The sequence below is a fragment of the Triticum dicoccoides genome, chromosome 3A (assembly GCF_002162155.2).
Source record: "Triticum dicoccoides isolate Atlit2015 ecotype Zavitan chromosome 3A, WEW_v2.0, whole genome shotgun sequence".
In the NCBI taxonomy this organism is placed as follows: domain Eukaryota; kingdom Viridiplantae; phylum Streptophyta; class Magnoliopsida; order Poales; family Poaceae; genus Triticum; species Triticum dicoccoides.
In genome coordinates this window covers 22,776,855-22,848,943 of record NC_041384.1, presented here as the reverse complement: position 1 = coordinate 22,848,943, position 72,089 = coordinate 22,776,855, and the positions used below count along the sequence as shown (strand labels likewise).

Genomic DNA, 72,089 nt, shown 5'->3' with positions numbered 1-72,089 from the left:
GCAGCTCTGACAGCAACTGGCGCAACCAAACCGTATCAGCAACCGCATGAGCCACAACGCGGTACTCAGCTTCAGCAGACGAGCGGGAGACCGTAACCTGCCTTTTTGAAGACCAAGAAACCAAATTATTACCAAGAAAAACACAAAATCCGGATGTGGACCTACGAGTATCTGGACAACTAGCCCAGTCTGCATCAGAGTAAGCTGTCAAGGAGGTGGGAGAGAATTTGTTGATATGAAGACCTAAGTCTAGTGTGCCTTTGAGATACCGAAGAATACGTTTGACATGATTGTAGTGTGGAATATGAGGATCGTGCATGTATAAACAAGCTTGTAGAACAGCAAAAGAAATTTCAGGACGAGTGAGAGTGAGATACTGAAGTGCACCGGTAAGACTACGATAAAGAGAAGGATCAGAGAAAGGATCACCATCGGTAGAGAGTTTGGAACCTGTATCAATAGGGGTACGGGAAGTTTGACAATCAAGCATACCAGCACAAGAAAGAAGATCCAGAGTGTACTAGCGTTGAGACAAGAAAAGACCAGAGGAGTCACGGATAACAGCAATACCTAAGAAGTGGTGAAGAAGACCTAAATCTGTCATAGAGAATTCATGGCGAAGAAGAGAGATAATATGATCTAAAAATTGTTGTGAGGAAGCTGTGAGGATAATATCACCAACATATAAAAGAAGGTAAGCAGTGTTGTTGTTGTGATGAAAGGTGAAGAGTGAAGTGTCAGAACGGGAAGGGGTAAAACCGATGATTTGAGCATAAGTAGAAAAGCGTTGGAACCAGGCACGTGGTGCTTGTTGAAGACCATAAAGAGATTTTTGAAGAAGACAAACATGATTAGGATAGGAGGAATGTTTGAAGCCAAGAGGTTATTGACAATAGACTGTTTCTTGAAGAGAGCCATGAAGAAAAGCATTTTTGACATCTAGTTGATGAATTGGCCATGAAGAAGAGACGGTGATGCTAAGGACAGTGTGAATAGTGCTGGGCTTGACAACTGGAGAGAAAGTCTCATCATAATCGATGTCGTGTTGCTGAGAGTAAGCACGACATACCCATCGAGCCTTATAACGTGCAAGACTCCCATCAGAACTAAATTTATGGTGAAAACCCCATTTGCCCGAAACGATATTTGTATTGGAAGGACGAGGAACTAACTGCCACGTGTTATTCTGCAGAAGGGCATCATATTCATCTTTCATAGCTGCAGCCCAATTAGGATCTAGGAGAGCTGATTTGTAAGATTTTGGTAGAGAGGCAGGAGATAGAGATGCATGAAGATTGAGATGATCTTTTGCAGGTAAACGAAACCCGGACTCGGCACATGTGCGCATGGTATGATCGTTAGTCGGAGCTGGAACGGGAATAGCATGAGCAGCAAGGGTGGGGGAAGATGCGGTGGACGCATCCAGCGCAGCGGAGGAAGCGGACGCGGGAGATGGCGGTGAAGACTGCGGCAGCATGAGGTCTGCCGCGACAGAGTGTAATGGGTTCTCCTCTGCCGAAGCAGAGGTGATGACAGAAGTGGTCGCGGAAGGATCCGCTGCCGCAGTAGAGGGTTCGGCTGGTTTTGCTGGATAGGTTGGCGGGTAAAAGAAGGGAAGATGATTGCGACGAGAGGGACTAGTGGACGGCGTGGGTGAGTTGGGATCTAATTGTTGACGCTCGGAAAAGGGGAAATGTTTTCAGCGAATGTTACATGACGAGACACATGAACACGACCACTAACAAGCTCTAGACAACGATAACCCTTGTGCTCGTCAGAAAAACCTAGATGGACACACGGGGTAGAGCGCGGGGAAAGTTTGTTAGCAGAAGTGGAGTAGGAGTTTGGGAAAGAAAGACAACTGAAGACATGAATGTCGGAGTATTTTGGATGAGGGAGAAATAAAGACAAGTAAGGAGTAGTTTGTGGGTTAACTTGGGATGGATGAATATTGAGTAAATATGTGGCCGTGTGGAGGGACTCAGCCTAGAACTTCGGAGGCATGGAAGATTGAACAAGCAGAGTGTGAATGATGTCATTAAGAGTACGAAGAGAATGCTCGGCTTTGCCGTTTTTAGGGGAGGTATAAGGACAGGAGAAGCGCAAGAGAATTCCATATTGTAAAAAGAAATTTTGATTTTTAAAGTTGTCAAATTCATGATATTATCACATTGGATGAATCTTATAGGGAGGAAAAGGTAGACGAGACATAGCGCTGAAAGTTAAGGAATATATTATGAACGTCGGATTTGTTGCATAAAGGAAAATTCCAAACATAATGAGTAAAATCATCAAGAATCACTTTCTATGGGTGATGTCTAGAGATCACAATGAAGTAATTCAAAAGAAAAAGTACTAGAGGATTGAGAGGAACTAAAGGGAAGGCGGACATGTTTGCCCAATTGACATGACTGACACATAGAAGAATTATAAGAGTCTCTATTACAAGGTATTGAAAATTCACTAAGAAGTGTGGATAACACATTTTTATTGGGATGGCCGAGACGTTGGTGCCACAGATCAACAGAGGCCACCATAGATGTTGGAGGAGCAGCGACCGGAGCACCATGGAGAGAATATAAATCACCGAGCTATTGAATCGAGCGATCTCGGCTTTGGTCGGGTAGTCCTTCACAAACAAACCAAATGGGTCAAACTCAATAGAAACATGATTATCAGTGGTGATCTGACGAACAGAAATCAGATTTTTAATAAGAGCAGGAGCTACAAGAACATCACGAAGAAGCAAAGGCTTAATTGGGGATTGGATTTGAGCCTGACCAACACAGTAAATAGGAATACAAGATCCATCACCGAGAGTAATAGAGGAAAAAGACGAAGGTGTGCAAGAAGAAAGCAAATTACTCGATGCAGACATATGACGAGAAACACCAGAATCAAAAATCCAATCCGTACCTGAGTTCCCTTGTGCAGCAAAGTTGTTCATGGCTTTTAGAAAAGCAGCTTGGTCCCAGCTCGGAGTCGAAGTAGAGGCCGGTGTAGTCATGGGAGCTTGCGAGTGTGGTGGCATCGGCAGTAGGGCCTGCATCGGCATAAAGAGAGAGACACAATCATTGTATTGCTGCATGTAGGGGGCGATGGAGAGCCATAGGATGGATAAGGACCGGTGTTGTACATCGGTGGCATGTAGGAGGGAGCAGTGTGGTACACGGCCGTCGGCTATCGGGGCGCGAGGACGGGCGCGCCGGTGTGAGGGCAAGCACCGGGCTGCCAGCCACCGGTATAGGCAGGTGGGGCACCATATGGCGTAGGGGCGGACCAGGGCATAGGCCACGCTTGGACTAGCCATGTCCATGGATCAGGAGATGGGCGCCATCCCGGCGGCGGTGGTGGTGCGGTTGATGAAGCCGGGGCGGTGGTGGTGCAGTTGGTGGAGCCGGGGGCGGAGCAGGAGCGAGCGCCGTGCGGAACTGCGGCGGCCTAGGGGTTTTGCCCCGGTAGTTGGGACTTGGACACCAGTCGGATGGTTGAGGAGGTGTTGGTGGTGGAGGTGGCGGTGGCGGCGTCGACGTAGGCGGGCGAGGAGAAGCAATGAAGACATGAGGACGGGAGTCCTTCGTAGTTAGGGCACGATCGGCCCATTGGAGCATCGAGCGAACCTCGGCGAAGGAGGGACGCGGACGCATCATGGGGATGAAGGAGACCTGCTTCTCGAACCGCTCGCTGAGGCCGACGAGGAGGACGTTGATGAGCTGACAATCATCGATCGGATCACCAAGTTCGCGGAGTTCATCCGCGATCGCCTTGAGGCGTTGGCAGTAGACGCCGACTGGTGAATCACCTTGCATCATATTCTGAAGCTCGGTGTGAAGATTGTTAGCGCGAGCGTCGACGTTGTCCTGGAAGAGCTGACGAAGGGCCGCCCATAGATCAGCGGCGGAGGCACCGTCACAGTGGACGAGATTGAAGATCTCTGTGGAGAGTCGCATGTAGATCCATTGAATAATGGCGAGATCATCCTTGATCCATTGTGGATCATGAAGTTGAGAAAGAGATTCGTCGGCAACGTGAGAGCGGAGATTGCATCGCCCAAGGTGGACGTCGGAGAGATGACGCCAATGGTAGTAGTTGTGAGCAGCGAGGTCTAGAGTTACGGGGATGTAGGGGCTAATATCGGAGATGGTGTAGGTGAAGGAGATGGAACGGGGTATTGGTGGAGGTAGAGCTAAAGTAGAGGTAGATGCGGAGGGGGCCGTGGCCACGGCGACCTTGGCGGCGACGATGGCGGCGCGCCGCTTGAAGTAGCCTGGCGGTGGCAGCGCTGGCGGGGCTGGCGGGTTAGCCATACCCTAGGATCAAAAGTCTAATATCATGTAGAATTGTATTGAATAATTGTTGATACAATATTGTGCCGGTACAAGAAGTATATATAAAAAGCTAAGCCGCACCTGACCTAGCCTTATTACAAACCGAGTAGGACTCATAATCCTAATACAAGTTGTATTCTAACATTTACTATCATTCTTCGTATAATATCATAATCTGAAAAAAGAATAAATCATCTATCCATATGTTAATTCTTAAATAATAGATTCCCTTTAGTCCTTACTTGGCCAGTGTTTTTTTATGAGATATCTATTTTTTACCTTTTTACTTTGTAAAAGCTATTGTAAATAACTTCCATGATAGATGACATAACTTTTAGCGTGGACCACACCGCAATGCCACGAGAAAAGCGATTCAAAGCCTTAATTTTTATATATACACATTTGCATCCTCTTTCTCATAATATAAGACGTATTTTCAAGCTAACATAGCTAGCAAAATCCTCTTATATTGTAGGGCAGAGGGAGTAACATATTAGGAATACATGATTAACATTTTTAAACACATATGTTTTATGTTTCCTATTCACATAAACATTGTATATATTTATACATCACAAAGATTTTTATGATACATGTTTAACATTCCAAATACATGATTAACACATGATTTTTGTACACTTAATTAACATAGTTTAAATATGATTACATTTTTATACACATGATTAACATTTTTTATATACATCAAAAAATTTTTTATGTACACCTTTAACTTTTTCAAATGCTAGATTTAGAATTTGGAAAATTCCATGTAAAGTTTTTTTTAATATATACTCCCTCTGTACCACAATACTTATCGCTGGGAACTTGCACTGGTTCTCTCCAACGATAAGTTTATGATACAGAGGGAGTATACTGTATTTCATGTTTATTAAAGAAGTGTGTTATATATAATATTTCCAATATAAATGAAGTAGAAAGGAGAAAATATAAATGTGAAAAAAAACATAAAACAAAAATAAAAGCACGCACAACGTCAGTCTGACATCAGCATGACGCTGCAAGTGGTTACTGGGCTGGCCCAGTTTGGGCTAGGCGTGGCTGCGAGCGGCACGTAGCGGGAGTTCCTATGTGACGCATTCTTCGTCAAAAATGCTGCACTTTCGCACAGGCACGTCCCCGCGGTGCACTGATTGGGCCGGCCCATTGCAGTGTGCTGCAAATACCAGGTGATATACCAAATCACTAGTTGAGGACTACTCATTATAAAGATTACTCCCGTCTCCCAGACTGCGACAAGTAACATGCTGCATATGCGTCACTTATCGCAACCTGCTAGTTTTTTTTTTGTAGATCAGTTTATTCAAAATGTTTTATCTTTTAAAGCGTGTGTCCAAATCTTGAACCATTTTCACCGTTGGATTCCTCGCGTCAAGATTTTCAAAACTAGATCTCATGTTGATAGATTTTGACGAACTTTTTTTACGAAAAAACCGAACGAAAAAAATTAGACGAAAAACCCGACCCGGGAGCACGGGTTTTTTCCCTTTCCGAAAGAGGCACGTCCGTGCATCTCGCGAAAGCACGCCCGTGTCTCTCGCGAAAGCACAACCGTGTCTCTAGCGGAAGAAAAAAACAGAAAACGCAAGAGGCCAGCCGTGACTCTCGCGAAAGCACAACCGTACATCTCGCGGAAGCAAAATCGTGCCTCTCGCGGAAGGAAAAAAACAGAAAACACATTTTTTCCGTTTCCGAGAGGCACGGGCGTGACTCTCGTGAAAGCACAACAGTGCCTCTCGTGAAAGCACAAACGTGCCTTTCGCGGAAGAAAAAAAACAAAAAATGCGTTTTTTCCCTTTCCGAAAGGCACGACCGTGACTCTCGCGAAAGCACAACCGTGCCTCTCGCGGAAGTAAAACTGTGCCTCTCGCAGAAGGAAAAAAAAACAGAAAATGTGTTTTTTTCCGTTGCCGGAAGGCACGGCCTGCCTCTCGCGAAAGCACAACCGTGCCTCTCGCAGAAAGAAAAAAACAAAAAAGGCGGGTTTTTTTCGTTGCCGGAAGACACGGCCGTGACTCTTGCGAAAGCACAACCGTGCCTCTCGCGGAAGCAAAACCATGCCTCCCGCGGAAGGAAAAAACAAAAATGCATTTTTTTTCCCCGTTTCCGAAAGGCCCGGCCATGACTCTCGCGAAAGCACAACCGTGCCTTTCGCGGAAGCAAAACCGTGACTCTCGTAAAAGAAAAAAACATGTTTTTTTCGCGCAAACTTTTTTTTCTGAATTTTTGTTTTGACCCAGAAGTTAAGGAAGACCGGTAGAAAACCGAAATGTCAAAAAAAACCGGAGAAAGCTGTTTAAAAAGCCGAAAATACGTGCGGAAAAATAAAAATCAAATCAGAGGGAGCACCCAGAGCGCGACATGTAGCAAATGACTGAGAGCGCGCCACCTGATCGTTGCGAGGCTCCGGAAGAAGCGCTCGTTAATTAGTTGTTCCAGGTGATAAATTGCAAAAAATAGTAGGACGTGATGACTGGGAATCAAACACAGCACTGCCGACTTGCACTCGCACGCTACTATAGCCACTAGGATCGAAGACCTCAGTTGACCAAACTACAGCGAAACCTACAAGAACTAAAGAAAATATAAGACTGTTTGAAAAACATACTTTACGATTTTTCAAATAACAAAAACAAAACGTGAATGTTTTGTCAAACGCGAACATTATTAGTTTTTTTTCCAAATTTTGAGAAAACTCAAACATTTTTCAACACACAAACGGATTTTGGAGACGCGAAAATATTTTTTAGAATGGAAACATTTTTAAACTACCCAAAAAACTGAACAGGAACAAGTTTTTAAATTTCAAAAACAAAATTTGGAAACACAAACAACTTTTGAATTTCCCAAACATTTTTTGAATTTGTGGCATTTCTCTAAAGCACAAACATTTTTTGAATCTTTGGAATAAATTTAGAAATGGAGAACAAATTTGGAAGCGTGAACAATTTTTAAAGCATGATCATTTTTTGAATCTTGAGAACAAATTTTGAAAACTCCCGAACAAATTTGGAGGCGCAGACAATTTTTGAAAGCACGAACATTTTTTGAATCTTGAGAACAAATTTTGAAATAGAGAACAATTATGAAAAATCCTGAACAAATTTGGAAGCGTGACAATTTATAAAGCACAAACATTTTTTTGAATCTTGAGAACAAATTTTGAAATAGAGAACAATTTTGAAAAATCCTGAAAAAATTTGGAAGCACGAACATTTCATGAAATCCGGTATATTTTCTGCATTTCGAAAGTTTTGAACTTTTTTGTGTAACAGGAACAAATGTTGAATTCGGAGAACATTTTTTCGAGAACTGGAAATTTTATAAAAATACGAACAAAATTTGAATATTTTTAATTTCTTTTGACAAAAGAGAAGAAATGAAAGAAAACAAAGAAAAAATCAGGAACATTTTTCGAAATTGTCAACAAAATTTTGAAAATGTGAACACTATTTCAGATATATGAACAAAGTTTGATAAAAAAGAACATTTTTTAAAATTCTGAACCATATTTGAACTTTTTGAAAAGCTTAAAAAGAAAAAGGAAAAAATATTTAAAAAGAAAAAATAAAGAAAACGTGAAAAAGGAAAGAACAGAATAAGACTATGAAGAAAAACCAGAAAGAACCAGTAGAAGGAACAAAAGATTTTTGGAATTACCGCAAACTGGTTTTATGTTTGTCGTTGCTTTTAGTTTCTTTATAAGTTTAGCATTGTTTTTCTTACACATCCAGGAGAGCGGTGGCTACCGCGGCGTGTACCTCTACAAGAGGTTGTTGGTTCGATCCCTAGAGAGACTATTTTTGCGGGTTTTTTATCTCGCGAAGCGAAACCACTCAAATGGGCCGGCCTAGGGTGAGTTGCGCCCTGTGCGAAACGGCGACTACTTGCCGCAGTTAGCGGCGAATAGGGAATTCCGCACGGTAGCCGCGTCTCGTGGATTATTTTAAGTTTTTTGCTACGACGGCCCGTGGAATTCTTTGTTCCAGCACAAAAGTACACAACGGCCGAATGATCCGGGCTCCAATCTCTGCCTCAGGAAAAAAAAAGAACTTAGAGCAACTTCAACAGGGTGATCCAAACAGACATCAATTTTGTTCGCTTTTCGTCCATTTATGTCGCCCGTCTGCTTGTCCGTGTTCACTTTTTCAAATGGGTCGGACGGTGTGTCCAACGGGGACAGACGCATTTTTTGTCATGTCTGCCTTGGCATTTCATCGAACACGTAGCAGGCAGGGAGGAGGACGAGCCCGCACGAGCCCACCACGGCGGAGCAGCGGCGCCGGTGGAGGACGAGCCTGTATGTCCTCTGCCGCTGTTTTGCGAGCACGGGCGCCGGAGGAGAACGAGTTTGCCCGTCCTCTGTTGCTGCTGTGCGCGGGAAGGCGAGGCACGAGAGCGGGCGCGGCCAGGAGCATGGACGGGCGGGCTGCAGGGCGAGCGCGAGGGAGGCGAGGCGCGGGGGGCAGGCCAGGCGCGCGAGCATAGCGGGGCCGGGCGCGGCGAGCTCCGACGTGAAGACGCGCGAGCGATGACAGCAGGCGGGGTGCGCGAGCATGGTGGGGCCAGCGCGCGGCGAGCTCCAATGAAGAGGTGCGTGGACAGGGACAGAAGGCGACGCCGTTGGACTGCAGGGTGGCGTGTGAGGACTTCGATTTGGCCGGCCATGAGCTCCCACGAGTTGCCATGAATGTGTGTGTGCTCCCGTGTTTTGTGTGCTGATGTGCATGCGCGCAGGCCGGTGAACAAAGCTGCAGTCGGGATCTCAGAGAACACGCATGCTATCGTTGAGGCCGCGGCGCTCGCCGGCCCGGCGCCGGCACCAAGGGGCAGAACGAGCTCGTGGTGCGTGTGCTCGCCATCGGGAGAAAGCGGGACGTCGGCGCTGCCCCGGCTCCGGCGATGCTCCGGCTCTCGAGTAGGGTGGGCGGGTGGGTGGGAGAGAGAGGAAAAGGAGGGGAGGGATGGGATGGGGCGGGTGGGTGGATGGCAAGTGGGCCAAGCGGGCACATGCAGCGGACAGACACGGACGGAGATAACATAAAAAACACTTACTTTGTGTCCGCCTTTGACCCAATTGTATCCCAAATTTAGGATGAAAATAGATCTGAGCAGACACAAAACGAACAACACGTTGAGTTAATTTTTGTGTCTGGATGATCCAAACAAACAAATGAGTTGCTCCATTAAAGTTGCTCTTAATATCAAAGACGCTCTTGTATTACGGGTCGAGGGCTTTTTCCGACACATCGATGGCCAGGAGACGTGAGCGGACCGCGACATATTTCATGCTCTTGCTCCCCCATCGTTTTCGAGTGGATTTTCAATCCATTATAAATCGCGTCAGTTTCATGCCAGATCTCTTCTACAGCGAACCTTCCATTAATCCACAATTACTAGAACATTGGCTCGACTTTTGTGGGGGCGCGAATATTCTGGTCTGGATGCTGTGTGCGTAGGGCGACGGTGCACCGCACATGCACGCGCGGAGTGTGAAATCCCAGGACGGGAAGGGTGTCATTTTCTTCTGAGACGACGACGACGACGGCACACGGAGAAATCACTGTTACCATCGCGCGCAGAGGAGGTTGAGCGGAGGTGATGAGGCTGTCGAGGCAGGGAGAGACAGGGCCAACGTCAAGCACTGTAGTTTTCTGGAAGGGCCCATATATACGCCGACAATACTTGCAAATATCTTTGATTCGAGACATTGTTTTTTTTGTATGTGAACAGGACCGATCTCAATTCAAAGCGACATGTAGCACGCGAGGTGTAGGCCTTCGCAGGTCATTCTTGTTGGATATATTAACAATTTTCTGATTAATATAATTTATAAATAGATCATGGAGGTGACATTAACAGTATTAAACGTATATTGATATTTGTTTAAGCATGTGAGCACGTACTACGAATAGAACATACATATCTACGTAAACAACTAGTACGGCTAACATAAAAACAGACAGAAGAGGGATAAACAGATTATACCCTCCAGTCCGCAAGTCACAGCCGCATTGGCGACAACAGCATCCCCGATAGCCTTCTTCTTGGTGGCTTCGGAGTTCTCACCCATGTCGAAGTCTGAGAGGTGTAGCGGACGAAGATAAATAGAACTAAGCAGTCGCGACGGAGACTATCCTTAAAAACCTAATCGCACTTCTCCTAGTGCAGGATCGCAAAGGAAGGGGTTTCGGAGGCCTGCTCTCCGGTACAGCCGTGTACGCGGTTGACGTGATGAAATCACCGGAAGTAGCAGCAGCGAGCGGGACGGGAGTGGGTTCCGCGCAAGGAGGTAGAGTAGATGCGATCTGATCTGGGCGAGGGCTAGTGTTGCCGGTGCCTTCAATATACAGGTGGTCGTGGAGGAAAACGTGTGGCTGGACCCATGCCCGAGTCGGCCCACCGTCTAACGTCTAGTGCGTCCGTTAATGACTCAATTATTCGTTCCTGGCCGGCAAAAATTAAGCGTACACATGACATAGGACTGAGCTCGACTCGGTTCGGCGAGGCTCATTCACGAAATACAACGCGTGTGCGAGACAGGCTGCCGAGGAGGAGCACACAGGAATCACTGCTTTTCTCAAGCTCCAATAACTTTTGTACTATGTCAATGTTACTGTATCATATGAACTTGTAAAAGTTTTGTACTATGGCTACAACAATGAAAGATATGTTGTCTTTGTACTTTTTTAATACAGTGTTTCATGCTATCATTAGCATGGTAGGTATTCAATAGGAAATAATTGCATCCCTGACATACCAAATGGAGGCGGTTATTGGTACGAGACCACATGTGCGATGTAAAGCATGGACGAGACTTGCCTGCTCCCCGCGCGTGCGCCCATCAGTACTCCTACGTACGTGGCTTGATTTGATTGGAACAAAATAAGGTTCGGCCCCACCCCCCTAAAATCAGGGGGGATGATTAGATTAGACAGGAAAATGAAAAAAAAACAGCCGTAGAATGAAGTGGAAGCACGGAGGGGAGCATGAGGAAGGAGCAGGCAAGCTGGATCCGTAAAGCATTGGAAGCTGCGTTCGAAACCGCCTACGCCGTCCACGACACTTGAGGCGGTTTCTACAACCATCACCGCCATGGGGAATATTTGTGTCGTGGTCTTTGAAGCAGATTTGGAAACTGCCGCTAGTCCATGTACCAAAACCATCTCCAACTCCCCATTTTGTGCCAGTGCCCGAGGATGTTGATACATCTCCAACGTATCTATAATTTTTGATTGTTCCATGCTATATTATATTCTGTTTTGGACATTATTGGGCTTTATTATACACTTCTATATTTTTTGGGACTAACCTATTAACCGGAGGCTCAGTCCAGAATTGTTGGTTTTTTTTGCCTATTTTAGGGTTTCATAGAAAAAGAATATCAAACAGAGTCCAAACGGAATGAAACCTTCAGAACGAACATAATCCAGAGGACTTGGACCCTACGTCAAGACATCAACCAGGAGGCCACGAGATAGGGGGCGCGCCTACCCCCTGGGCGCGCCCTCCACCCTCGTGGGCCCCCTGTTACTCCACCGACGTACTTTTTCCTCCTATATATACCTACGTACCCCCAAACTACCAGATACGGAGCCAAAACCCTAATTCCACCGCCGTAACTTTCTGTATCCACGAGAATCCATCTTGGGGCCTGTTCCGGAGCTCCGCCGGAGGGGGCATCGATCACGGAGGGCTTCTACATCAACACCATAGCCCTTCCGATGAAGTGTGAGTAGTTTACCTCAGACCTATGTGTCCATAGTTATTAGCTAGATGGCTTCTTCTCTCTTTTTGGATCTCAGTACAAAGCTATCCCCCTCTCTTGTGGAGATCTATTCGATGTAATCTTATTTTGCGGTGTGTTTGTTGAGACCGATGAATTGTGGGTTTATGATCAAGTTTATATATGAGCAATATTTGAATCTTCTCTGAATTCTTTTATGTGTGATTGGTTATCTTTGCAAGTCTCTTCGAATTATCAGTTTGGTTTGGCCTACTAGATTGATCTTTCTTGCAATGGGAGAAGTGCTTAGCTTTGGGTTCAATCTTGCGGTGTCATTTCCCAGTAACAGTAGGGGCAGCAAGGCACGTATTGTATTGTTGCCATCAAGGATAACAAGATGGGGTTTATTTCATATTGCATGAGTTTATCCCTCTACATCATGTCATCTTACTTAAAGCGTTACTCTGTTCTCTTGAACTTAATACTCTTGATGCATGCTGGATATCGGTCGATGTGTGGAGTAATAGTAGTAGATGCAGGCAGGAGTCGGTCTACTTGTTTCAGACGTGATGCCTATATACATGATCATACCTAGATATTCTCTTAACTATGCTCAATTCTGTCAATTGCTCAACAGTAATTTGTTTACCCGCCGTGAATACTTATGTTCTCGAGAGAAGCCACTAGTGAAACCTATGGCCCCCGGGTCTATCTTCCATCATATTAATCTTCCAATACTTAGTTATTTCCTTTGCCTTTTATTTTACTTTGCATCTTTATCATATAAAAAATCAAAAAAATTATCTTATCATATCTATCAGATCTCACTCTCGTAAGTGACCGTGTAGGGATTGACAAGCCCTTATCGCGTTGGTTGCGAGGATTTATTTGTTTGTGTAGGTACGAGGGACTCGTGCGTGGTCTCCTACTGGATTGATACATTGGTTCTCAAAAACTGAGGGAAATACTTACGCTACTCTGCTGCATCACCCTTTCCTCTTCAAGGAAAAACCAACACAAGTGCTCAAGAGGTAGCAGATGTTGAGTACGCGGATTTACTACCCTTGTCGTTTAGAAATTGCAGGAGGACGATGAATTATTCGGCCAGCTCGAGATGGAGCTCTCCGACGAGGAAGAGGAGAAGGAGGTGAAGCCGCAGAGTAGGTTTACGGCCAATGACCATGAGCAGGCCCCTCCGGTGGAGGGGAGATGGATATCAATTAGGACGATGATGACTTCGACGGATACCTCCAGTGTAATACCCCGTCAAAGAGCTAGGCCTATCGTAGTAGTGTTTAAAAGTTATGAAGCTTCATGTTTAACGTGTAACATTTCATACTAAATTCCAAAATGGGCAATGAATATATGTGTTCTTAGTTCATGTTTCAATTTTAAGGCACCAGCTTTAGGGTTGCTCGAAAAACAACAACTTTTCTCACATAAAACCTTCCTTTTCCTCACTTAAAACCATATTTAGGGCACCAAATTTCTGGGCAAATGTTGGAGATGCTCTAATGTGTCCTCATGGCGATCATATGCAAGATATTCATAGACATATTTGAGAAGGTAAACAACGTCTGACAACGTTACCGACACTAGCGTGGAGTCACGTTGATTAAGAAGTTGGGCCGAGAGCTACACACAACTGCTCCATCGAACTTGGGATAGGGTCTGGCCTAGCCAATGACCTCCAACGCCGCTTTCCCTCTAACCGGTCACGGCCTAGTAAGAAGAAGTACTCTGTGACTATGCCTCCATGGAGCATCACCAGAGACAGCCCCCATCGAGGAACAAGGCTTTTGCCCAGAGCCTTAATCCTCACCACTCAAATCCTGGGGAGGAGACAAGCCGTTGTGAACCGAATCCATTAGTGCCGAACAAGACCAAAACAATAAGAACGACGTCACGACCAACACACTGTCATGGTGGACCCAATTGTCAGGAATATTTTTCCTTTTGTTCTTTCTTCTACTCTTCTTCTCATGTTTGGCAGGTACATTTCGTTGGTAACGCAAAATATGTGTCCCCTGCGACGTATTTACCAAAACCACCACGGTGGGGCCTAGGGTAAAAACTTGGTACCACATTTGAGCTAGGACACAAGAAACCACCAACTTTGCGCCTAATGAATAACATATATTACTAATCGACTAATAAGCTTGCGAAAACAACATATCTGACCGATTGGTCCCTCCTGTTATGACATGGCATGTCTATGTATCAAAAATGTTGAGGTGGACAAGGGACCCATTTTTCATGACTAGAGTGGTTATTTTTTATAATTTTTTCTCTTTAATTTTTCCTCTATTTTTCGTAGGCATTTCAACAAGCAAGTTGTTGGCAGCGCGCCATCGAGGTTGGCTGGCACCGAGCCTGGTGTACCACCGCACCGCTACGTTCGCTTGTGAGCCTAGGTGTTCGTGCACTGCGCGCCATCGTGCCGCTGGCGGCCCTCACTAGTCGTCGGTCAGCCGTGCGGCCTTCCTGGGTCACCACGCGCCTCTGCGTGCTCCGAGCGCTCTTGAGCCGTTCGTGCGCGTTACATGCCCACCATGGGCCCGAGGCCTCCCTACCGTAGATGGACAAGGCCGGACGTGCCCTCCGCCGCACATGTCAGAACAGGCGTGGTCATGGCCTCCATGAGCACCGCCGCGGCGGCGTCGGCCACCGTGCACAGCAGCTCCAACGCACGCTCCGTTGTGGCGCCCGAGGCCCGACGCCGCCACTGCCTCCACTAGCCCGACCAAGAGGCAAGCATGCGTAGGAAATCTCACGCCAACCCGATGCTTCTCTGTTTCGCCCCGAGTCTCGAATCCACCTGTTGCAGGTTATGTGGGAGGAGCAGTGTGTCGTTCACTATCGTGTGCCCCTAGTACTACGGTCGTTGTCCAGCAGTGTGGCGGAATTGAGCTGGATGGCGGAGCTGCAAGCCCAGATAGAGTGGATGGTGTGGAGGAGCAGCTTGTCGTCCACGGCCGGAGCAGGGGCATGGCGGCGATCCTACAGAAGGCAGCATGGCTCGTGGGGCTAGAGGTTCGGCTAGAGGACCAGGTCATGGCATTAACATCGCACAGAGGAGGTCGTCGCCTGCACGAGCTGGAGGCGCAACTCCCGTGGTGTGGCAGGTCGACGGTGGACACTCGCCTCCGGATGGGCCGCCGCTGGAAGAGACGAGGAGGAAGAATAAAAAGGAAAAAAGAAGATGAGTGGCTGACAGGTAGGTCCGTTGTCCATATCAGCAGGTCAAATATTGACTTGGATTAGTCTTTGCCACATCGGCGTGTGCTTATCAGTCAAACAGTAGTGTGTGTTTCATTAGGCGTGGAATTGTTGTTTTCTTGTGGATGGCTCAAATATGGTACCAAATTATTACCTTAACCTGAACTGTGGTGATTTTGGGTAAATATCTCTTCCCGTGCAACAAGGGCTTATAACCTAGAGTTACAAATACTCCAATAAAAAATGGTTCCCGCCGGGAAAAAAATACTGGTTAGAGAAAGTAGCGTGTGATTTTTCTCGTGGGGAAAAAAAAAGTTGTTCTGAACTGTATTCAAGTCTCCAACTGTTAATGACTGCAAGTAGGCCTTCAAAAAACAATTGCCGAACCACCAATATGAGTTGCATTGTGCTGATGGCAACTCTCACTACTATGTTCATGCATCAATAGCCGTCCGTGAGTTGGGAGCTAGCGCCACAATTCTATTGCAAGTTGAGCAAAAGTGATTACGACCATGGAAACCATCGAGACATGCAACTTGTAACCTCCGATTTGTCATGGAATCACTTTAGTTGGCACAAAGGGAAAGTAGTTTTGTCCTTCTCATTGTACGAGCCGAAGATGCTCGAGATGCTCGTCATGCCATGTCAAAAGATCGCCATGAGTCCCACGTCAGCAGACCTTTGCTGATTTATGCAAAGCTAGAAACTTTGCTCCTTTTTTATGCTTGTTGATGGAGCAACAGTTTCTTGTTTATTTTCAAAATAAAACGCAGACACGTATGCATGTAGTGTCACACGCTCGTACATCGCCTACTGATGAATGGAGTCGTTGATCAATTATTACTAACTATAGCGTCACGGAACCCATCTCCAGTAATGTGGCGTTTGTTAGTTGTCGACTTTGCCATGTCGTATTCATGCACGAAGGAGAAAGAAGAGTCAAAAAGTTAACACGCACAATTATAATCCACTTATTGTTATCAAACGTAAATGAGACTTTGATATTTTCCCTTATTTATGGTAATTGTCATCGGCAGAGGCGGAACGGGCGACCCTAGGCCACATATAACGCGGCGGTAAGGACGGACGCTTATTCGGAAAAAGAATATTAGCACTCTAGTTGACAGTTATCTGGTTTTACGTGAGAGGATTAGCGTATCACCGTTGGAGAGCGAGGCTGTTACGCAAAACCTAGGCAACATTTTTAAATTTCAATCCTTAAGCTTCTACACAAGTGCCGTTGTGATGTGTTATTGTTTCTTCGGCAGCCCTTAAACTTTATTTCCTCAACCTTGCTTGTATGGGCGCTTGTTTGTATGAACCTTTATACGGTGCATGATGACTTTATCTATAAAGTCGGACGCATACTTTTTATCTAAAGATCAAGCGTCTATGCAATAGACATGGCTGTAGATGGGTTCGCGCCGGTAACATCGTAGCAACAAGATCCTACTCGTAGAAAACTCAAGAAAAGAAATCAAATACTACATCACAAGCCTTGTAAACAAGAAAGGAAAACACCAGAACATTTCTCACAAGTGATGTAGCTAATGCTTAGTCAGTTGTATCTACCAGTGAGAAGCTGTCTCTTAACACAACAAGGCCTTCCATTCCACTTAGCGATCGACAGCGCAAGGCAAGAAACAACAAAACATGGAGGAACGACCCATCAAGATAACTATCGTGTCCACTGCTCAAGATGCCCGAATCGCTGCACAGCTACAGTGTCATCAATCAAATTGTTACCCCCATATGCCGGATGCTGCAGAAAGAAAGATGCTGCCAGTAGTATTAAATAATGCTCAGCACTCTGAATAATAATGCTCCAAATCGGTCGACTGCTAACGCCGTGTCGTTAGTCAAGCCGCGGACCCATTGTTGTCAAAAGAATCCGTTCTTTTAGCTGTAAAAGGAGACCGACCTTCTTGACCTGGCTAACGAGTCAAGGTCACATGTTCATGCGCCAGCCGTGGGCCCGCCATTCCAGTGATGCCAGCGATGACTTGGGGCACGAAAGCTGTCTGACATCACGTATGGAGAGAGCGCGTGATGTCATACATGGCGAGCCTGGGTCTTGATTTTTGAACGTCTGACGCGTTCTCCTATTCGACTTGTGTGGCCTGGTCCTTGCTCTAGGTCTCACCCAGACCTCCACAGGCCTGTCTTCCTGTCACCCGCCCTTCTTTATCATCTCATATTCAGAATGTCAGGCTCCTGTGCAACTCCTCTTCTTTTTGAAATATGCTTTCATCTGGCTTTATAAAAAAAGGTACATGGTGGAATAAAACAAGATAGTTTGACAAAAGAAAAAGGAATAAAACAAGGTACTGTTAGTGAAGAATGTTTTGATAGATAGATGTGTGTGGAGTTTTCGCCAGTTTTCCTTAATCAATTATGCCATGTATGGTTATCGGGTCAGGTTTTGCTCATTAATTGGCCCAACTCTTTTCTTCTTTAATCATCCTTGGTCGGTGGGGTGATGCGTCCTCGTAGCAACTCACCCCACCTTCACTTGGCTATGACATTGATCCAACCATCTACATGGAATCGGCATATGATGTGTCCTCCTAGCAACTCACCCCACCTTCACTTGGCTATGACATTGATCCAACCATCTACATGGAATCGGCATATGATGTGTCCTCCTAGCAACTCACCCCACCTTCACTTGGCTATGACATTGATCCAACCATCTACATGGAATCGGCATATGATGTGTCCTCGTAGCAAATCACCCCATCTTCACTTGGCTATGACATTGATCCAACCATCTACATGGAATCGGCATATGCTCTGTCCTCGTAGCAAATCACCCCACCTTCACTTGGCTATGACATTGATCCTACCGTCTACATGGAATCGGCATAATCGTGAAACTTTGAATGGTCTCGCATGCCTCACCTCTTACTCTCTTTGAACTCCATCCTTCCAAGTGAGCACAGAGAAAGACACAGAGCGAGGAGATAGTGTAACTTTCTGTGGGGACGTTCAAGAATGTGTGGGGCCATAACCGGTTCATCAATGTTTTGGGGTAGTAACAAAATTCAGCTAATTTTCTTGAAACCGGGTATATGGAATATGCACACAACAAGTTTGAAAAAGCACCGAGCATATTTGTACATAAAATACACCATCCAAATCTGACCCATCAAATTAGGCGAGGCTTCTGTGTCACCTCTATCGCCCTTGCCTAGCAACATGTTGTGTATCTATTGTAAATTTCCTAACAATCATTGGGCATAATATCGATCCACCAACAGTTGAAACCCTTTGCCACAAACCTAGGAGCTTATATTACATGTCGCATCGTAAGCTCTGAAATGCCTCGCCTCCTAAAATGTTGCCACTCCCTCCCTGCAAGCTACCACTGAGAGAAGATGGCAGGGAGGGGAGTCATTCAAAGATGAATGGGATCATAATCCATGTCAATGCAATTGTGGAGCAGATTTTTAAAATTCATCTTCTTGACACGAAACATATGGAATATACGTACAAACAAAGTCAACAAAGCGCCGAGAAAATGTGTAGAAACATGATTTAACATGCATGCACCATGAACATGACATGTAGTCGTCAAGTTGTGTAAAAAGAGAGCATGATTTCGACACTTACCAAACTATAAAGTTCACTGAAAGAACTAACGACATTGACTTTAACCAATCTAGTGTATCTAAGATTTTGCTGGTTTATGCCTTTAAGCGATCTGGTTTTCTAACAATTTGCATGTTGATGCTTATGAAAATATATACAAGGAAGCTTTATTGAAACATATTGATGTTCCAACAAGACATAAAATTAAAATGATAATAATCATGTAAGCGGGTCCATCATCGTCAAAGATATCCCCTAAAAAAATCATTCGTAAAAGATATCCCCTAAAAAATCATCGTGAAAGATAAAAGCATGGGTAAGAAGGGGAAATGATTTGTGGCATGCAAGTGCAGGGGCACCGAGTCCTTCGCATGTCCTCTTTTCTTTTGGCTTCCGATTTTCAATCTTTCATAGCTTTTGAAGTAAAAGTCCAAATTACATTATGTTTTATATTTGTGTTTCTAGTGACAAGAGCTTTCAAATAAGATCCATTTTGAATACATTTTTAGGAGTTTTTAAAAAATCGTTAAGTTTCAACCTTTGAAACTTGGTACAAGGGACCGACAAAACCACTACTTTTGTAAAAAAAATCGCTTATAGTTTCAAGTTTGAAATTTGGTACGAGCGGCCAAGAAAATCGGAAGTTTCAATTGCAAAATCATAAGCTTCAAAGATTAAAACTTAAAAATTACTGTTTCCTCGTGCAAGATCCAACTATTTTGTGGATCGCGAGGCAATCAGGTGGACGGAAGGGCTGGACAGCTGCGTGCCCTGTGAATTCCAAGGTATGAAGTATACAATTTATCTAATGCGTCATTTGGTGAACAGATTTAACTTTTGGTTGTTTGGTGAACCGTTTACAGTTTAAGAGATGATCTCGATGTAACTCTTGGTCTTATCAAAATAATCATTTCGCCAGTGTTTGCCTGAGTTTCTTCTTTTATGTTGTGATGAGTGATGACTTTATTCGATCAATAAAGGCCGTCAACGACTAGACAAAAATGGAAATCACGAGATCGCCATTTCGTTTTCATAAGTGCAAGGCTCGCTGGGAATCATTGGGCAGATTTTTCTAACCTTTCTACATCACCCATGATGAGATATAGCCAGAAGGAAGATCGTGGGATTCCCGCAAACCAAGTGCCCCAACTTGAGCATCGTTGTTATCGTACCAAACGATCAACTTGTCCGTTGTTTAGTTGCTTCGTGGATTGTCACACTATCACGAGTGCGATCCATAAGAAAGTGGACGATGACCACCGTCTAAATTAACTAAGACGACCGTTTGCTGTGGGTCTCGGTTTTACAGCGCCGGGTAATGGAGAGTCTCCACCAGCTTAAGTTAATCCGTGATTTCCGTGGCATCATACATCAGCTTCATGACGTGAGCCCCTAATCAGGGGTTAAAAGGTAAAATGAATATATAATGACATAGTACATGAATGTGACAATTTTCTAGTACCCTTTTTCTGCGAGTGGGTGGGTGGGTGTACATTTTTGCAGTGTCCTTAGTAGTGCCGGCACTAACTACTGTGCTCTATTATTTACACTTTGGAAGGACTACTCGTGTAACACGCAGTTGGTGGTGAGATGAGCTTGTGTCGGTGGCTTGCTTCCCGTGATGTCTTGTCGTAGAGAACTCGCACATTGCAGACGACCGTGTGTGAGAGGGTTTAGCCAAGCCTGCGCGTGAATCTAGCAGGTAACTGTCGTCCTACATAGCGTGTTGATCAGATACCCAAACGGATGCCGATCAGGGTACGTTTCCCTGACGTTTGCTTCGAGATATTTTTCCTTCTAGTAGATGTGTTCAAGGTCTCGGAAAAATCTGTTGACACACACACATATCTTTTCCCGCCAAAAAACGCACGCACATATCTTGGCGTACCACCCCACTAGATGATGACTAGATTGGCAGTGAGCAGTGAGCAGAGCCCCCGCTGGCCTGACCCTTTCCCCCATTGTGAGGCAGACCAACACGAGCCGATGATCGACTCGATCGCCGTACAAGGTTACCCGTGCATCGCCACGCAATTTCATTTGGTCGCGGTGGTTTACACCTACAGTGGTCAGTGCACCTACACCAGTACAAATGCACTACTATAGCTACTCTTGCGAGCAGGATGGGTGGTGGAGTGGGTCACCGACACGTCATCTCGAAGAAGAGAAGTCCCTTTCCATCTCTCCCGACCAGCGGCATCTTGTCGGCAGCGTTCGTTTCACATTTTCGGTCTCTTCTCCGTGGTGTCGTGATTTTATTAATCACCAAGATAGCTCGAATCATTCGTTAGATGTCCCTTTTTCTTTTAGATTTTCTTAATCTTTCCATGTCATCCATGATGATGAAGATCCACGCGCCAAGGACGTGTTGCTGGACTTGTAAACATGTCGCAAAGGTGAAAGGTTCTGCCCGTTTCTATTTTTTGAAAATCACAATACAAACATAGACACTCGCACATACACATCACATTGATTCAGAGGACGGAGATGATCCTCCTTTTGTAAAAAAAAAAATCATAGACACACATACGTTCACCTCTCTATGTACACGTGTGTGCAGACACATTATATCCCTATGATCACCTTTGAATAACTGAGTTGGTATGTCGTGAGATTGATAAAGTCACCATGATCGTCTCGTAATCGACGGAAATGACATCTGCAACTGAACAATCATAACCAGAAATATTGAAATAAGTTGAAGAAAATGCGAGCACCTGGGAAAAATCTATAACTAGAATCCGGATGGACTGACTCCATCATAGGGAACCTAAGCATTTAAGCTACACTTATTCGCACCTTGTTCCTAATCTAATATGGTAAAGAGTAACCCTAGCTTCTTTTTTACCGAGAGTAAACTGGCGTCGGCACATTATCAAGATAAAGCAAGATGAGCACCTCCCGGTCCGGCTCCCGCCAGAGTTGTGACGACGTGCATGGGTGGTAGCTGGGATGTTGTGGCGGCATCTAAAATGACACGGGCACGACGAGCAGTACATTCGGGTTGACATGGCTGAAGCGGGCAACATGTTGTACTAACATGATGTTCGATAAATAGATCAAAAGTTTTTCCCACAAAAAAATCCATCAATTGGTTGCATTATTGATTATCATACTGCCATGAGTGCATTACATAAGAAATTGGGAGATGACCTGAGCATCCATAAAAAGAAATTAAGATGATCATCGTTGGGCCTCAGTGTTATAGGGCCCGGTGAAGGGACACAATGACGTAGTTAAATCCGGCAGATCACGGGTCGGAGGTCCCGAACTAAGGGCATTGGGACGATGATAACAAGGACATGAGTTTTTATCCAGGTTCGAGCTCTCTGGAGAGATAAAACCCCACATTATGCTTGTATTTTATTGTTTTTACTGGAGTAGAAAGTACAATCGATCTACCCTGAGATTGTTGTGTGTCCTCTGTGAGCCCTACCCCTCGGTTTATATAGATAACCAAGGAGGGCTAGGGTTACTTCCGAGTCAGCTATGTACAAAAAGAACGAGTTGTAGACGGCTTCAAATATCTTGAAGTATACGACAAGTCTTCGAAAACCTTCCTTTGATATGTCATGGGCCGTTTCGAAGTGGCTCACCGGTGAACCGACATTGGGCTCCTCATCCCGGCCTACCAAACCGAGAGACGACGTGGTGAGAGACCCCCAGCCGGGACACTGTCACACATAGTTTCTACTCGCGAGCTCAAATGCTCCCTCATGAACAGTAAAAATCAAACAAGAGGTGAAAGTAAATAAGTAAATCTATTTTTTAATAAACATTGGCAAATTGTCTATATACGCACAATTTTTTATGAAGAAAAAACGTTCCTAAATGCTCCGGGAAAGGAACAAAAGCGATGCTCCAAAAATAATTTTTTGAAGGTATGTGGAGCATTATTATTTTCAGAACATTAGGAAGGTTTTTTCACAGAAATTCGCACATATATAAAATTCATTATTTTTACTATTTTATTTTACTGTTCGTTTTAATATTACAAGTGTAAAGAGTAAAGAGTAAACCTAGGTTTGATTTTTTTTATGTATTTTACGGTGTCTGAAGAGTGCCGCGTACTCCTATCTTTTCTTTTCTTTTCTTTGGAACGACTGCTCGTGTCGTGTGTATGATTAAGATGCGCACGCGTGGGTTGCTTCTCATGGCGAAACTGCAGACGAGTGTGCACACGTAGGCACCATGACGAAGTTGGAGAGCCATTCGTCGGGAACCACTGGTGGGCACGAGGAACAAGCGTGTGTTGTCGACCCGACCATGAAGTTCTGCCAAGGCCCAGCTATGCCGTTGGCGTACCACCCCACTACACCATGACAAGACTGACAATTCCCAGCGCATCCGAATCGACCGGCTGATGTTTCGGGCATATCTTTGAAAGTTCAACACCTACAAACAAATCGAGCGGCAATGGCAATGGCAATGAGCAGTGCCAGTGCCAGGCAGTTCTCGCTGGGTCGCGGCGCTTCACACCTGCAGCACGTACGTACAACGGTACAAGGGACAGGTCTCGTGAGCAGGATGGGTGGTGGAGTCGGTCGCCGTCCCGTCTTGAAAAAAAGGCAGCGCCTTTTTCTAGCTCTCTCAATGGTTTTCCGGCCGCTGGCCATTCTTTCTGGGGATCATATAAGCGTCGGCTTCCGGGGCTTCTTTTCTTCCGAGGCACTCGTCCAGACCAGCCGCGGAAGCACCCACCGCTCACCCACCAAGCAAAGAAACACACGCGCAAGCGCGCAACGACTGCGTGCCCCGGGCGCTCGCGGTGGTGACCATGGACGCGCCGAGCGCCACCGCCAAGCGCAAGCGCTCCTCCCCCGCCGCCGCCGCGCCGGCCCCCGTCAGCGTGGACGACGTATCCGACGCAGAGGTCGAGGAGTTCTACGCCATCCTGCGCCGCATGCGCGACGCCTCGCGCCGGCTCGTCTCCGGTGGGGTCGCCGCGGCCACGGCCCGCGCCGCCCCGGCCCCGCGCGCGCCGGCCTGGTGCCCCAGCTTCTCCTGGGAGGACTTCGCGCCGCCCGCCCCGACACCGCCGCCTGCTCCTTCGCAGCAGGAGCAGCTGCTGCCCGCCGACGAGCGCGTGGCCGAGAACGCGTCCCCGCCGCGGCGGCCCGTCCCCCGCGGCCTGGACCTCAACGCCGAGCCGGAGCCGGAGGTGCAAGCCTAGAGTAGAGCCGCAACCCGCACGGACGACGAGGACCCCTGGCCTGGGCGCGCCCCCGCACGGACGGACGCGCGCGCGCGCTGGCCGGCGGCGACACTCTCCCCTCTGTACCACCACCCGCCGCCCGGCGGCCGGTGCTTTTTAGCAAACTGATCACCGTCATCATTTGTTAGTTACCTTACCAATGGTAACACGAAAATACATTGACGAAGACAAGTTTGGTGGTCATCTTTATTTATTGGTATGTCCATATCATTTCTATATAATGTGTGCTTGCTTCATTTGGACGGCTTTAACCACAGCCCTGCTAGCTACTGCCAGGTCTGAGATTGGTGTCTGCGTCCTCAAGGAATCATTTACGCGTTTTCCTTCTCTTTCCACAGTGATAATTTATTTTTCTGATGAGTAATTGACCAATACTCGGCGTAAGACTGGAATCGGTGCAGTGTTTTGTCACCAAAATAAAATAAATGCTCTGTCTGCAAGTTAAGGAAACTGTACAGTTAATTTGCAGTGTGAAAAGCGCAGCGCGGTAAATCAGAGTCAAAAAAGACTGCTAGGAGTACCATGTTCTCACCCTGTTTTCTGTAGGACAAGAAAGTGGAGTGCAGTCATGTTTTCCCTTTATATTTGTTGATTGATGGGTCGATCCCTATACACTATGAGTAAACAGGAGTAGAAATTTGCATGTCTAATCACGCGAGAAAGATCAAACCTCATAGTCTAACCTCTAAATATTGTACTGTACCACGATCTCTCTAAAAACAAAGAAGATTGTAGCACGATCCTTTCAGTTTGGTCTGCTGACCGTGGAGTCGCCTTCTGAATGCGTCACACGCACCATGACAGCATGACCTAATAACCACTCGGGCCATGCCATTATTCTACCCGGTCAGGAAAACTGCTCGCTTTATACGTTCCGCGACGACTACGTACAGTCCAGTAATAGTAATAATAAAGATACAGACACAAGGTATCAACTATGTACAGTCCAGTAATAGTAATAATAAAGATACAGACACAAGGTAACAACTATGTACAGTCCAGTAATAGTAATAATAAAGATACAGACACAAGGTGACAAAATTTTGTGTTTTGACTCTTTTTTGAAACTTATTCGAGAACTGACCCTAGGTTGAAATTTTTTCGAGATCTGACCCTTTTGCTACCGTCAGAGTGCATGGCGGTAGGGTCTAACAGCCTACCGCCAGGGACTTTGACGGTAGGAAATTTCTGTACCGCCAAACGGGCTGGCGGTAGCCTGCACAACCCTACCGCCAAGATGTTTGGCGGTAGGCACGAGCACGCACTGTATTCAATACTTAGGAGGTTTTTGACGGTAGGACATGCAACCCTGCCGCCAGGGTCCTTGGCCGTAGGCTGTTATACCCTACCGTCATGGTCCCTTGCGGTAGGAAAAAGGTCAGATCTCGATTTTTTTTCAAACTAGAATCAGATCTCAAATAGATTTGGAAAATGGGTCAAAACACGAAATTTAGCCACACAAGGTATCAATCATATACTGGTGACCCGACGCTAGTGCTGCAACTTTCATCCTTGGCCGCCCGTCCGTCGAGCGGCCAGCATCTCTCCGTCGTACTGCAAAATGAGGTGAGAATGTATTCCACTTGTCCCACTGTGAGGAGAAACCAGTTTCGTCAAAAGATAAAAAAGGGTTAAAGGTTAAAGGACCTAGCTAGCTTGCCCCTTGGGCTTGGGTGAAGGTTGCAAGCAACTTAATTAGGCCATAGCCTCGTAGATACTTTATATGTTAGAGTTAGGCCGAGAAATCAACTTTGTACAGTACTAGAGGAAATCAGTGGGGGGAAAGCTATCAAGAAGTTGAGCACATTTCCATGATAGAAGAATCTTGTTGTAGGCACGTAGGACCTAGTACTAGCATGCACTCCCTCCGTTTTCTAAATTTAAATCCTTTTAAAGATTCAATATGAAATACATACGAATCAAAATAAGTAAAGCTATACTCTAAAATATATAGATATATTGAAATATGAAGAAAGATTTATATTTATAAACAGAGAGTAGTAGCAGAGGATAGATCAAGACTTTGCACGGTGCCAAACACTCTACAGTCAAGTCAAGCTAAATACTTAGACCCTGTTTGATTCCAAATAAGTCACCAACTTATAAGTCAAAAAGTGCAAAAAATGACTTATTTTGTCAAACGGACCCAACTTATAAGTCACCCCAACTTATAAGTCATAAGTTGCTTCACCCCAACTTAAAACTTATAAGTCACCCCCTTTTGCATGGGTCCCACCACCTTTACATAAAAAAACAAGGTGGGAAGATGTGCTCAGATGTGGCCGGCGTACTAGCGGCGCATGTGGCGCCTGGCCTGGGCTGGCCGGACGGATGTACTCGTCCGGACTGGCGACGGAGCAGGCGAGATACACGCTCGACGGGTCCCCGTCGGTCGCGGACACGGAGAATGACGTTTTCGGTGCGGGGCTGGCGATTCTCGCGTTTGCGGATTTTGGGTTTTGGATTTTGGGGCATGGGCGTCAGCCTTGTCCCCGTGAGCGTCGTCACGCCACCGTCAGGCCCGCGACTGGCCTTTAGGCTGGTTATAGTGGGAGTAACTTAGACTAGCGTCATATGTATGACATTAGCCTAAGTTACTATTCCTATAGTGCAAAGTATCTTAGTAGTAGTGTCATAGTTTGTTTCATTTATTGTCTTATAGACTCATTTTACCTCGGGAAGCGCTATGTTACAGTAATATATTATGTTACTCCAAGCACCTCTCTTCTCATTAAATACTTGCCATATAAGCAAAATTGTCTTGGGATGTGTTAAGTTACTACCTAAGTTACCCCCACTATCGCTAGCCTTAGAAAAGGCGAACGATTTCCTCCGGGCGACCGGCCGCGTTTTGCGTCGGTCGCGTGATCTAATGCAATCCAGCATCCTGCTTCCACTAACGTTGCGCCTTATTATTATCTTCTTTTCCCCTCTCTCTCACTCATGACATCTACAGCCGCTAACAGCAAATCCAACCCCTCAAATGCCCACGGGTACGCTCGTTCGTGGACAGTGACCGGCCAGGCCATAAATTTGCTCATCTGCATTCAGATACTTCATACTAAAAACCTCAAATTGACACAAAGCATTCAAAACGATGAAATCCACACATTATGTAGATCAAATAACCTATACTACCCTAATCCTCGTTGGAGATGTCCACGATCTTCGTGCCAGGCTCCAGGTACATGGATGGTAGTCGCAACTCCGACTCCCCCGTGTCGGCCTACGCATCGATCTCCGCTTCGACCTCGTCGAAGAGTGCGTCGGTCGCTGCTTTGTTCCTGCTGGATGAACTAATGGTTGGCCTCCACATAGGCCTCATCCTGGATGGACTCAGGATGGCCTGTTGCTCTGCCATCTCGGCCACTTAGGCGACCGCAAACTCCGCCCTCAAGCCCTTCATGTTGAAGCCCGAAACCGGTGCCAGCTCCTACTCCGGCTGCTCTGCCTCGTCCTCTTTCAGATCTTCCACCTCCATCCATAGTTTAAAAAACTGAACCTGAAATTGAACCGGAAAGGTTGTCCGTTCAGGTTTTTACCGGTCGGACCGCCGGTTCACCGATTCAATTGTCGGTTTTTAAGGAAGAAAAAAAATATATGTTGAATAGTATATGTGCTGATATAGTGTGAAACAATGTTCAAATAAAACAATGTTCACCCAGATCTCTGATCTGGAACCGGCGCTCCGATGTGAGCATAGCATATGTAGTTGTCTTTTGCCGAACCATGGCGAAGCCGGAGGGCATGGGAAGAGCAACGAAGCGAGAGAGAGGTGGATGGGCTCGGGCTGGCGGCATGGAGAGGAAGGAGGTGGATATTGCTACGGTTCGGGGACACCGGCCGGCATAAATATCCGAATTTAGTCTCGGGCGGCGAGCCGGAGCAGTGCCACGCGGCATTCACACCCCCACCGGAGGAGATGTCCGTCAGACAGTCGGGTTTCCGGGCGATTCTACGTGGGACCACATCGTCAGTCCTACGTGGCGGACGCGCCCGGGAATCCCCATATTCACCTTATATTTGGGCTGGATATGAGGGGTGCCGACCAGCCTCTGCGTTTGAGGCCCGTTAGAGGAGCAGGTCTGGGTCGCATTTTCGTGGTCGGTCAGTTATGTTTGAGGCGGGTTTAGGGCACCCGGCCATAGATGCTCTCATAGCTTCTTGTTTTCTTCGACTTTTTTCTTTGTCCACCGTCTCAAACCGCAACGAGATCTTAGATCCCAATGGCCATGTTCCCTTGTCTGACGCCGTGTTGAGCCCGCAACCAACCGCTTCCTCCGGTAGCCTCCCACCCGCGTAAGGTGGTGAGAGCCTTCTCTCCCCGCAGAACATGATGATCTGCCCATCCCTCTTTTTCCCACAAGTTGTGATGTCGATGCTGCGAGCCTCCGCTGTCTGCCTTGTGACCGCGGGACCGACGTGAGAGCACGAACTGCAGTCCTACAATCGCCTCAATGAAGTTGGAGCCGGCGACATTAGTTGGAACCCGGTGCGGGAATACTGAAACCAGCCATTAGAAGTATTGGAGGCGGGATGCTCCATGGCACGCACGACAAGCTACAACCGGCGTCGACAGCGATGAAGATTTGCCGCGACCGTTGTGGCATTTTTGTTACGACCGATGAGAAAATTTGCTACAATCATTCATCGTGAAATTGCAACCCGTGAGGTGGCGATGATAATTCGCTGCAACCATCGTTGGCTTTTGCTACGGCGCGAGAATTTACTACAATCATTTTACGAGGAAGTTGCGACCCTTGACGACGGTAACAACAATTTGTTGTAATCGTCGTCGTCTTTTCCTACAACCGGCGACGGATTTCGCTAGAACGGCGATGACTGGTGGCAGTCGTTCACGGAAATTTGGGGAAGGCTGCAACAATGGGGCAGGCTTGGACGACAACAGCGGCGATGATCAACAGGACTGGCGTGATGCTACGACGGCCTGGTGCACAAAGCACGGATGACATCCACTGTGATGCAATCGATGGTGGCAAGCGAGAGGGGGCGCTACGAGCTGGTGCTGACGGGGCTGACGACGCCGACAAACACGACCGCTGCGTCTCACGAAGGAGCATTGATGGAGGCGACGTGCTGCACATGGTGACTCCTCTCCCTGCGCTCATTGCTGTGAATTGGGGCAGAAGGAAAGGATGCGGGGTTGGGAAGTTGAGTAGAAAGAGAGGGGCAGATCCGACGACGCGCACAACGACCCAAAGTTGGGCCGGTCGACCGAGGCGTGTTACCACCCTTTAGAGAAGACCCGTGTATTGTTGCACTTCTTCCAGTGAACTGCGAGTTGTTCAACAAAAAAGGTACAATTATGGCTCGATTTATTAGTCTCGTGCACATACATACACACATATAAATTCTTATGAATGTACACGCGTGCTTCCAACTTCTATCACTTTTAAGAGACTCAGCCGACAAAATCATAAGGTTGACAAAATCGTTATAAATGTCTCATAGTACACGAGCACGCCATACAACTTAAGGAATAGCGCCAACGAGCCCAAAATAAATCTCCGAAATATGTGAGCACCCATGTCATGTTTAGGACTTGAACCTGGGTGAGCTGGTTCCACCAAGGGAACCTAAAAATTTAAGCTATGCTTAGTTTGATAGCGGGCGTTGCAGTATGACGCCTAGAACGAGCAACATGCTCGTGTTGCACACGCGCTTGTGCAACATGGGTCTGGCCCAACAAGCTCATGCAGAGCTAGGGAGTGAAGCGCATGCTATTTATTTCTCGTTTTTCCCATTTGGGGAAGTTCAATTTTAATTTCAAATATCATGAAATAAAGGCTGCAAATGTAAAAGGGTCACAAATTTTAAAAAATGTTCAACAATTTTCAAAAAATAGTCATAATTTTTAGAATCATTTGTGAATTCAAAAACTATTTAAAAATTCAAAATTGTCTGCGAATCATTCACTATGGCTTACGTCGAGCAAATCCGTCTGGGCTGCTTCGTCTCATTTATAGCGACACAGAGGGTTCCCCTCGCGTAAGGATGGTCAAAATGGACCAGCCCATAACCACGCGGCTACCTGTACACCAATTATTGTTATTTTATTTTATTTCTGTTTACATTTCTTCAAAATATTATAACACATATCACGTTAACCATGAATTTGAATTTCTTTTAACGCAATGTACAACCTGTTTATTGTAATTTTTTTAAAAAAATTGATTGCATTCGAAAAAGTGTTCATGACAAGGAAAAAAAATGTTTTGTACCATTCAAAATAAATGTATGTTAGATTCTATAAAATGTTCATGCCTTTGAATAATATGTCTATGAGATTCTTAAAAGGTGATGATACAATGTAAATAAAAATGTCTGCATAGTTATATAATTTTTTTTTCATTCAAAAAATGTTTCAACGAGTATTTGGAAAATGTTTAACACATATAATAAAAATGTTAATCATGTATTTTAAAAATGTTAAACATGTATGTTTCATTTATATATACAAAAATGTGAATTTTGTTTGAAAATAACAGACATCAAAACATACTTTTTTTAAAAATATTTATGTATTTAAGAAATATGAAATGTGTACAAAAAATGTCTCGGATGTATACAAAATATGTGCAATATGTATTAAAAAATTTACACATGTATTGAAAAAATAACTTTTTGAAGGAAATCGGTGAAATTAGAACATACTAGAAACAAGGACAGTAAGCAAATTGAATAAAAATTAAAAAGCCATATAAAACGAAAGGATAACCAAAGGATAACCCAGAGAAAATATATGCAACCAAAGAAAACGAACAAAAACAAAACACACAGAGAAAGTCTCGCGCATAAGCAGCAACAGTACTTGGCCGGCCCACTAGCTTGAGACGAAAGGCAAGTCGAAGCTATGTATCGCACCAGGCAAGACATAGCTCCCGCGCATTATCGCATCCGTTATGAGATACACAACCGGGACGGGAACACTTAATTCTGACCACAGAGCTTAGGGAATTCTACATAAGGCGCACGCATGACAATCCTTCAACACAGGCACAATTTTCCTTTTTTTCTCTTATCAAATTTAAAAACTATATTTGTTCGAATACCTTTTAAAAACACTAATTATAAAAAAATATTAGTATTTTATTAAGTGATTGTTCATGTCTATAAAAATATTTGCATTTAAAAAAGTGTTTGTGTATATCAAAAGTGTTTCTATATTATAAAAAGATGTTCATGAGTCTAGATATAATTTTTTTATAGATTTAAAACAAATATTTATCTCTTATCTAAAACTTATTAAATGTACAAATATGTTTACACTATTTTTAAAGAAACAACATGTATTTTACAGAAGTTCTTCATACATGTTACGATATATGTTGATGTACAATTTTACAAATGTTCCTACAAACTTAAATAAAAGCTTTCATGTTTTTTCCTTAAAAGTAAAAAAGAATAAAGAGAGAGCACGGGAAAGTACAAGGAAAACAAGAAATGTCAAGAAAAAAAGAAACATAAAATGAGAATAGGGGAAAAGGTAAATAAAGAGAAAGAACACAAGAAATGTGTCATCCCTTATTATGCCCGGCCCACCAACAGATGCTCTCCGTATTTGTCCCAATGAGTGGTAAATAGTGCTTTTAGCCAATACCACTTATAGTCATGCTTCCGCCACAAGGGCTCTAAATGGGTCGGTTAGAATCAATATTCATGGAGAAAATCATGTATCTCAAAACAAATGTGCATATCCTTGAGGGTATAGAAAAACCTCAAAGACGGGGGCGAGGACATGATCTTCTCTTTGGAAGATTGAGTTGGATTCCATCCTCATCCAGACTGTCAAAGTTTAATGTGGACGGTGTTGTTGCGGGGAATGGGGAGGTGGTGCAGTCGGGGCCTTTTGCCGATATCATAATGAGTTAAACCCCGACGCACTGCTGATCCTACAACTTTGGGCCTCTATCTTATCATGATGCCCTAGTTGTACCCGAGGATTTATCGTTGTGTTGCTTGCACATAGCCTAAGACCGCAAGTCAATTCTGAATATATTCAAGAAGCGGTTGGTGGTTGTCATGATAATATCATCGATTAGATCATTAGACACTTGACTGTATATTGACAGTTGATTCATGAAGGAAGGAGATCCAACTATGAGGCTCACGATCTTGTTAAGTTCGCTTAATTTCTAGCTTAGGGTCGATAGGTACGGCTTGGGAGCCTTACGATCCCATCCGCATTTATGTAAACATTGTGCTTGATCGATAAAGCGTATTAGTTTGTCCTAAAAACTCTATATATTTGTTTCAAAAGAAAATACAAAAGAAAAAAGAAAAAATACTTAAGCAACAATAAAAAAGGGGGAAAGGAAACCAAAAAACAAAAGCACAACAAAAAGAGAAGGCGAAAAGGAAACCAAAACACAAAAGAGTAGCCAAAATTCATCCAAAGAAATTATCTGGTCATGACCAACAAATTGGTCTATGTTTGGTTGGTTGTCAATTTTTTGCATGCCAATGACTCAATAAAGGTTCTAGGTCTATTTCCGGGTAACATTGGCCAACTCATGGGCAAGCAAAATAGCTAACCAAATATTTAGTGTGACAAGTTTGGGCGAAAACCAAACTTACTCTAAATAATGCAAAGGAATCCAGTAATTGAGTGTTCCAGGTATTTTTTGCATGCCAATGACTCAATGAAAGTTCCAGGTATTTTTCTTGCTTTTTTTAGATAGCTCACCACTCATGTCAAGTGGTAGGTATTTTTCTTGAGTCATTGAGCGTGAACAAGAAAGAAGAAGGTATTTTTCTTGCTTATCTTGGCCAACTCATGGGAAAGCAAAATAGCTAACCAAATATTAAGTGTGGCAAGTTTGGGCAAAAACCAAACTTACTCTAATAATGCAATGGAATCTAGTAATTCATTTGTCCGAACTAAAAGACCCTCATCTTGTTCTACTTTCTTTTAGAGGATGTTTTGAAGCTACTTTTTTTCAGGGAGTTTCGGAGCTCCTAGTTCCTCTAGAACGGTTGTTGTTAACAATGATGACCCAGTTGCGCCCCGTGTGTGATGGTGAGGCCTTACAACAGACTCCCATTTGGCAGTGAAGGTGCACGACTAGCTGTGACACTAGCACAATCCAAGCTTTTTTTTTGCGGATGCGGTACAATCCAAGTTGAAGTTCAATGTACATAAGCCTTGCCGTTGCTCAACTGGTCATTTCTCGAGTCTTTCTATCTCAGGGAGATTCACTAGTTCCGGGCGTCCATAGAAAGATTATTGCTAATTGCCCAAAGTGAGAAGCAAAAATGTTCTGATTCTTTTTTTGTTTTTTTGCGGGGTCTCTAGTCTATTTAGATTAATAAACCAACGTTAACACAAGCAGCAAAATGCATATTACGTAATGTACATGCACACATGTCAGTAAATACGATCACGACAGTGAATGACCGATCACAACCTCACATCACCACATCATAATCACCTTCCTACGTGTTCTCCAACAATGTCGCGCTTGTTTCCTAGCGCGTTTATTAATTTGATCCGCATTACTATCTACGCAGTGACGTCCTATGCAGCAAACATTTTGCGATTGGCGCACTCGAGGAATATGTTGAGGCATAGTTAACAAATGTGTGGCGCACGCCAGTGCCTTGTTGTAGTTGGCTCCTAATCAACTCAGATCGTCCGGGCATATACTAATCCTCCTGCGAAACTTAGTGTGTGGTGGGCACACGAGGGATCGACAAAACTGATGGGGAAGTGGGGTTCGGTGCCAAAACTAATCCGTCGCCACCCGAGCATTATCTGCCTACAAATTAACGGATTTGCCGATGCCAAATTAGATACTGAGTAGTACAAGAGGCACAGTAGCTGGAGTGCTAGCTTTTTATGTTTAATTAGCAACACAGCACCCACTCCACGACTACTGCGTTGGCTTTGCTTTATAGCTTAGTTTATGCCTTTATGGGACATATAATTAAGCAAGCACCAAGGACGGGTGCAAACGGTGTTGTTTCTTTGAAATGCAGGTGCAATAGTTTATCTGCAGGAGATGATATGTGGTACAACTTTTGGCCTGCAGGTATGATAGAATTTTTTTTTGAACTCCGGCGACCTTTATTACAAAATGATCATATCAGATACAAGGGAGGGAATTAAGAAATCAGGGGGATGCTCTTGCCAGACCTCATTTAACTTTCTTCTATAACTAGTCCTGGCTAGCCAATGCGCTACCCCATTACTCTCCCTAGCACAGTGAACAATCGTCGCCCTGCCGAAGGAACTCAACACCTGTCGGTACTCCGAAGGATCCTTCATAGCTTGTACTATCTCCTGTGAGTCAGACTCCACAACCAGTGCATAAATACCCAAATGCTCTGCCAATCGCAGTCCTTCCAAAAGTGCTAACGCTTCCATAGAGGGAACATCCATGGCATACTGTCGAAAGGAACAAGAAGCAGCAATAAACGCTCCTGCGCTATCTCGTAAGACAGCTCCAGTTGCTCCCGCGCCCTCATCCACATGATAGCTCGCGTCAACATTGAATTTAATCACCCCTTTAGCTGGTCTCGCCCCTCTAATCTGTTTCGTAGCTTCCTTTGCCTTGGCAGCCAGTGAGTTTGCCACGATACCACGAATGCTCATAGCTGAACGAACCGGGCTACCAACATTCTCCCGATGACTGATCTTCCGGCGATCCCACCATAAATACCATCCAGTTACCATAACTGTTTCCACACCATTAACAATTGGTAGTTTTACCTCTCCTGGTAGCTCAGAGCAGAGAAGTTTCTCCAGGATTACCGACCCTGACCTGCAGGTATGATAGAATTAGTGCAGTTTACCGTGATTGTCACTACGCTTTGGAAAATGTTGGGTTGGGAGGGGAGGGCCTTGGCCTTCCCTTGTCCTCACTTCTCAGTGAGCACCAGAGACAAAGAGAGTGGATTTTCAGAGCCCGGATGCATCAAAGGATCTTATCCAATAGTTTATAAAAATTACGTTTAGAGTTTTTAAAATTTCCCAAAATAATTTTACATAATTATATGGATGTGTATTACACATGCCAGTTACTACAATTGCGAGAGTGAGTTATCCTGGGGAGGAAGAAGGCAAAAGGAAGATGAAGGCACAAAATTCCGCCCTAGGTGCCTCACTCCTTTTATGAGCGAGGGAAATGCTGAGCGGGGTGGGGTAAATCCACCACTTCCCCACGTTTGTGCGCTCATAGAGGGCAAGGATTTTTTTTGAGAGGGGGGGGGGGGTTGCTTATCTACTGAGCGTTTTAATACACACGGTCCCTCTTGGTAGGATGTGACCCTGGCGGGTCCCACACCCACGTTCAAACATCATGAACTGCCGGGTCATGGACGCCATATGGCCGGGGTAGCGGGGGAGGAGGAACACAGGGATAAGACTGGTCTGTGTTCTCAAAATCATATCGGATAATTGTCACACCAAGGGTGCGAGAAAACTTCGCGCCCACGGGCCCGCAACACGGGAATATATCCGACAATAAGCTTGGACCAAATTATCACAACATTCATTGGAACCGAGGTGGCTTCAAGCACCTCGGAGGTAGCTCAACGCTAGACCACGGATAAGGAAGAAGATACTTTCGATGAACCGGTTTCAAGGTCCGCGTTTAAAGCTGAAGAGCAGTTTGGATGAACCGAGCTACGACCGGACTTGAAAATCGGTTCAGGAGCTACTCACGGTGTCCGACTAGTGGGCCTCTCACCATGCCGACTCCTAGCTTGGCGGTCTGGGCCAAGGGCCCCATGACGGTTCCGTCCTTAACCACTTCGGGCAGCCCGTGACAATTACAAAAAAGATCCATAAGGCTTGACATGTACTCCAAGGCGTTGTATTCGTGGAGAACACTGTCTCCTCAAATGTAGTCGACTAGGATCTTATAACCCTAGGACCCCCCCCCCCTCGGTATTTATATAAACCGAGGGGCCGGGCTCATGGAAACACATTACAATCTCATGGTATATCATATGTATGCACCCCAATAATGCAATAAATAAGCAGAATCGCAACATTGTGTATTATCTCCTTGGAGAGCCCGAACCTGGAAAAAACTTTGTGTCCTCGCTACCATCACTCCTATACGCCTAGCCCTACCCCGGGATTTGTCGGATTTAGCTTCGTTAGTAACATAAATTACATCCAGGTCCACAGACCTCCTATCGACGACTATAAGCACTGCAAGAGTAAGTCCAAAGCGTGCCGCCGTCATCGCCTCTTCCTCACCGGAGACAGAAAAGCATTGTTGCAGCAGGCAGCCGGTCGGGAAGTCGCCGTGCTAAGTTTTCTTTAATTTCTACTTTGGGGCATGAGATTTCTTAGCAATTATTTTGAGAGAGATTTTGGCATCAGCTCAAACCTCTTTGAAGGTATCCATTGCTTTTAATGCTATGCAGCCAAAGAATAAATAAAGCCCCTTATCGATTCGAATGGACATGACATTACAACACTGATTTTTTAAAACGTCTTTTATCATCACATTCTTAGATGTTAAGAAAACATTTTGCGCGGCGCGGCGGGGCGGCATGCATGCACGCAGGCGAGCAGCCCAAAACAAAAGCGACAAGCGCCACTCCTATCCCCGCGCATGCACGCATGCACGTACGCAAAGTGACAAGTGCCAAAGCTTTGTGTCAAAACAAAGTGACAAGTTCCAACCCCAACCCAACCGCGCGCCGGCGTCGTCATCTCCCACTGGGACACCGGGGTTCCGTGCACCGGCCCAACGGCGCGCCATCCGATCACGGTCACTCTTCCACGGAGGGAGATAGATCACAGACGACAGGTGCAAGAGCCGAACCAACACGCCCGTCCGTCCGTCAGGCTCACGCCGGTCACACTCGGGTCATCACGAGGAGTCTTTACAAGCAAGTCGCAACCGCTCCACACTTTCTCCTCCTCTGCCTCTCTCTCCCCGTCCCTGCCCTGGCTCCTTGTGCCCTCTCTGGGCTCTCATAAGTCATAGTAACCAACACGATCGAAATCCCTCCACCACCATCCTGCGAGTCGTGCGCGGTTGCATTGCACTGTCTCATGCATTGCGCTGCACACCGCTAGCAAGAAGCAAGATCGGTCGATCTCCCTCCGTCGACCCCGGCCGATCTCGTCCGGTGTGCTTTGGCCCGGCGCCTGGCAGGCAGGCAGGCATGGGGAAGGAGCAGGCGGCGCCGTGGCGGCTCAACGTCAGCGACCTCCAGTTCCAGATGCCGGAGCGGGCCAAGGAGCCGCCGCCCTTCGCCAGCCGCGTCTTCATGCGTGGCCACGGTATGATTCATGCTTCCTCCTTCTTCCATTGCAGCGTTTGCTCCTGTGTTGCGTTACCATTCCTCCTCCGCGCAAGCATGATTCATGCACGCGTGCTGCTTCCGCCGTCGCTCACAAAAATACAGATTGATTTGGTGTGCGCTGCTGCCTGCCGTTCCGTTGCCATTTCCTCCTGGTTTGGTTGCACGCCGGCCGGCCGGCCGCCGTATCCCGTCTCATTCTTCACGTTAATCCACTCGCTTCTTTTCGGAACAAAGTGAGAAGACTTGTGGTGCCATCTCGTACTAACTGCTAGTGCTGCCTGACGATGCTGCCGCTGCCGCCGTTTCGTCCGACCAACCGCGCACCGAGCGACGACGCTCGGTCGCTCAGTGGCGTCCACGCTCGCTGCCACCGCCGGCCGGACGGACGCTCTGCTCGTCCTTGGGTTCCGGCCGCTTCCAAACTGGCAGTCAATCATTGTCACGTAGGTAGACCCAACTGAGAGCTGCACACGAAGTTTCCTGGCCTCATTTTCTACCCCTCTCCTGAAAAGAATGATGAAACGGCCCTCCAAAAGCAATTGTAGAATAATTCCCTTGTTCTCGTCAAGCCGCTTCAACTGATGAATTCAGGTAGTATTGTCGTGTGGTACGAGAGTGAGCCACATTATTTTGTTTTTATAAATGATGATGACATGAACTAGGGGAATATCTTGTGGCCCGTGGAATGGATTCTTTTCCCCTGCTTAATTAATTGCTTGATGATCACAAGGAGGATACTCCTACTAGTATATTTGTGTGTGCTAGATCCTAAAAAGAAAAGTATATTTGTGTGTGCTCATTCAGAAGAAATCCTGAACGCGTGACCCGATGGAAAGCAACCCATCGAGCGGCCGTCCGACCCGTCATCCCGTCTACGTGTGGCGCATGCACCGTCACTTGCTCACAACTGGACGCCATGCATGCCCGAGCCTGGTCTAAATAATTAGACTGTATATTTTCCTTGTTCTCGTGATGATGAAGCCTCCTCGCATTGTCGTGTTGTACCCTAGAATAGTTTTCTGCTAACTGATGACATGAACAAGGGCTGTGGTCCGTGGAATCCATTTTCCGTGCTTAATTGCGTGATGGAAAGCAACATATCGAGCACGCCGTCAGACCTGTCATTGCGTCCACGTGTGGCGCGCATGCAGAGTCGCTTGCTCACATGGACACCATGCACCTCCAACCCTGGCGTTTCCTGCGCCTTCCAGCGAAGTTCTCATGCCCGTGGCGTTGGTGATTTCACTAGTGGGCTTCTGAGTTGGGCTTCGACAATAAGCTTATTCTGAAGAACCAAAATAATGAGTCACTAAAAAAACTGGCCCTTAGTGCATCTTGAACGTTACACGTCAAACCACTCCACAGACATCTTGAACCAAAATAATGTACCCGGCAACCACGGGTCTACCTGTCTTGGCGCCATCGCCTCGCCGAGCCGTCACGGCAGCCAGCAGTAGCCAGAGGGGAAAAGAGAGCCAAGTGGTTGAGACCCCTCGCCGCAGTCGGCAACTTGGCATCGTCATGGTCGACCTGACCGGGGTACGTGTCGCCGTCCACCACGTAACGTACTGCAGAGCTGCCGAAAGCCTCTTTAACCCGGGACCGATTCCATAGATTTGCTCTGCTTACCCGAAAGCCAGTGTGGCCGCGCCGTCAGGTCTGGCTAGCGCGTCGCCGGAGTAGGCTTCCTTTCCGTTTCTGCGCGGCGTTGGGCTGGAAAGTAGCACTGTTACTACGTACTGCGAGCACGATTCGACACGACCCCTTCCCCGACTGCCCGACGCGGAGTTGGAAAGCGACCGAGGTGGTCGGCTTGGATCCACGGCTGGGCCCTTAAGTAAGTGCGGGACGTTGCGTACGGCCAGCAGCTCCACAAGACCACGCGGGCAAGCAGGCAGCAAGCAAACGGTTTCAGTCCCCGTGATCTCTTCACTCCACGAACCTGTCTGCCTCCAACGATCGAGCTGCACCGGAGACGTACGGCCGGCTTGACGGCGGGCGGAGCTAGCAGGGCATGGCGACGGCGGCGGAGTCGTGGAGGCTGCGCATGGGCAGCAGCGACGCCCTGCGCGCCCCGGAGCGGCGGCCACCTTTCTTCTCCAGGCTCATCGGCTCCGCCTGCCCTTCCCTACACGGTGCGCGCAGCTTCTCTCTCGTTCGTTTCCCTCTTCTTCTTCTTCTTCTTCTTCTTCTTCTTCTTCTTCTTGCTATAGCGACTTTGCTTCATCTCCTTTTGTGTCCTGTGAGTACATGTTTTCGGTGCCACTGTCTGTCGCTGGCACCTTTGCGCCACCATATATGCTCGATCGATGGAGCCGTCGCAAAGTTGGGGAGATATTCCATCACTTTCACCACCGGCGTCAAGATTCTATATACCAGCTAGCCCCCAAAATGCCCAAAAGTAACCGGTAGCTACTAGCTACGCTACACACAGGGTTAAACCAGTACATAACAGAGTGGTTAATAGCCAGGCAGAGTGGTTGTTGATATATACCTAGTCGTTAACTTGGTGTCGCCGACTTGATCGACACCAGAACGTACGCACGCCGAAAGTCTCTTTAATTCCAACAAGTGCCGGAAGAAGATGGATTCGATGGATTTGCTTTTGCTTACGCGAAAGGTGTTGGTGGTATGGTCGTGTCGCCATGTTTAGCTAGCTAACCCAGCGCGTGACAGGAGTAGGAATGTAGGATGCCTCTTTCTGCTTTTGTTGTCACCGTCCACGGCCAGCCGGCAGCAGGTGCGAGCACGACACGACCAAGAAGCTAGTCGGCGCAGATCCACGGCTCGGCACTTAAGTAGGGGACGCTGTTACGTGCCACAAGTGGTAACAAGAGGCAGGAGAGATTTAGCCTCCACGAATCTGCCAGCGCGCCAGAGGAGGGGGGGCATGGCGACGGCGGTTGGACGCGAGGAGGGGGAGCCGGAGCCGGCGGCGGCGTCGTGGAGGCTGCGCATGGGCAGCAGCGACGCCATGCGCGTCCCGGAGCAGCCGCCCTTCTTCGCCAGGCTCTTCGGCGCCGCCTGCCCGTCCCACGGTGCCGGTGCGTTTCCCGCTCCTCTCTCGCCTTGTTCTTCTTGGAAGCTCGCCAGCTGCGTGCCTACTCTGCTCCGTGAGTTTGCCGTCATGTGTGATTGACTACGATCGAGCACCTCCGCTGTGAATTTTGAGTTTGCTAACCACATGTACCATGTGGTATCGAGCACCTCCGCTGATATGATCGCCGATACCTTTGCACGCGATCGACTCGATATCATCCTTCATTTTTCTACTGTTACCGATGCTTTTCCCACGCACGGGTCGGGAGATTCTACAACGGCCTCTTGGTTAGGGAGTAGCTCCCTAGGCAAACATGCCCGTTCTGACTGGACGGCTGCTTACAGGGTTCAGCTATCACAGGCGAGATCACAGCACAACGAAGAAGAGACTGAACATCTCAGAGAGTTAGCGATGCAGATTTTAAGATTATTTACAAATTAGTGCTCCCTCCGATCCACGGTAAGTGTCGCAGCTTTAGTACAACTTTGTAGGAGATCTTACATATTGGAAGCACATTTTATTCTTATTACTTTGATCGGGAAGTAGAACAAGAGAAGGTCCTTGTGTGTGCGTGTGTTTTTCTTTACAACTCCGGTCGTTAGAGCATTGCTTAGGCAGCATTTCCAGATTAGTAGGAGATCTTACAGCTGTTGGAGCGCATCTTGTTCCCTTCTTTCCATACCCGGCCATGCATTGCCCATTGTCCATTTCAAGAACGAAAACGAAACTGGAGCGGCAAATGTAGGCAGGAAAGTTCGATGCAACATCCCAAAAGTAAAAATGTGCGGAAACCGTGATGGCACCAGCTTGTTTTCTAATGTTTCCACGACAGTCCTGATCTATCATCACATTATTGGGTGAGTAACATTGTTTAATTTGTCGGTTGGGTCTAACTCTGTTCCACTACTATGTGAGTGGTAGAGTCATCACCATTAGCAAGAAATTGTCAGTGCAAATGACTCGACACTAGAATAGCATATCCCTTTTTAAGATGATGATGGACCAATGTTAAGCAACCCATTGCATTATTAACTGGATATGAGGAAATAAGCAATGAAGGGAGAACGAAGAGTTGGTGGACCGGATGGAAGGGGAAAGCTAGAGGAAGAGTGTTGTCTCTAGAAAGGGAAATCTAGCTGCCTAGGACAATTTCGTCTTGGGATGGAAACTACGAATACTCCTATTCTCTCATCTCGCCGAAGAATAAAAGCCAAATTATATGGATGAAAACATTGCGGAAACGGACAAAACTGAGCGCTGCTATATTTGTTCTCATATTTTTCTTTTCGAGAACTAGAAATGAATATAGAAACCCTCGAAACAGATACAAACTCTTATAGTACCTGAAACAAAATTAGATACAAAATTGGATGTTCGTAGGAACTAAAAGTCCTCTTGAATAATTGAGAAAAACACAAGCAAACCAACAACCTAATTCAATTTATATGACTATACCGTTTTTCGATGATCCCCTAAACCAGCGATACTACGTGGAGGTGCATGCATTGTTTGGTGTGGCATGTTTGGTATAGTGAATCGTAGAAGGTGATTAACGTTCTGGTTGTTGGGCCACAACGTAGGTTTTATTGAGTAGTCTGGGCTACATGAGTCATGAAATAGCGGAAAGTTCCGTATTTATGGAAACAGAATCTTTTTTCACCAGAAAAAAATCCGTTCCGTTTCTGTTTTTGTTTCCGCGTAAAAAGTTCTGTTTCCATTCCGCTACCTTCATATTTCCTCTCCATTTTTGTGTTTCTCGAAAAATCGAGAAAATTTCCGCTCCTTTTTCACCCCTAAGCTAAATCACTTCAAGCCCTCTTATATGGGCCAGTTGCTTTGGAAGAACCTTTCATGATGTCTTTGTGTTGTCAAGAGATAGTTGATGCGGATACTTTGCCGATCACCGTTTTGATTGCCTCGGTTTTTTTTCCTCGCATAGGCATAGCTTTGGTCTTTTATGACTTTGCTCTTTGCCGACGTGTTTTTTCGCGTGTATTGGTGTTGGTTGTATGCATCCTAGTTTATGCAGAGACCTGGTGTGTCCTCATTGTGTTTATATCTCCTTGATGCTTCATTATGAGTCAATAAAATTCACTCTTTGTCAAAAAATATGGGCCAGTTTCTATACAACCCATTATCTTTTCTTTTTCTCGATAAAACATATATATTATTTATTAAATAAAGTTGACAATTTTGTCAAAAAATAATAACAAATGGAAACATTCATATATTTCTGAATTAATAATGGCCAAAAAATGTTCTCATGTTTAAAAAATGTTCACATATTTCTGAAAAATAATAATCATATTGTAAGAAACTACTCATTCATTTATGTGACTGCGATTTGGGTTCTATTATTTGCATAGCGCGTAGAATAGGATTTGCCGGGAAACTACCCCAACCTTCACTATTATCTGTAATGAAAATCACTTGACCCAGGATCCCTAAGCATGTTGGAGACTGCACATGTCTTATTGTCCCTATTGTCACTTGAACGTAGAGAATAACTAGTACGTAGCACTGAATTCAGTTGCACCGGTGGTGGTACTGAAAACCACCTTTAGCATTTGATCAAGCTTGAATCAAGGTTAATTTAGCCATTTCAATGTTCCTTGTGATATATAATAAAGTTACCCATTTCAGGGAAACAAAGGAAAATCGCAAAGTACTACGAGAAGCAGGAGAGTCTTCTCAAGGATTTCAGCGAGATGGAGAGCATGAATGAGCTCGGTTTCTTGGATCAGAACAGTGCTCCTACCGAGGTACTACAAATCCAGAATCCATTGTTACATGCGTAACAGCTTTCTACTAACAAATGCTCCTAGCTACTACTCCTACTACTCAACTGATACTTGCTACACGTCCTCACTGTTGTCTTTAAATAGGAAGAGCTGCGGCAATTGGCCAAGGGCGAAAAGCTGGCGATCAACCTGTCCAACATCATCAACCTGGTGCTGTTCGTCGGGAAAGTCGTCGCTTCCGTCGAGACCCAGTCGATGGCAGTGATCGCGTCGACGCTGGACTCGCTGCTGGATCTCCTCTCAGGGTTCATCCTCTGGTTCACGGCGCACGCCATGAAGAAGCCCAACAAGTACAGCTACCCGATCGGCAAGAGGCGCATGCAGCCAGTGGTATATACATATGCGATTCTTCATGCACTCCGACCATGTGTTTGCATTGCGAATGTTGATGAGTTGCTGACATTGTCGCAGGGGATCGTGGTGTTCGCGTCGGTGATGGGGTGCCTGGGGTTCCAGGTGCTGATCGAGTCGGGGCGGGAGCTGGTGACGCAGGAGCACACCACGTTCGACACCTGGAAGGAGATGTGGATGGTGGGCAGCATGTCGTCCGTGGCCGTCGTCAAGTTCTTCCTCATGCTCTACTGCCGGACCTTCAAGAACGAGATCGTCCGGGCCTACGCGCAGGACCACTTCTTCGACGTCATCACCAACTCCGTCGGCCTCGTCAGCGCGCTGCTCGCCGTCAAGTACAAATGGTGGATGGACCCCGTCGGAGCCATACTGGTAAGCCTCCAAGATCTACTTCTACAATGGAAACCACAGAGGTTTGAAGTGTAATTTGAATGGCCATGGCGTTGCATGCATGCAGATCGCGCTGTACACGATCACCACGTGGGCGCGGACGGTGCTGGAGAACGTGGGCACGCTGATCGGGAGGTCGGCGCCGGCCGAGTACCTCACCAAGCTCACCTACCTCATCTGGAACCACCATGAGGAGATCCGGCACATCGACACGGTGAGGGCATACACCTTCGGGACGCACTACTTCGTGGAGGTGGACGTGGTGCTCCCCGGCGACATGCCGCTCAGCCAGGCGCACGACATCGGGGAGGCGCTGCAGGAGAAGCTGGAGCAGCTGCCCGAGGTGGAGCGTGCCTTCGTGCACGTCGACTTCGAGTTCACCCACCGCCCAGAGCACAAGGCCGACGTCTGATCTCTCTCATCATGCTCTTCTCCTGAAATATGCATGGTATTGAGAATGTATGTGTGTGCATGCCCTGTTTTTTGCCATGCCTTTCACTTGAATCTCCTGGTAGGCAGTTGTATAACGGCTGTGACCTTAAAGGTCATGTCGCGTCTTAAATTATCACTCCCAAGCCGAGGTATAGGTATTGCCCAAAGTGTACTCTTTGGTTATCGCTTCATAGGGTTTCGAACATAATCGTCGGTATCTCTCCTTGCATGCTTTCTCTTCTCTCGAGTCAATAGAAAGACAACGTGTGATCTCTCTTTGAATTCTCAAGATTGTTTGTCTCGTGGTACTTAGAGCATCTACAGCCGGATATGTTAAATATGGCCGCTCAAACGCCCGCGGGTAGATAATGCACTCCTCAACAATGACGCCTAGACTGAAACGTCAATCAGTTTGGAAAGAGGGATGTTTCAGGTTTGATTCTCGACTTGACGGCTTGGGTGTAAGATTCAAGAGGTCACGAGTTGAATTCTCTAATTGTACATTAATGTTCACAAAGAGACAAAGCTATATATGATTCACCTTTGCTAGTGCTATACACATCTCTTCGAAGAACACGTGAGTTAAAGTATCTCGAGTCTCTCAATGAAGAATATGAAAATGGAGATGGTTCCTTTTGGTCAATACAGTTTTAGACTAGTCACAATGGAAGTAACTTAACTAGTAACATCACACATTTCAATACAAGATTGCTTATGTGGCAGCTAATTAATGAGAAGAGATGGGTTTGTGATAACTTAGATAGTTACTGTAACATCACATATTTCAAGGCATAATGAGTCTATAGCCTAATAAATGAACTCTTTCTAGCATCACACAACATGTGGTCTCACACATCAAATTTTCTACCACACAAAAAAATTTGGAATTTTTTGAATTTGTTTTGTATGTGTTACGAATTTTTTTCTAACCGGGTGCGGATGAGCCTGGACACCGAAATGCCTACTCGTCTAGAAAGTGCTACTTTTGCTTATCGCTTCATTGTGTTTTTGAACATTTCCGCCAAAAGAGGACATCTCTACTTGAACCAACTGTGCTCATATGCTCTACCAAAGAAACCACCTGAACCAACACAAGAGAAGATGGCCACAACTTGTCGTATCGCTGCTCGTACCGATGGCACGCAAACCCCTCGAGACACCAGGAGGGAATATGGAAAATGCTACTTTTGCTTATCGCTTCATTGTGTTTTTGAACATTACCGCCAAAAGGGGTCATCTCTCCTTGCATTACCCGCGCTCGTGCACGCGATCGTGCCAAGGTCAAAAACCTTATCTCATGAAGTCTTTATTAAGTCATCACAATGTTCACACAGACAGAAGAAAGATCTCCGGAATGACCTAACTAAACATGACGGCCACCACTGAGAGAGAATGCATGCTTCACTAAATTATGAGCTTCAAAATCTAACCTCCTAAACTCAAATTAAAAGACGATGTTCTGTGATCTCCTCTATTATTGTCTAGAAAGTGCTACTTTTAGTTATAGCTTCATTTTCGCCAAGCTATGCATTGTTTGACTTCACGCAAATTATATAGAGCGTCTGCTATGTGTGGGCTAGCTGATATTTGTAAAAGATCAGTCGGGTCATGAGCCATTTGAATTGGTGCGATCGAGCAGCCAGCATCACGTCGTGAGGCCCTTGCAATACCAACAACATTGCAAAGGCCTATGAAACACAAACGTTATTGCGGAGGCCCTTTACAACACATACGACATTGCAGAAAGAAAAGTAGCAACGATGGTTGTTGCATGGATCAGGCTGCCATCATGGTAACACAGATGACGTTGTGAAGGCCCTTTGCAACACGAAGGACATTTTGAAGCCTTTGCAACACGAATGATATTGCAGAAGCGCGGAGCAACAATGATGATTGCTGCTCGGATTAGGTTGCCACCATGGCAACATGAACGCTGTTTTGAAGGCCCTTTTCAACACGGACAACGTTGCTAAGCCTTTTGCAACACAAACGACATTGTGAAGCATATGCAACACGTGTGGCTCGGTGTTGCAGCAGCAAAGCTCTGTGGCCGTAGGCCTCGCCATATGTGTCGCGAGGAGAATGGACTGTCAGAGGAGATGGATGAGAGAGAGATGGTGGTCAAGCCACACATGGCGGTCAATGCGTGATGAGCGGGTCGAGGGAAAGCTTTTCCCCAGATTAGATAGGCCTTCGTCTGGATTAGTCTTCTGACACCTTGTATTGAGGTCCGGTATTTGTGCGTTGTCAACGGAACCATGTTCACGCTAGTTTTTCTAAGACTTGTGGCGAATTTTGTATAGGAAAAATGGCGGCTAAGCCACTTGGATTGGTGTCGGTGCCCTTAGTATACTTCGGGTTGGTTAAGTACTACTTGTATACTAAGCCAAAGTTAGCCATAGTTAAGTACGTGTCGGCCTGTAATCTGCAATTCTGCACCGAGCGACCGACCAGTTGAGCCAAAGAGACAAACCTACACTAGTCCACGATCGAGCAGGATGAAGTTCGCTGTGACCCAGTGCTCGCTGCCGGTGCTGGTCGGCCCGTCGGAGCCCACGCCGGCCGGCCATCTGCTTCTCACTTCCACTGACAAGGGCTGCCTCTACCTGCCAGTCACGTCGCTCCACGTCTTCGACCGCCCGATCCACGAGCCGGCTGAGATCATACGGCGCGCGCTGTCCCATGCACTGGTCCACTACTACCCCCTCGCCGGTCGCCTCGACGCCAGCGGCCCGGACGTCCAGCTCGCATGCACCGGTGATGGCGTCGAGTACGTCGCCGCGACGGCGAGCTGCACTCTGGAGGACGTCAGGTTCCTTGACTCGCCGCCGGTGGCCCCTCTGGACGCTTTTGTCGTCCGGTGTAGCGATCGCGTCCGCATGTCAGATTGCCCGCTGCTGATGATGCAGGTCACGGAGTTCGCCTGCGGCGGATACGTCGTCGGGGCGACGTGGAACCATGCCGTCGCCGACGCCTTCGGGATGGCCCAGTTCCTAGGGGCCGTCGGCGAGCTCGCGCGCGGGCTGCCCACGCCGTCGGTCGTTCCGGTGAGGCACGACGCGGCGCTCCCGGAGATCCCGCACCTGTTGGGCGCCGTGGGGCCGTACCTGGACTTCACGCACGCCGAGTACGCCCGCACGGACGTGACCATCCCTTGGAGCTTCATCAACCGCGTCAAGGCAGAGCACGGCGGCGCGGACCACCAGCCGTGCTCGACGTTCGACGTCGTGGCGGCCGCGGTATGGCGGTGCCGGACCCGCGCGATGAACGCCGACCCGGCCTCCCCCGCGCTGCTGGTCTTCACGGCCAACGTGCGGAGGCACATCGGCGCCAAGGACGGCTACTACGGCAACTGCATCGCGCTGCAGATGGCCGTGTCGACGTGTGGCGCGGTGGCGGACGGCGGCACCGCCGAGACGGCGAGGCTGATCAGGCGCGGCAAGGAGCGGATACCGTGCATCCTTGGAGATTACGAGCCCGTGCTGTTCGGCGAGGAGGTCGTCGGCGCGCTCCGCGGGCACGCGCCGCTGTTCGTGTCGAGCTGGGGCGGCATCGGGCTGGACGGGGTGGACTTCGGCGGCGGGAGGCCGGCGAGGGTGATGGCCGACATGGAGGTGACGTGGGCGCCATGCTGCATCCCGTGCCTGCCGTGTTCGAGGAAGGACGGCGAGGGCGTGAATGTGCTGGCGTTCTGCGTCAGGGAGGAGCACGCCGACGGATTCCATGCCGAGCTGGCGACGCTCCACTGAACCATGCAGGCAGCCTGTTCGAGTGTCATTCCTTCTCATCGACTCGTTGTTTTTGTGATTCAGATCTTGCCAACGGCAGATGATTGAGTTTCATCGCTGCAGCGGGCAGATTCATGTTTTTTAATTAATGATTTTGCCGTGTATATCTTTTTTCTGAAAAACATTCAATCTATTCATTTTCAATCATGGTAATACAACAAGACACTAGAAATAATAAAAATTACATCCAGATCCGTAGACGACCTAGCGATGACTACAAGCACTAAAACGAGCCGAAGACGCGCCGCTGTCATCGCCCCTCCCTCGCCGGAGCCGGGCAAACCTTGCTGTAGTAGACAGTCGGGAAGTCGTCATGCTAAGGCCCCATAGAGCCAACGCACCAGCAACCGCCGCGGATTAAGAGTGTAGATCAAAATGATCCAATCTGAAGACACACGAACGACGAACAGATCCGAGCAAATCCATCATATACAGATCCGCCGGAGACATACCGCCACATGCCCACTGATGATACTAGACGCATCACCGGAATGGAGGCTAGGAGGGGAGACCTTTATTTCATCTTCAGGGAGTCGTCACAGTCTCGCCTTCCTGAGCAGGACACAAACCCTAACTAAGTTTGAAAAAAGATCTAAAAACAGAGCCCTCCCATCGGCAAAGAGCGAGATCCACTCCGCCTCCATGGCCCTAAGGCCATACGAGACGGGAGGGACCGACGTCGGCACCAGTGGGAGGCAGAATACCCTAGCTTCTTGAAGGTGGCGACTGGCTAGGTCAAGAAGATATATTTCGCAAGAAATATAGTTGGTGCGTGGTTACGTGAGGCTGCGTGTATCCTTGACGTCGGTATTAATTTTGTTGTGTCGTTGTAGACCATATTTTGGCCATCTTATGTCGAAAAAATGTAAGGCGGAAGTTAGCGGATGTAAAAATATTTGTGAATATAAAATGCCCACGAGTTTTGAAAAAGAAAGTGTTTTCTTATAAAATAAAATAAAACACAAATTTGAAAAATCAAGATTTTCAGAAAAGTTCATAATTGAAAATGTTCGTGACTTTTTATAGAGAAGATGAAAACGAAAAAATCTTGAATATTTTTTAAAATGTGGATATGCAACTGAAAAAAATGGATCGGACCGCAGTTATATATGTCGAGGAAGGTCTTGTAACTCAGACAAATCATGGTCCGGCCCATAATGACCACGACCAGCAAAAACTCCAATCGAGAGTTTTCGAAATCACTAATTAAGGAGTACTCGTTGCAAAGAACACTCCACTTTCCTAGGTCGCGACAAGCGGCGCACATGCAGCATGCCACTTGTCGCAACCTGAAAGTTTTCCTTTTTTTGTAGATCCATTTATTCAAAACGTTTTATTTTTTAAACCATGCGTTCAAATCTCGAACCGTTTTCACTATTGAATTCCTCGTGTCGAAATCTTCAAAACTAGATCCCATATTGATAAGTTTTGATGAACTTTTTTTCATGAAAAAACAGGACGAAAAAAACCGGGTGAAAATCACGCCTGTGCCTTTCGTGGAAGCAAAACCGTGACTCTCGTGGAAGGAAAAAAACAGAAAACACGTTTTTTTTCCCGTTTCTGAGAGGCACGGCCGTGACTCTCGCGAAAGCACAACCGTGCCTCTCACGGAAGCAAAACCATGGCTCTCGCGAAAAAAAAAACAGAAAACGCGTATTTTTTTCCCTTTCTGAGAGGCACGGCCGTGACCCTCGCGAAAATACAACCATGTCTCTCGTGGAAGCAAATCCGTGACTCTCGCGAAAGAAAAAAAACAAAAAACGCGTTTTGTTTTTCCTTTTCCGAGAGGCACGGCCGTGACTCTCGCGAAAGCACAATCGTGCCTCTGCGGAAGCAAAACTGTGACTCTCATGAAAGAAAAAAAAAGAGAAAACACGTTTTTCCTTTTCCGAAAGGCACGGTCGTGACTCTCTCTAAAGCACAACCGTGCCTCTCGCGGAAAATCCGCGACTTTCGTGAAAGAAAAAAAAAAGAAAACGTGTTTTTTCGTGTAAATTTTTTTTCAATTTTTTTGATCGAAAAGCTAAGGAAGACCGGGGGAAAACCAAAACATAAAAAACCCGAAAAAAACCTTTTAAAAAGACGAAAACGCGTACGAAAAAATAAAATAAAAACAAAATCCGGAGGAAGCGTCCAGAGCGCGACACGTGGCGAATGGCTGAGAGCGCGCCAAGTGGCGTTGATCGTTGCGAGGCTCCCGAAGGAGCGCTCGTTAACTAGTTGCTCTCGAGAGTTTCCTCTTGACTCGCTTAAGGCGAGAAATAGTCGCCGTGCGTCCTTTTGACGCTCGCTAGTGGAAACTCCTATATAGGACTCATATTGCGTCGAATAAAGCGCACGCCGCACAGGGGGGTCCATGACTAGGCCGGGGAATGCAAAAATGCCGAAAAATAGAGCACTTGAGCTGATCACTTCAGCGTACTAATGTTTCTCGCGAACCTTTAAGAACAGACAACAGTGTCTTTGAAGCATTTATTGATATTTTTAATACTTCCAGGAAATTATGAAGAATTTTGAGATTTCGTTTCATTTTGAAAACGCACAACATTATTTTTAAAACGTGACAAAATTTTATAATGCCAAACATTTTTCACAAGCATAAAGAAAATAAAAAATATTTAAAATTATGACCATTTTATAAAATTAACAATAATTTTTGAAAATTCTAAACATTTTTGCAAAAACAAGAACAAATTCTGAAATAGAAACATTTTTATACAAAAAAGTAAACTTCATAAAAACGACAAAAATGAAGACATGAACAATTTTTAAAATCCAGAATTTTCCTAATAATTTAACGAATTTTCAAGTTTTTGAACTTTCTTCAAAGATATGAAGAAATTTTAAAAATATGAACACTTTTTGAATTTGAGAATTTTTTTTGTAATCATGAATATTCTTTTGAATATGAGAAAAAAATTTGTAATCACGAACAGTATTTAAAATTCTGATTTTTTTTTAAAAAGCAAACATGTTTTAAATACTGTTTTTTATTTATAATTTTTGGAAAATAAACAAAAAATAGAAGGGAAATAAGAAAAAGAAATAGAAAACCAGAAAAGAAAAAAGAGAAAAAACTAGAAAACCCAGAAGATATCGGTTCAGAAAACTTTTCTCCAAGGTTTCCAAAACAGATACAGACCGGCTTTGAACCTTAGAAGGTTGCCAAAACTGGAAACCTGCTTAGCGCTGTAAATGGGCCAGCCCACTCGGTCGGTTGCTCGCACCTCCTATGCGAAGCGTCGACAGTAAAAATCACCAATTGAGGAGTACTTATTCCAAAGAACACTTTCATCTTCCTAGAATCGACAAGTGATGCGCTGCATGTGCGTCATTTGTCACGACCTGAGAGTTTTCCCCTTGTTTGTAAATCCGTTTAATTAAATGATTTATTTGTTTGCGTTCAAATCTCGAACTGTTTTCACCGTTGGATTCCTTGCGTTCAGATCTTCAAAGTTACATCCCATGTTGATATGTTTTGATGAACTTTTTTAATAAAAAAATCGGACAAAAAACCAGACGAGAAAATCGAACATGGAGCACTTTTTTCCCTTTCCGAAAGCCATGCCTTTCGCGGAAGCATAACTGTGCCACTCGCGGAAAGAAAAAAATAAAACATGTTTTTTCCGTCTCTGAGAGGTTGTTCCTCTCACAGAAGCAAAACGGTGCCTCTAACAGAAAAAATGAAGAGAAAACGTGTTTTTTTTCGTTTCCGAGAGATACAACTAAGCCTATCGCAGAAGTAAAACCGTGCCTCTAATGAAAGGAAAAAAAGCACATTTTTCGGTTTTCAAGAGGGTCATGCCTCTCGCGGAAGGAAAAAAGAACACCTTCTTTCACGTAATTTTTTGTTGTGCAAAAGCTAAGTAAGATCGGTGAAAAGTAAAAAAAAAACACGAGAAAAACCTCCTAAAAAGTTGAAAACATGTGTGAAAAAAATCGGAAGAAAGCGCCCAGAGCGCAAAAAGTGGCGGCTCGCTCTCGGCGCACCCCCAAGTGACCCTTGGGGAGGCTGAGAACAAGCGCTGCTCAGTAGGGGTGGGCATAAAAACTATTGAAATTTCAGTTTTTCTTTTGGCTAGTACAGAAAAATTCGGTTTTCACACTTGCTAACCGAACTAAGTTTTCTCGGTTCGGTAGTACCCAGGTTAACCGAATAAAAAACCGAGTGTATGCGAAGGTGCTGAACGAACAATCAAACTAGCTTGCTCTCCGGCGCCGGAATAAAATATCGCGCACCAGATCATGCATGCAACTTCTTTTAATGAGACAAGGAGCACATGCAGCTGGTTGGATCAGTCCACGAGGAACATATTTTAGGCTGCCCATACTGGGCGGTAACATAACCCATATCATACACTTGGACTAGTAAACATGTTTACATGACAGACAATTAAAGAAAGTGGTTTAGAATAACATAGATAGATATCGTACCATAATAAATATTATGTTACTATGTGTCATGCATGGCAATAAATAAGATGATATATGATACTAATCTATGATACTATGCACTATGAAGATAATATTATAGACTAATATCATATGCATGTGATACTAATATATGATACTCTTCATTATGAGTAGCCTTATGGCGAAAAAAGTGGCGCATGCAAAGCCCAAGCAGAAAAGCCGTTCTGGGCTTCTTTTTCTAGTGTGATGAGGCCGTTGTTGTTAGAAAATTAGGGTTTGTGGACTACCCCTGTTTCTCCATGCTTATCGGTGGTGTCGCTGAGAATTCGCATATCTGAGACTAGGGGATAGGGACCTTCTTGTACCGTATTTTCAAAGAATCCACCTCTTATACAGAGAAGATTCCTAGTTGTTACAACTAGTTTCCGAGATAGAGTCTAGATTAAATTACCAACCACGATCATATTTGTCTTTAACGAATTCTACCCGCAATGTCCCCGGAGCACATGTTTGTGAGCAATGCGCCATAATAAAGTGTAAATTCCTCTAGTTACGTAGATCAACATTAGGTCTGTAATCTAACTATACGATCTAGCTCCTTCCAATTATCAGTGTACCCGGATAGTCTTTTCAATATAAATAGTATATTGTATTCCATTGACAACCGACCAACTTCCTTAAACATATATTACTTAATTATATTACAGCAAATAACAATTCCATGCTAAACATGTAAAGCAATTCCATAATAAGGTATTCCAAATATTAGTATTTCCTAGTAATTTAAATATAGTTACAGGACATATAATTCCAATAGTTGTATGGCTATAGTTTGCTTGTATACAGAACCACGAGGCGCTGCCGGTGGTTGTTTAGTCCCACCTCGGCCGGCCGGGCACAAGCAATTGGATAGAGAGGCTCTATATGAGCGCACGATGATGGGTGCTAGGCACAGAATTCAGATTCTTTTGACATATTTGGTAAATACAGTGTAAACCGAATACCAAACCAAAATATCGGTTAACCGAATTTTTGGTCAGCTATTTAGAACTGACAAGTCGTATGTCTCTGATATGTTTGCTCTTTTGCTACTCCTTGTGTTGATTACCATCCAACATCATCCTTGTATCAAAGTATGCATGTCAAACTTATTCCTAATGTACAGTTAAATGTTTTTCATGAATCCACTCTTTCTTGTCATCATTTTTCTATGCAGACATCTCCTACAATCGGGTTTAAGAAGATGAAAATTCATTATAATTTATTATTGAAAGATACTTCTGACCTCATACTATACAGAAGCATCCGATTTTTGCAAGCCATTTTACTTTATGCAACACTTTAGACGGTATATGGCTTAATATATGTATTCCTTGTTTGAGTAAACCAAAGACTTGTAAAATCTGGCTTGTGCATCTCTTTATATGCTCATAATTGATTACTTTAAATAAAAGCCCAAGAAATCTTATTCAACTTGGCATTATTGACTCATTTCTTCTGGAGTTATAAGTTTAATTATTTTTTAGTTCTCAACACTTTTTTAAGATTTTCAGGAAGGACTTGAAATGGTGCCCTACATTTAGCAAGCTAAAACGGTGTTACTCAATGAATGGTGTCTAACTGCAAACTTCATTGGACTACTTCACTTTCTTTAGCACTGACCAAATCTAGAAAAGCTCACCCTTCAACTTCCATATCACAAGGTATATGTTTTTTCATATATGATAGCTTTGTATTTGAAGGTACCATATACAGCTGATTCATTTGTGTAAAAATGTCATGTTTGTGACGGCATTTTGACATTGACTCAAGTGAAAGCTACAACCCGACGGAATATTTCTCGGACCCGAAGCATCTCAAGGTAGTTGAAATCCATTGTCATAAAGAAGAGGAAAAGATTTGCCATGTTTTGAAGATCCTTAGTACTCATGGAGTAACTCCTGCGCAAATTAACATCAAAAACATGATTTTAGGCCTTCTTCCTGTAAGTAAATATTACTGCAATTCGCCAATGTTTGTGTGGTCTGCATGTAAACTCTTAGTACAAGAATAAAACTATTCTAAAAAAATAAACCTTAAAACATATTTAAATTTCAAAATTAGACATTGAACTATTTGGTATTTTTAGAAATGAAAAAAAGTCTATTAGGATGTTACATCATATCCAGCTTACATTTTTTCACTGAAAACGTGATTAGGTGAAATGAAGTGAAAATGTAAATTGAGTAAATAAGAAGGAGAGGTATTCCTAACAATTTAGTTCCTTTGAGGGGCTGGGGGAATGGTTTCCCTTCATATAATACCGTTCCTGGTTATTCAAGCTTCCATTTCCTTGAATTAATCTTCGCAGCATGACATTGTTGTGTTTTGCCCTGTCTCTATTCCATTCATATGAAGTATGAACTCCTGTCGAGATGCAATGTTGCACCAATGCCTATTTGTTGAACTCGTTGTTAGGCTTCAATTGGTTTACCTTTTGAAGACCTGTGATCTATTTATATGTGTTCAGCAACCTGTGTATCTAGTTGAGATACCCGTTGTGTTATATCACTAGCTATATAAGTAGTTCAACACTTCCGGTTTTTTATCATTATAATGCCAATGTCACAATTTGTCCACTCAATTTTGACATTTTTCTGTTAAAAATGATTAATTCATGCTATGTCACTGGCCGTGGCTTTCCAGTACAGTGCGTGCGTCACGTGGTCCTGCCTCTCTTGTCGAACCCCGCCACGCGTCTGTCATCGCCAGCCCTACGTGGAGATATACGCCATGACAGGGGTGTTGGAGAACGTTGCAGAAAACAAAAATTTTCCTACTCGTTTCACCAAGATCATCTAGGAGTCATCTAGCAACGAGTGATTGGATGCATCTACATACCTTTGTAGATCGCGCACGGAAGCGTTCAAAAGAACGGTGATGATGTAGTCGTACTCGACGTGATTCAAATCACCGATGACCAGCGCCGAACGGACGGCACCTCCGCCTTCAACACACGTACGGAACAGCCACGTCTCCTCCTTCTTGATCCAGCAAGGGAGGGAGGAGAGGTTGAGGGAGATGGCACCAGCAGCAGCACGACGGCGTGGTGTTGATGGAGCTGCAGTACTCCGGCAGAGCTTCGCTAAGCACTATGGAGGTGGAGGAGGTGTTGGGGAGGGAGAAGGAGGCAACCAAAGGCCAGGGCGTTCAGGTATGAAGTCCCTCCTCTTCCCCACTATATATAGGGGTGCCAAGGGGGGGTGGCCGGCCCTAGGAGATCCAATCTCCTAGGGGGTGCGGTGGCCAAGGGGGGTTTCCCTCCCCCCCAAGGCACCTAGGAGGTGCCTTACCCTCCTAGGACTCTTGCCCCCTTAAACCCTAGGCGCATGGGCCTATGTGGGGCTGGTGCCCTTGGCCCATTAGGCCAAGGCGCACCCCCTACAGCCCATGTGGCCCCCCCGGGACAGGTGGACCCACCCGGTGGACCCCCGGGACCCTTCCGGTGGTCCCGGTACAATACCGATAACCCCGAAACTTGTCCCGATGCCCGAAACAGGACTTCCCATATATAAATCTTTACCTCCGGACCATTCCGGAACTCCTCGTGACGTCCGGGATCTCATCCGGGACTCCGAACAACATTCGGGTTACTGCATATACATATCCCTACAACCCTAGCGTAACTGAACCTTAAGTGTGTAGACCCTACGGGTTCGGGAGACAAGCAGACATGACCGACTCTCCGGTCAATAACCAACAGCGGGATCTGGATACCCATGTTGGCTCCCACATGCTCCACAATGATCTCATCGGATGAACCACGATGTCGAGGATTCTATCAACCCCGTACGCTATTCCCTTTGTCTATCGATATGTTACTTGCCCGAGATTCGATCGTCGGTATTCCAATACCTCGTTCAATCTCGTTACCGGCAAGTCACTTTACTCGTACCATAATGCATGATCCCGTGACCAGACACTTGGTCACTCTGATCTCATTATGATGATGCATTACCGAGTGGGCCCAGTGATACCTCTCCGTCATACGGAGTGACAAATCCCAGTCTTGATCCATGTCACCCAACAGACACTTTCGGAGATACCCGTAGTCTACCTTTATAGTCACCCAGTTACGTTGTGACGTTTGGCATACCCAAAGCACTCCTACGGTATCCGGGAGTTACACGATCTCATGGTCTAAGGAAAAGATACTTGACATTGGAAAACTCTAGCAAACGAACTATACGATCTTGTGCTATGTTTAGGATTGGGTCTTGTCCATCACATCATTCTCCTAATGATGTGATCTCGTTATCAATGACATCCAGTGTCCATAGTCAGGAAACCATGACTATCTGTTGATCAACGAGCTAGTCAACTAGAGGCTCACTAGGGACATGTTGATGTCTGTTATTCACACATGTATTACGATTTCCGGATAACACAATTATAGCATGAATAAAGACAATTATCATGAACAAGGAAATATAATAATAATGCTTTTATTATTTCCTCTAGAGCATATTTCCAACAATCTCCCACTTGCACTAGAGTCAATAATCTAGTTACATTGTGATGAATCGAACACCCATGGAATTCTGGTGTTGATCATGTTTTGCTCTAGGGAGAGGTTTAGTCAACGGATCTGCTACATTCAGGTCCGTATGTACTTTACAAATCTCTATGTCTCCATCTTGAACATTTTCACGAATGGAGTTGAAGCGACGCTTGATGTGCCTTGTCTTCTTGTGAAACCTGGGCTCCTTGGCAAGTGCAATAGCTCCAGTGTTGTCACAGAAGAGCTTGATCGGCCCCGACGCATTGGGTATGACTCCTAGGTCGGTGATGAACTCCTTCACCCATATTGCTTCATGTGCTGCCTCCGAGGCTGCCATGTACTCCGCTTCACATGTAGATCCCGCCACGACGCTTTGCTTGCAACTGCACCAGCTTACTGCCCCACCATTCAAAATATACACGTATCCGGTTTGTGACTTAGAGTCATCCAGATCTGTGTCGAAGCTAGCGTCGACGTAACCCTTTACGACGAGCTCTTCGTCACCTCCATAAACGAAAAACATTTCCTTAGTCCTTTTCAGGTACTTCAGGATATTCTTGACCGCTGTCCAGTGTTCCTTGCCGGGATTACTTTGGTACCTTCCTACCAAACTTACGGCAAGGTTTACGTCAGGTCTGGTACACAGCATGGCATACATAATAGAACCTATGGCTGAGGCATAGGGGATGACGCTCATCTCTTCTATATCTTCTGCCGTGGTCGGACATTGAGCTGAGCTCAATTTCATACCTTGTAACACAGGCAAGAACCCCTTCTTGGATTGATCCATATTGAACTTTTTCAATATCTTATCAAGGTATGTGCTTTGTGAAAGACCTATGAGGCGTCTCGATCTATCTCTATAGATTTTGATGCCTAATATATAAGCAGCTTCTCCAAGGTCCTTCATTGAAAAACTTTTATTCAAGTAGGCCTTGATGCTGTCCAAAAGTTCTATATCATTTCCCATCAAAAGTATGTCATCTACATATAATATGAGAAATGCTACAGAGCTCCCACTCACTTTCTTGTAAACGCAGGCTTCTCCATAAGTCTGTGTAAACCCAAACGCTTTGATCATCTCATCAAAGCGAATGTTCCACCTCCGAGATGCTTGCACCAGCCCATAAATCGAGCGTTGGAGCTTGCACACTTTGTCAGCATTCTTAGGATCGACAAAACCTTCCGGCTGCATCATATACAATTCTTCCTTAAGGAAACCATTAAGGAATGCCGTTTTGACGTCCATTTGCCATATTTCGTAATCATAGAATGCGGCAATTGCTAACATGATTCGGACGGACTTCAGCTTCGCTACCGGTGAGAAAGTCTCATCGTAGTCAACCCCTTGAACTTGTCGATAACCCTTAGCGACAAGCCGAGCTTTATAGATGGTCACATTACCATCCGCGTCTGTCTTCTTCTTAAAGATCCATTTATTTTCTATGGCTCGCCGCTCAACGGGCAAGTCAGTCAAAGTCCATACTTTGTTTTCATACATGGATCCTATCTCGGATTTCATGGCTTCCAGCCATTTGTCGGAATCCGGGCCCGCCATCGCTTCTTCATAGTTCGAAGGTTCACTGTTGTCTAACAGCATGATTTCCAAGACAGGGTTGCCGTACCACTCTGGTGCGGAACGTGTCCTTGTGGACCTTCGAATTTCAGTAGGAGCTTGATCAGAAGTATCTTGATCATTATCATTAACTTCCTCTCTAGTCGGTGCTGGCACCTCAGGAACATTTTCTTGAGTTGCGCCATTTTCCGGTTCAAGAGGCAATACTTCATCAAGCTCTACTTTCCTCCCACTTACTTCTCTCGAGAGAAACTCTTTCTCCAGAAAGGACCCATTCTTGGCAACAAAGATCTTGCCTTCGGATCTGAGGTAGAAAGTGTACCCAATAGTTTCTTTTGGGTATCCTATGAAGACGCATTTTTCCGATTTGGGTTCGAGCTTTTCAGGTTGAAGTTTCTTGACATAAGCATCGCATCCCCAAACTTTTAGAAACGACAGCTTAGGTTTCTTCCCAAACCACAATTCATACGGTGTCGTCTCAACGGATTTCGACGGAGCCCTATTTAAAGTGAATGCGGCAGTCTCTAAAGCATAGCCCCAAAAAGAAAGCGGTAAATCGGTAAGAGACATCATAGATCGCACCATATCTAACAGAGTGCGATTACGACGTTCGGACACACCATTACGCTGAGGTGTTCCAGGCGGCGTGAGTTGTGAAACTATTCCACATTTTCTTAAGTGTGCCCCAAACTCGTGACTCAAGTATTCTCCTCCACGATCTGATCGTAGAAACTTGATTTTCCTGTCACGTTGATTTTCAACCTCACTCTGAAATTCCTTGAACTTTTCAAAGGTTTCAGACTTGTGTTTCATTAAGTAGATATACCCATACCTACTTAAATCATCAGTGAGGGTGAGAACATAACGATAGCCACCGCAAGTCTCAACACTCATTGGACCGCACACATCAGTATGTATGATTTCCAATAAGTCGGTTGCTCGCTCCATTGTTCCTGAGAACGGAGTCTTGGTCATTTTACCCATAAGGCATGGTTCGCACGTGTCAAATGATTCATAATCAAGAGACTCTAAAAGTCCATCAGCATGGAGCTTCTTCATGCGTTTGACACCTATGTGACCAAGGCGGCAGTGCCACAAGTATGTGGGACTATCATTATCAACCTTACTTCTTTTGGTACTCACATTATGAACATGTGTAGCATCACGTTCGAGATTCATAAAGAATAAACCATTCACCATAGGAGCATGACCATAAAACATATCTCTCATAAAAATGGAACAACCATTATTCTCAGATTTAAAAGAGTAGCCATCTCGAATTAAACGAGATCCCGATACAATGTTCATGCTCAAAGCTGGCACTAAATAACAATTATTAAGGTTTAAAACTAATCCCGAAGGGAGATGCAGAGGTAGCGTGCCGACGGCGATCACATTGACCTTGGAACCATTCCCGACGCGCATCGTCACCTCGTCCTTTGCCAGTTTCCGCTTATTCTGCAGCCCCTGCTTTGAGTTACAAATGTGAGCAACTGCACCGGTATCAAATACCCAGGAGCCACTGCGGGCACTAGTAAGGTACACATCAATTACATGTATATCACATATACCTTTGGTTTTGCCGGCCTTCTTATCCGCTAAGTACTTAGGGCAGTTCCGCTTCCAGTGACCGCTTCCCTTGCAATAAAAGCACTCAGTCTCGGGCTTGGCTCCATTCTTTGGCTTCTTCCCGGCAGCTTGCTTGCCGGGCACGGCAACCTCCTTGCCGTCCTTCTTGAAGCTCTTTTTACCCTTGCCTTTCTTGAACTTAGTGGTTTTATTGATCATCAACACATGATGTTCCTTCCTGACTTCTACCTCCGCTGATTTCAGCATAGCAAATACTTCAGGAATGGTCTTTTCCATCCCCTGCATATTGAAGTTCATCACAAAGCTCTTGTAGCTTGGTGGAAGCGACTGGAGGATTCTGTCAATGACTGCATCATCCGGGAGATTAACTCCCAGCTGAGTCAAGCGGTTATGCAACCCAGACATAGTGAGTATGTGCTCACTGACAGAACTGTTTTCCTCCATCTTACAGCTGAAGAATTTGTCGGAGACTTCATATCTCTCGACCCGGGCATGAGCTTGGAAAACCATTTTCAGCTCCTCGAACATCTCATATGCTCCATGTCTCTCAAAACGCTTTTGGAGCCCCGGCTCTAGGCTGTAAAGCATTGCCGCACTGAACGAGGGAGTAGTCATCGAAACGTGCCTGCCAAGCGTTCATAACGTCTTGTTCCGCAGGGAGAACGGGTGCGTCACCAAGCGGTGCTTGTAGGACATAATCTTTCTTGGCAGCTATGAGGATGATCCTCAGGTTCCGGACCCAGTCCGTATAGTTGCTGCCATCGTCTTTCAGCTTAGTTTTCTCTAGGAACGCGTTGAAGTTGAGGACTACGTTGACCATTTGATCTACAAGACATATTGCAAAGATTTTAGACTAAGTTCATGATAATTAAGTTCAACTAATCAAATTATTAGTGAACTCCCACTTAGATTAGACATCCCTCTAGTCATCTAAGTATTACATGATCCGAGTTAACTAGACCGTGTCCGATCATCACGTGAGACGGACTAGTCAACATCGGTGAACATCTTCATGTTGATCGTATCTTCTATACGACTCATGCTCGACCTTTCGGTCTTCTGTGTTCCGAGGCCATGTCTGTACATGCTAGGCTCGTCAAGTCAACCTAAGTGTTTGCATGTGTAAATCTGTCTTACACCCGTTGTATGTGAACGTCTGAATAAAACACCCGATCATCACGTGGTGTTTTGAAACAGCGAACTGTCGCAACGGTGCACAGTTAGGGGGAACACTTCTTGAATTTATTGTGAGGGATCATCTTATTTACTACCGTCGTTCTAAGTAAACAAGATGCAAAACATGATAAACATCACATGCAATCAAATAATAAACGTGACATGATATGGCCATTATCACATAGCTCCTTTGATCTCCATCTTGGGGCTCCATGATCATCTTGTCACCGGCTTGACACCATGATCTCCATCATCATGATCTCCATCATCGTGTCTCCATGAAGTTGCTCGCCAACTATTACTTCTACTACTATGGCTAACGCGTTTAGCAATAAAGTAAAGTAATTTACATGGCGTTTTTGATGACACGCAGGTCATATAAAAGAATAAAGACAACTCCTATGGCTCCTGCCGGTTGTCATACTCATCGACATGCAAGTCGTGATTCCTATTACAATAGCATGAACATCTCATACATCACATATAGATCATTCATCATTCATCACAACTTTGGCCATATCATATCACAAACCACTTGCTGCAAAAACAAGTTAGACGTCCTCTAATTGTTGTTGCAAGTTTTACGTGGCTGAATTAGGGTTCTAGCAAGAACGTTTTCTTACCTACGTTAAAGCCACAACGTGATTTGTCAACTTCTATTTACCCTTCATAAGGACCCTGTTCATCGATTCCGCTCCAACTAAAGTAGGAGAGACAGACACCCGCCAGCCACCTTATGCAACTAGTGCATGTTAGTCGGTGGAACCGGTCTCACGTAAGCGTACGTGTAAGGTTGGTCCGGGCTGCTTCATCCCACAATACCGCTGAAGCAAGAAAGGACTAGTAACGGCAAGAAAGTTGACAAATCTACGCCCACAACAAATTGTGTTCTACTCGCGCAAGAAGAACTACGCATAGACCTAGCTCATGATGCCACTGTTGGAGAACGTTGCAGAAAACAAAAATTTTCCTACTCGTTTCACCAAGATCATCTAGGAGTTCATCTAGCAACGAGTGATTGGATGCATCTACATACCTTTGTAGATCGCGCACGGAAGCGTTCAAAAGAATGGTGATGATGTAGTCGTACTCGACGTGATTCAAATCACCGATGACCAGCGCCGAACGGACGGCACCTCCGCGTTCAACACACGTATGGAACAGCCACGTCTCCTCCTTCTTGATCCAGCAAGGGAGGGAGGAGAGGTTGAGGGAGATGGCACCAGCAGCAGCACGACGGCGTGGTGTTGATGGAGCTGCAGTACTCCGGCAGAGCTTCGCTAAGCACTATGGAGGTGGAGGAGGTGTTGGGGAGGGAGAAGGAGGCAACCAAAGGCCAGGGCGTTCAGGTATGAAGTCCCTCCTCTCCCCCACTATATATAGGGGTGCCAAGGGGGGGTGGCCGGCCCTAGGAGATCCAATCTCCTAGGGGGTGCGGTGGCCAAGGGGGGTTTCCCTCCCCCCCAAGGCACCTAGGAGGTGCCTTACCCTCCTAGGACTCTTGCCCCCTTAAACCCTAGGCGCATGGGCCTATGTGGGGCTGGTGCCCTTGGCCCATTAGGCCAAGCCGCACCCCCTACAGTCCATGTGGCCCCCCCGGGACAGGTGGACCCACCCGGTGGACCCCCGGGACCCTTCCGGTGGTCCCGGTACAATACCGATAACCCCGAAACTTGTCCCGATGCCCGAAACAGGACTTCCCATATATAAATCTTTACCTCCGGACCATTCCGGAACTCCTCGTGACGTCCGGGATCTCATCCGGGACTCCGAACAACATTCGGGTTACTGCATATACATATCCCTACAACCCTAGCGTAACTGAACCTTAAGTGTGTAGACCCTACGGGTTCGGGAGACAAGCAGACATGACCGAGACGACTCTCCGGTCAATAACCAACAGCGGGATCTGGATACCCATGTTGGCTCCCACATGCTCCACGATGATCTCATCGGATGAACCACGATGTCGAGGATTCTATCAACCCCGTACGCTATTCCCTTTGTCTATCGATATGTTACTTGCCCGAGATTCGATCGTCGGTATCCCAATACCTCGTTCAATCTCGTTACCGGCAAGTCACTTTACTCGTACCATAATGCATGATCCCGTGACCAGACACTTGGTCACTCTGATCTCATTATGATGATGCATTACCGAGTGGGCCCAGTGATACCTCTCCGTCATACGGAGTGACAAATCCCAGTCTTGATCCATGTCACCCAACAGACACTTTCGGAGATACCCGTAGTCTACCTTTATAGTCACCCAGTTACGTTGTGACGTTTGGCATACCCAAAGCACTCCTACGGTATCCGGGAGTTACACGATCTCATGGTCTAAGGAAAAGATACTTGACATTGGAAAACTCTAGCAAACGAACTATACGATCTTGTGCTATGTTTAGGATTGGGTCTTGTCCATCACATCATTCTCCTAATGATGTGATCTCGTTATCAATGACATCCAGTGTCCATAGTCAGGAAACCATGACTATCTGTTGATCAACGAGCTAGTCAACTAGAGGCTCACTAGGGACATGTTGATGTCTGTTATTCACACATGTATTACGATTTCCGGATAACACAATTATAGCATGAATAAAGACAACTATCATGAACAAGGAAATATAATAATAATGCTTTTATTATTGCCTCTAGGGCATATTTCCAACAAGGGGGAGTAATAATTATTCTTTTTTTGCGAGAACGAGTAGTAATTCCCTTATTTAAAAGGAAAAAAATCTCTGAAACCCTACCTTTTTTTAGTTGTAATTATTCAAAAGAAAAATAAACCATTCTTGTGGAAAGTAAATGAAAATGAATAAATAATTCAGGACTCCAAATCCCAGACTTGGGCCCCGGTTGGAATCCAGGAAATCAAAATGCAGCAATAGAAAAACGCAGAAACTAAGGTGCCATGTATCCTGCATTCCTACAAGAACTAAAGTCACAGGAAAACAGCAAAAATGTCGTCTGGATGGCACACAAGAAAATCATAGGAAGAGTCACGATAACTGCCACACGTGTGGTGTATCGGATAGTTGTGCCACACGCCTCGTGTGATATGGACAGCAACCAGCTCACACACCTACGTATGGGCAAAATAACTAATGCCTACACACATCTTTTTTTCCCTCCTGAACCCTCTCACACGCGTGCGTGGGCGAAGTTGATAACGCCCACACGCCCGTATGTCCGGCCTCGTACCCTTCTGGTCCCGCACGCGACGCGTGACGCCCACCACGCGCCCGCAGTTGCCATGGTCCAGACCCTCATCCATGTTTGTTTATCTACAGTTGCCATGTCGCTGAACTACGGTTGCCATGTCGGACAACTGCAGTTGCCATGGTTGCTCAACTGCAGTTGCCATGTATGGTCTGATCTAATGTAGTTGCCATGATTTCATAACTTTAGGAGTTGCCACATACTAACACTAGGCAGTTGAGAGAGTTGTCATGTGCTCACAAGTATGCTAGGGCAGTTGCCATGTAAAAAGGAAGAGTTGCCATCTGCTTACATGCATGTTAGGGCGGTTGTCATGTACGTGCACGTTGGGGCAGTTGCCATGTACCATGCAAAAACACATGGCAACTCGGTAAAAGACAGTTGCCATCTGCTTACGTGCACACTAGACAGTTGCCGTGTACCCTGCAAAAACACATGGCAACTCAGGTAAAAAAAGAGAGTTGCCACCTGCTTATAAAGCACACTAGAGGCAGTTGCCATGTGCGCTGCAAAAACACATGGCAACTAGCAGCTTACGCGTGGGAGAGGAGATGGGCGTGTGGGCGAGATGGCAAATGCCCACACACCAGCCCTTGTGCGTGACTGAAAACTGGTGTGTGGGTGAACTGCTAAACGCCCACACACTGGCCCCTCCGTGTGGTAAAACGGATGTGTGGGCGAACTATGTCACACACCACACACACGCCTTGTCCTACGTGGCACAGAAAATCAGCCAGATTGTGTCAAGATTCGTGCATATAGTACTGGACGGTGATGAATGCGTGTGATCGAGATGATCAACGCCCACACGTGTGGGCGTTAACATTTCCGAAATTCTATGGAATAGCCCATTCCATAGGAATTTCGAAATAATGCAAGATAGCAATTCCTTTGTTCCAAATTGCACCAAAAGGAAATTTCCTACATGGATCCTGTTCTCCAAAATTCCTATGCCTTTACTTTGTTCTAGACGTGGCCTTGGCAGTAGCAGAGCTGTGGTTAAAGCTGTAAGTTAGAATTCCTTGGAAGTCAAGCAGGCACTAATAATGAAGCAATGTTAGTAGAATACAGCAGTCTCAATGGACTCTTGTGACAGGTCTCCCTTGTTCACACAAGCAAGACAGCGAGAGGCATCACGTACAAATGTACGCGGCCAAGAAAGAGAGTACTCGTACAACTACAGTGCTACGTAGTATAGTAACGTTCGTTTAAACATACCGAATTACCACCGGTAAAGTAAATTAACAGATGAAGATGATCAGTTTGCTAAAAAAGCACCGGCCGGCCGGGCGGTGGGTGGTACAGAGGAGAGGAGAGTATCGTCGCCGGCCAGCTCGCCCACGTCTGTCCGTCCGTCCCAGGGCTCGTCGTCCTCGCGCCTCTACGAGGGGGTGACCTCCGGCTCCGGCTCGGCGTTGAGGTCGAGGCCGCGGGGGACGGGCCGCCGCGGCGGCGTGGCGTTCTCGGCGACGCGCTCGTCTGCGGGCAGTTGCTGCTGCGGGGCAGGCGGCGGTGTCGGGGCGAAGTCCTCCCAGGAGAAGCTGGGGCACCAGGCCGGCGCGCGCGGGGCCGGAGCCGGGGCGCGGGCCCTGGCGGCGGCGACCCCGCCCGAGGCGAGCCGGCGGGAGGCGTCCCGCATGCGGCGGAGTATGGCGTAGAACTCCTCGACCTCGGTGTCGGACACGTCGTCGACGCCGACGGGGGCCGGGGCTTCGGCGGACGAGCGCTTGCGCTTGGCCGTGCTGCTCGCCACGTCCATGGTCACCACTCACCTTCGCCGGGCAGCCGTTACAGCTTGCTTGCCTCTCCTTGGTGCGTGGCGTGAGGGGTGGGCGAGTTTATGTCTGGACTCCGGACTCTGGACGAGCGAGTGCGCCGGAAGAAAAGAAGCCACGTAAACCTACTGCTCACGAGAACGCCTTGCACGTGCACCAGTAGTAACTACTGCAGGTGGAAAGCACGGCGGCCAAATGAAGTTTCGTGGCGATGAGTACAAGCTACTCCTACAACTACAAGGACTCGCGCTGGTCTGGCCTGCAACGGGAAAAGGTCGGCCTAGCTACACCCGGCGGGGGCTCTGCTCACTGTCACTGCTGTTCCTTTGTTGGAAGTAGTAGACGTTGAACTTTCAAAGACGCCCCAGCAGTGCAAAACAACACCCAGACTGATGCCATCTTGCCGGTGCACACCAATGATTCATTCCATGACCATGACACGGGACACGGGCGTAGCTCTGGAATTTCGTCATGCTGCCTACGTCTGCGCGGTCGTATGCAGTTTGCGGAATTCCCACGGCAAGATACCATGCGAAGCAAGCAAGCAACACGCGCTCACCTCACCAACTGGACGCGGTATCTGTATCATACAAGAGCAGTCGTTCCACGAAAAAGTTGGTTTCTGATAAACGAAATCGGATGGAAGCCCTTTAAAAAAATAAGAGGGTGTGCTCTCATCATGGAGCTGATCAGCTGACGTATGATGGCGTGGAGTTCGCTAGCTTAGAATTAGTATAGCGGCATTCAAAGTTGGAGGAGGCCGCGGTCGTCTTAGAGCATGGTTAATAGTATAGCCAACTGCTGGCTATAAGCTATTGCCATGTTATCTATAGCCCATCTTATAGCCAATATGTACAATAGTTGATTAGAAGAGTGTACTACTTTTTTATTATATGGCCCACCTTTCACTCTCACAAAGTGCCTAGGAGCACGTGCTAGAGCTGGCTTTTCACCAAGAGCCCGCTTCCCTTCTCTCTCTTCTTCTCTTTCCTCCAACTAAGCAAGAATATACTAATTTATTTCTTATAGCCAGCTGACTCAGCTCTATTGTACTTGCTCTTAGGCTGGTCATAGTGGGGAGTAACTTAGACTAGTAACATACATATGTTACTAGTCTATGTTACTACCTTCATAGTGGGTAGTGTCATAGGTGTGGTAACATAGTTGCCTTCATTTATTACTTTGTAGACTCATTATGCATTGGAAACCGCTATGTGATGGTAACATATTATGTTACTCTATTTGCCTCTCTCCTCATTAACTACTTGCCACATCACCATTTTTGCTTATGTGGCATCTATGTTACTACCTATGTTACTCCCACTATGACCAGCCTTAGTTCATTGTTATCGATGTTGAAATATATTACCAGTCCCTTTCCATCAGTTATATATAGTTTATGCATTGACCACAACAAAATGCACGTAAAATAAAAACCATGCATTATTATTGGACATGAAAGTGGCTGAACACCACCACCCATCCTGCTCGCAAGAGTAGCTACTGCAGGTGTAAACCACCGCGACCAAATGAAATTGCGTGGCGATGCACGGGTAACCTTGTACGGCGATCGAGTCGATCATTGGCTCGTGTTGGTCCGGCTCCAACGGGAAAAGGGCCGGCCAGCGGGGGCTCAGCCCACTGCTCACTGCTGTTCCTTTGCTAGATGTTGAACGTTCAAAGATGCACCAACAGTGCAAAACAAGATGCGTTGCGTCCATCCGATGGCTGATGGGTCTGAAGCTAGCTTGATTTTTGCGATCTGATTCGATAGATGGGAGTGCATCGACGACTGTCAACCAAAATCTAGTGGATACGTGTTCACTTCTCTACCAAAATCTTCAACGAAACCAGAAGGAGAAAAAAATCTCAAAGCAAACGTCAAGGAAATGCCACCCGATCGACATTCGTTTCGGTATGTGATCAACACACCATGTACGACAGTTACTTTAGCTTCACGCGCTAGGCTGGGCTAAACCGACGGCTTCGCACACAGCTTGCTCGGCCCGTTTTCTCTGCAATTTGCGAATTTTCCACGACAAGACGTCATGGGAAGCAATATTTTTTTAGTACAGTAGTTACTGCCGGCACTATCCAAGACATTGTAAAATGCACATGCACCCATCGACTCGCACAAAGGGAGAGAAAGGCATTGCAAAATGCGCATACACCCATCCACCCGCAGACAGGCAGAGAGAAAATGTCATCGTCATGGCTGTCCCTTCTTGTACTATATATTCATTTTACCTTTTATCCTGATTAGGAATTCTCGTCATGGACCTGACGTCTGATGCCACCGAATACACCACTGGTGGAGACTGTCGCTGCATTACCGGCCACTACAAAACCAAGATCTAGCGACGGTCGTCTTAAGCCCTGTTCGAAGTCTCTCCATTCCGCCGCTCCACTCCGGGAGCAGGGCGGAGCTACAGTTAAACAATACGGAGCTGCAGTCTCTCCACTCCGCAACTCCTCGTATTTTGAGGAGCTGGTGGGTTGCCGAACACTGCCTTAGTTTAGTTTGTGGGTCATATATCGATCCCTCGGTCATCGCCCAACTTTTTTTGTGGGGTATCGCTCAATTTCTTTATGGAATCCACTCGCGATGGTGTGATAATCGACAATGCAACTAATCAATGGACGAGTTGATCGTTTGGTATGATAAAAACGTTTCTCAAGTTGGCCACTTGGTTCGCGGGAATCCCACCATCTTCTTCCTTCTGGCTACATCTCATGGTGGGTGGCATGGAAAGATTAGAGAAATCTGTCGAATGATTCCTGGCAAGGCTGCACTTGTGAAAGTGAAATGCTCTCGCTGCGATTTCTCTGTTTATCCATTCACTGGTTTATTAATCTGATAAAGACATGACAACTGATAACACAAGAAAATAAACTAAAACAAACACCGGCGACAAAGCTTCATGGTAAAGACCAAAAGTTATATACTCCCTCCATCTCAAAATAGGTGATTCAACTTTATACTAACTTTGTAGTAAAGTTAAGTCACTTATTTTGGGACAAGTCAGTACAGTATAAAATTGAATCACTTATTTTGGGATGTGAGGAGTAATATTGTCTCTTAATTACTGTTTGTGATGAGCTAAATAAATTGCAGATTTCATACCCATGATTTTTACCTTCAATGATGGACCATCTTAAAAAATTCTATTGATTTTCTTATTTTCTAGACAAAGATTTTTTTAAATGCCTACGTATAGTGTACATAGGGCCTATTTGGTTCATGACTAATTTTGCCGCCACTAAACTTAGATAAAGTGTGGCTGCCGCAAAAAGTGTGGCTAACAAAATGGCCACCACAAGTGTGACAAGATTTAGCAAAAAACTAAACCTATAACATATGGATCATGTAGCTAGAAAAATGTGGCGAGCCACAAGTGTGACAATTAACCAAACACATGCCTATGATGTTATGGCACGACTAAGGTTAGATGTGGCAACCTTAGGCTGCAAAACCAAATAAGCCCATAGTGTCGTAAGCATTGACATGCAAATATTTAGACACACTAGATTGGTTAAATGAATCAACCCTTCCTGAGGACGTGGAAACAATACAAAATAATGTCGAATGATTCGCACCAAGATTGCAATTATGAACATGAAATACCTCTCCCGTGATTTCCTTTTTACCCGTTAATTGGCTTTATTTATCAAATAAAATCATGACAACATAAGAGTGGAAACTAAAACAAACACCAGCAACAAAGCCTCTTGATGAAACCAAAAGTTATATCATAATCATCTCTTAATTTTTGTGCAAATTAGATAACATGCAGATTTCATACTGATGTTTTTATCAATGATGATGATAGACCTGGTTACATTATTTTAAATTGTTTTTATTGATTTTGTGATATTGCAAATATGTTTTGATAAAACTTCCCTAAATATATTCGCGTAAGCATCAAATGCAAATATATTAGCACACCAGATTGATTAAAGGCATAAACCACAAAAGTTTAGACAGACTAGGTTGCTTGAAGCGAATGTCGTCGGTTCCTTCAATGAACAATTATATATAGTTTGGTCAGCGTCGAAATCATGCTCTCTTTTTACATGACTTGACTATTACATGTCATGTTTATGGGACATGCGTGGTGGACCTCCCAACCAAGGTTCGTGTTCATGGAGCTCTCACGGCGAACATTTGCTTCCAATTCTTGCCCTTCCTGGTGGAGCATGTGGTCATGCTATGCAGGAGCGGCGCCACCGTAGGGGCAGGTATGGGCAGCCGCCCCGGGTAGCTGCAATGTGTGGGGTTCCAATCCTAGGGATTTGAAGTCTTTTTTTACGGGAAGTCCTACCGCCTCGTAAGTAGATGAGAGGTGTTGGCTAATTGAACAATACGCAATCGATGTATCAATTTATCTCTTTTTATTTTTTATCTTTTCTTCTTTACCCTAGTTTTCTTCTCCTTCGTTCTTGGTTGTTCTTTTCGTTATAGGGCGGGGAATCTCGAGACCCTAGGGGCCATCAGGTCGACTTAGGGCAGCCCATAGCACTACATGGCAGGACGGGGTCCTTCCCGGGAGTGTGGGGTTTTGGTTTACAAAAAAAAAATTCATCAACGTGTCTTGCAAATCATGCTCCCTATGAGGCTCCTCCAGCAACGTGTCATGCATACTGCTCTCAACGCTGGACATACATGGTGAAGTGTCCATGTGTGAGCTAATCTATAAGAAAATGAAACCAATAAATTTTTATGTTGATTTTTGGTGGTTACATCATGTAATGTTGAGAATCTTGAACTACTTTGAACCATTAGTTATGTTGATTTTCGAGTGCATATACCTTCACATTTCTTAGGTTAAATGCTCGCCCCGGGTGACTTGAAATCCTGGATCCGCCACTGATGTTGTGGCACTCGTTGATTATGGATGCTCATGTGTTGCATCAGGGTTTCGGTATGCACACCGGTGTTGTCGGTTGTTTGAACGACGACATCCCATATCTACTTGTGTCTCGTGTGGTGATGGTCCTTCTATCTGCTAGCTAAGTAATGCTCTGTCCTGGACGCCAATTTTCTCATCTTCTTTTAGGCCTCCTTTGGTTTGGAGGAATTTTCTAGGATTTTCATAGGATAGGATTTTTATAGGAAAAATTCCTTCAGAGCTCTTTGGTTTGTAGGAATGAAATCCTATTCCTATGGAGGAATTCTTTCTATCCTTCACATTTCATAGAAAAATAAACATTAACCTAGACTTAATGGAAAAAATCATATGGTGTGAATCAAATGGCATCTCCTTTTCTATTTCTATGCATAGGATTTGAGATGCATGTCATCTCATTTCCTATGACTTTTCTATTCCTATGATTTTTCAATCCTATGAACCAAAGGAGGCCTTATCCTTGTCATTTGTACGGTTTTCGCCTCAGTTTCCCTCATAAACAGGGACAAATTGTTTAGGCTTTTATCTGTTTTCCCTTATAACTAGTGCAATATTTCTTTTTGAATGACATCAAATCTAAAACTTGAATTCTAATAGACTGGTTTCACAACAAGAAACCTAATCATTTGAGCTATGTTCAGTTTGCATCCTCGCCTTGAGGGCAGGAAGACGGGCGTGTGGAAGGCTGAGGCATG

General features: G+C 45.8%; 4 protein-coding genes across 6 annotated transcripts; 3 read left to right on the top strand and 1 right to left on the bottom strand.

The window, feature by feature from the left end:
• Positions 1-23,543: 23,543 nt before the first annotated feature.
• On the top strand, positions 23,544-24,418 carry LOC119271039 (protein NEGATIVE REGULATOR OF RESISTANCE-like). The gene has a single exon (XM_037553006.1). It carries the CDS (start codon positions 23,660-23,662, stop codon positions 24,053-24,055), a length of 396 nt encoding a protein of 131 aa, XP_037408903.1. The 5' UTR covers positions 23,544-23,659; the 3' UTR covers positions 24,056-24,418.
• Positions 24,419-36,997: 12,579 nt separating this feature from the next.
• Positions 36,998-44,690, top strand: LOC119266789 (metal tolerance protein 7-like). Of its 3 annotated transcripts, none has more exons than XM_037548069.1 (5): positions 36,998-37,364; positions 43,071-43,189; positions 43,313-43,558; positions 43,640-43,951; positions 44,037-44,690. In XM_037548069.1, exons 1-5 carry the CDS (start codon positions 37,247-37,249, stop codon positions 44,379-44,381), a joined length of 1,140 nt encoding a protein of 379 aa, XP_037403966.1. In that variant the 5' UTR covers positions 36,998-37,246; the 3' UTR covers positions 44,382-44,690. The 3 variants fall into 3 exon arrangements, with proteins under 3 accessions (XP_037403966.1, XP_037403965.1, XP_037403964.1); XM_037548068.1 differs by lacking the exon at positions 36,998-37,364 and adding an exon at positions 39,264-39,522; XM_037548067.1 differs by lacking the exon at positions 36,998-37,364 and adding an exon at positions 40,034-40,431.
• A 2,209-nt stretch (positions 44,691-46,899) lies between these two features.
• LOC119271788 (acyl transferase 15-like) lies at positions 46,900-48,150 on the top strand. Its single transcript, XM_037553472.1, has one exon. It carries the CDS (start codon positions 46,900-46,902, stop codon positions 48,148-48,150), a length of 1,251 nt encoding a protein of 416 aa, XP_037409369.1.
• Positions 48,151-65,738: 17,588 nt separating this feature from the next.
• Positions 65,739-66,782, bottom strand: LOC119271037 (protein NEGATIVE REGULATOR OF RESISTANCE-like). Its single transcript, XM_037553005.1, has one exon. It carries the CDS (start codon positions 66,469-66,471, stop codon positions 66,094-66,096), a length of 378 nt encoding a protein of 125 aa, XP_037408902.1. The 5' UTR covers positions 66,472-66,782; the 3' UTR covers positions 65,739-66,093.
• Between the last annotated feature and the right edge of the window lie 5,307 nt (positions 66,783-72,089).

Bases quoted from the DNA above. Each gene is read 5' to 3' on its own strand.
- LOC119271039 (XM_037553006.1), top strand. From the start codon at position 23,660: ATGGACGCGCCGAGCGCCACCGCCAAGCGCAAGCGCTCCTCCCCCGCC.
- LOC119266789 (XM_037548067.1), top strand. From the start codon at position 40,278: ATGGCGACGGCGGTTGGACGCGAGGAGGGGGAGCCGGAGCCGGCGGCG. The intron at 43,190-43,312 runs GTACTACAAATC...GTCTTTAAATAG, and splicing joins AGAACAGTGCTCCTACCGAG to GAAGAGCTGCGGCAATTGGC. The intron at 43,559-43,639 runs GTATATACATAT...ACATTGTCGCAG, and splicing joins AGAGGCGCATGCAGCCAGTG to GGGATCGTGGTGTTCGCGTC.
- LOC119271788 (XM_037553472.1), top strand. From the start codon at position 46,900: ATGAAGTTCGCTGTGACCCAGTGCTCGCTGCCGGTGCTGGTCGGCCCG.
- LOC119271037 (XM_037553005.1), bottom strand. From the start codon at position 66,471: ATGGACGTGGCGAGCAGCACGGCCAAGCGCAAGCGCTCGTCCGCCGAA.